General features: G+C 37.1%; 2 protein-coding genes across 3 annotated transcripts; one reads left to right on the top strand and one right to left on the bottom strand.

Moving 5' to 3' along the window:
• Positions 1–8,785: 8,785 nt before the first annotated feature.
• LOC100378238 (ADP-ribosylation factor-related protein 1-like) lies at positions 8,786–40,057 on the bottom strand. Of its 2 annotated transcripts, XM_002739428.4 has the most exons (8): positions 40,011–40,057; positions 27,052–27,147; positions 22,209–22,296; positions 17,844–17,926; positions 17,401–17,482; positions 11,574–11,644; positions 9,575–9,675; positions 8,786–9,111 (listed from the first exon to the last, which is right to left on the bottom strand). In XM_002739428.4, the coding sequence occupies exons 2-8, from the start codon at positions 27,142–27,144 to the stop codon at positions 9,021–9,023; spliced, it is 609 nt and encodes a 202-aa protein (XP_002739474.1). In that variant the 5' UTR covers positions 27,145–27,147; positions 40,011–40,057; the 3' UTR covers positions 8,786–9,020. The 2 variants fall into 2 exon arrangements, with proteins under 2 accessions (XP_002739474.1, XP_085349410.1); XM_085493284.1 differs by lacking the exon at positions 8,786–9,111 and having other exon boundaries at positions 9,571–9,675.
• A 1,798-nt stretch (positions 40,058–41,855) lies between these two features.
• LOC100378088 (failed axon connections homolog) lies at positions 41,856–52,565 on the top strand. The gene is made up of 5 exons (XM_002739427.3): positions 41,856–42,100; positions 44,095–44,261; positions 51,349–51,412; positions 51,812–51,950; positions 52,133–52,565. Exons 1-5 carry the CDS (start codon positions 41,906–41,908, stop codon positions 52,561–52,563), a joined length of 996 nt encoding a protein of 331 aa, XP_002739473.1. The 5' UTR covers positions 41,856–41,905; the 3' UTR covers positions 52,564–52,565.
• The last annotated feature ends 4,674 nt before the right edge of the window (positions 52,566–57,239 follow it).

The following is a 57,239-nucleotide window of genomic DNA, read 5'->3' as shown; positions in this document are numbered from 1 at the left end:
GACTCCACAGCACACCACCTTGTCATTTCAGACTCCACAGCACACCACCTTGTCATTCCAGGCTCCACAGCACACCACCTTGTCATTCCAGGCTCCACAGCTCACCAACTTGTCATTTCAGACTCCACAGCTTACCAGCTTCTCATTTCAGACTCACTACCTTTTCATTTCAGACTCCGTAGCACACCACCTTGCCATTTCAGACTTCACAGCACACCACCTTGTCATTTCAGACTCCACAGCACACCACCTTGTCATTTCAGACTCTACAGCTCACCACCATTTCATTTCAGACCCCACAGCACACCACCCTGTCATTTCAGACTCCACAGCTCACCACCGTGTCATTTCAGACACCATAGCACACCACCTTGTCATTTCAGACTCTACAGCTCACCACCTTGTCATTTCAGACTCCACAGCACACCACCTTGTCATTTCAGACTCAACAGCTCACCACCTTGTTATTTCAGACTCCACAGCACACCACCTTGTTATTTCAGACTCCACACATGCCACCTTGTCACTTCAGACTCTACATCACACCACCTTGTCATTTCAGACTACACAGCACACCACCGTGTCATTTCAGACACCATAGCACACCACCTTGTCATTTTAGACTTCACAGTACACCACCTTGTCATTTCAGACTCCACAGCACACCACCTTGTCATTTCAGACTCCACAGCACACCACCTTGTCATTTCAGACCCCACAGCACACCACCTTGTCATTTCAGACTCCACACCACACCACCTTGTAATTTCAGACTCCACAGCACACCACCTTGTAATTTCAGGGTCCACAGCACACCACCTTGTCATGTCAGACTCCACAACACATCACCTTGTCATTTCAGACTCCACAGCTTACCATCTTGTCATTTCAGACTCCACAGCTTACCATCTTGTCATTTCAGACTCCACAGCACACCACCCTGTCATTTCAGACTCCACAGCTCACCACCGTGTCATTTCAGACACCATAGCACACCACCTTGTCATTTCAGACTCCACAGCACACCACCCTGTCATTTCAGACTCCACAGCTCACCACCGTGACATTTCAGACACCATAGCACACCACCTTAATATTTCAGACTCCACAGCATTCCCACCTTGTCATTTCAGATCCCACAGCACACCACCTTGTTATTTCAGACACCATATCACACCACCTTGTCATTTCAGACTCCACAGCATACCTTGTCATTTTAGACTCCACAGCACACCACCTTGTCATTTCATACTCCACAGCTTACCATCTTGTCATTTCAGACTCCACAGCCTACCATCTTGTAATTTCAGGGTCCACAGCACACCACCTTGTCATTCCAGGCTCCACAGCTCACCACCTTGTCATTCCAGGCTCCACAGCTCACCAACTTGTCATTTCAGACTCCACAGCTTACTAGCTTCTCATTTCAGACTCACTACCTTTTCATTTCAGACTCCGTAGCACACCACCTTGCCATTTCAGACTTCACAGCACACCACCGTGTCATTTCAGACTCCACAGCACACCACCTTGTCATTTCAGACACCATAGCACACCACCTTGTCATTTCAGACTCTACAGCTCACCACCTTTTCATTTCAGACCCCACCCTGTCATTTCAGACTCCACAGCTCACCACCGTGTCATTTCAGACACCATAGCACACCACCTTGTCATTTCAGACTCTACAGCTCACCACCTTTTCATTTCAGACCCCACAGCACACCACCCTGTCATTTCAGACCCCACAGCTCACCACCGTGTCATTTCAGACACCATAGCACACCACCTTGTCATTTCAGACTCTACAGCTCACCACCTTGTCATTTCAGACTCCACAGCACACCACCTTGTCATTTCAGACTCAACAGCTCACCACCTTGTTATTTCAGACTCCACAGCACACCACCTTGTTATTTCAGACTCCACACACACCACCTTGTCACTTCAGACTCTACATCACACCACCTTGTCATTTCAGACTACACAGCACACCACCGTGTCATTTCAGACACCATAGCACACCACCTTGTCATTTCAGACTCTACAGCTCACCAACTTGTCATTTCAGACTCCACAGCTTAGCAGATTCTCATTTCAGGCTCAACAGCATACCACCCTGTCATTTCAGACTCCACAGCACACCATCTTGACTTTCAGACTCACCACCTTGTCATTTCAGATACCACAGCACACCACCTTGTCATTTCAGACTCCACAGCACACAATTTTGTCATTTCAGACTCCATAGCACACCACCTTGTCATTTCAGACTCTACAGCTCACCAACTTGTCATTTCAGACTCCACAGCTTAGCAGCTTCTCATTTCAGGCTCAACAGCATACCACCCTGTCATTTCAGACTCCACAGCACACCATCTTGACTTTCAGACTCACCACCTTGTCATTTCAGACCCCACAGCACACCACCTTGTCATTTCAGACTCCACAGCACACCACCTTGTCATTTCAGACTCCACAGCACACCACCTTGTCATTTCAGGGTCCACAGCACACCACCTTGTTATTCCGGGCTCCACAGCTCACCAACTTGTCATTTCAGACTCCACAGCTTACTAGCTTCTCATTTTAGACTCACTACCTTTTCATTTCAGACCCCACAGCACACCACCCTGTCATTTCAGACTCCACAGCTCACCACCGTGTCATTTCAGACACCATATCCCACCACCTTGTCATTTCAGACTCTACAGCTCACCACCTTGTCATTTCAGACTCCACAGCACACCACCTTGTCATTTCAGACTCAACAGCTCACCACCTTGTTATTTCAGACTCCACAGCACACCACCTTGTTATTTCCGACTCCACACACACCACCTTGTCACTTCAGACTCTACATCACACCACCTTGTCATTTCAGACTACACAGCACACCACCGTGTCATTTCAGACACCATAGCACACCACCTTGTCATTTCAGACTCTACATCACACCACCCTGTCATTTCAGACTACACAGCACACCACCGTGTCATTTTAGACACCATAGCACACCACCTTGTCATTTCAGACTCTACAGCTCACCAACTTGTCATTTGAGACTCCACAGCTTAGCAGCTTCTCATTTCAGGCTCAACAGCACACCACCCTGTCATTTCAGACTCCACAGCACACCATCTTGACTTTCAGACTCACCACCTTGTCATTTCAGATACCACAGCACACCACCTTGTCATTTCAGACTCCACAGCACACAATTTTGTCATTTCAGACTCCATAGCACACCACCTTGTCATTTCAGACTGCACAGCTCACCACCTTGTCATTTTAGACTTCACAGTACACCACCTTGTCATTTCAGACTCCACAGCACACAATTTTGTCATTTCAGACTCCACAGCACACCACCTTGTCATTTCAGACCCCACAGCACACCACCTTGTCATTTCAGACTCCACAGCACATCACCTTGTCATTTCAGACTCCACAGCACACCACCTTATAATGTCCGGGTCCACAGCACACCACCTAGTCATTCCAGGCTCCACAGCTCACCAACTTGTCATTTCAGACTCCACAGCTTACCAGCTTCTCATTTCAGACTCACTACCTTTTCATTTCAGACTCCACAGCACACCACCTTATCATTTCAGACACCATGGCACACCACCTTGTCATTTCAGACTCTACAGCTCACCACCTTTTCATTTCAGACCCCACAGCACACCACCCTGTCATTTCAGACTCCACAGCTCACCACCGTGTCATTTCAAACACCATAGCACACCACCTTGTCATTTCAGACTCTACAGCTCACCACCTTGTCATTTCAGACTCCACAGCACACCACCTTGTTATTTCAGACTCAACAGCTCACCACCTTGTTATTTCAGACTCCACAGCATACCACCTTGTTATTTCAGACTCCACACACACCACCTTGTCACTTCAGACTCTACATCACACCACCTTGTCATTTCAGACTACACAGCACACCACCGTGTCATTTCAGACACCATAGCACACCACCTTGTCATTTCAGACTCTACATCACACCACCCTGTCATTTCAGACTACACAGCACACCATCTTGACTTTCAGACTCACCACCTTGTCATTTCAGATACCACAGCACACCAGCTTGTCATTTCAGACTCCACAGCACACAATTTTGTTGTTTCAGACTCCATAGCACACCACCTTGTCATTTCAGACTGCACAGCTCACCACCTTGTCATTTTAGACTTCACAGTACACCACCTTGTCATTTCAGACTCCACAGCACACAATTTTGTCATTTCAGACTCCACAGCACACTACCTTGTCATTTCAGACCCCACAGCACACCACCTTGTCATTTCAGACTCCACAGCACACCACCTTGTCATTTCAGACTCCACAGCACACCACCTTGTAATTTCAGGGTCCACAGCACACCACCTTGTCATTCCAGGCTCCACAGCTCACCAACTTGTCATTTCAGACTCCACAGCTTACCAGCTTCTCATTTCAGACTCACTACCTTTTCATTTCAGACTCCGTAGCACACCACCTTGCCATTTCAGACTTCACAGCACACCACCTTGTCATTTCAGACTCCACAGCACACCACCTTGTCATTTCAGACTCTACAGCTCACCACCTTTTCATTTCAGACCCCACAGCACACCACCCTGTCATTTCAGACTCCACAGCTCACCACCGTGTCATTTCAGACACCATAGCACACCACCTTGTCATTTCAGACTCTACAGCTCACCACCTTGTCATTTCAGACTCCACAGCACACCACCTTGTCATTTCAGACTCAACAGCTCACCACCTTGTTATTTCAGACTCCACAGCACACCACCTTGTTATTTCAGACTCCACACATGCCACCTTGTCACTTCAGACTCTACATCACACCACCTTGTCATTTCAGACTACACAGCACACCACCGTGTCATTTCAGACACCATAGCACACCACCTTGTCATTTTAGACTTCACAGTACACCACCTTGTCATTTCAGACTCCACAGCACACCACCTTGTCATTTCAGACTCCACAGCACACCACCTTGTCATTTCAGACCCCACAGCACACCACCTTGTCATTTCAGACTCCACAGCACACCACCTTGTCATTTCAGACTCCACAGCGCACCACCTTGTAATTTCAGACTCCACAGCACACCACCTTGTCATTTCAGACTCCACAGCACACCACCTTGTCATTCCAGGCTCCACAGCTCACCAACTTGTCATTTCAGACTCCACAGCTTACCAGCTTCTCATTTCAGACTCACTACCTTTTCACTTCAGACTCTACATCACACCACCTTGTCATTTCAGACTACACAGCACACCACCGTGTCATTTCAGACACCATAGCACACCACCTTGTCATTTCAGACTCTACATCACACCACCCTGTCATTTCAGACTACACAGCACACCATCTTGACTTTCAGACTCACCACCTTGTCATTTCAGATACCACAGCACACCACCTTGTCATTTCAGACTCCACAGCACACAATTTTGTCGTTTCAGACTCCATAGCACACCACCTTGTCATTTCAGACTGCACAGCTCACCACCTTGTCATTTTAGACTTCACAGTACACCACCTTGTCATTTCAGACTCCACAGCACACAATTTTGTCATTTCAGACTCCACAGCACACTACCTTGTCATTTCAGACCCCACAGCACACCACCTTGTCATTTCAGACTCCACAGCACACCACCTTGTCATTTCAGACTCCACAGCACACCACCTTGTCATTTCAGACTCCACAGCACACCACCTTGTCATTCCAGGCTCCACAGCACACCACCTTGTCATTCCAGGCTCCACAGCTCACCAACTTGTCATTTCAGACTCCACAGCTTACCAGCTTCTCATTTCAGACTCACTACCTTTTCATTTCAGACTCCGTAGCACACCACCTTGCCATTTCAGACTTCACAGCACACCACCTTGTCATTTCAGACTCCACAGCACACCACCTTGTCATTTCAGACTCCACAGCACACCACCTTGTCATTTCAGACTCCACAGCACACCACCTTGTCATTTCAGACTCTACAGCTCACCACCATTTCATTTCAGACCCCACAGCACACCACCCTGTCATTTCAGACTCCACAGCTCACCACCGTGTCATTTCAGACACCATAGCACACCACCTTGTCATTTCAGACTCTACAGCTCACCACCTTGTCATTTCAGACTCCACAGCACACCACCTTGTCATTTCAGACTCAACAGCTCACCACCTTGTTATTTCAGACTCCACAGCACACCACCTTGTTATTTCAGACTCCACACATGCCACCTTGTCACTTCAGACTCTACATCACACCACCTTGTCATTTCAGACTACACAGCACACCACCGTGTCATTTCAGACACCATAGCACACCACCTTGTCATTTTAGACTTCACAGTACACCACCTTGTCATTTCAGACTCCACAGCACACCACCTTGTCATTTCAGACTCCACAGCACACCACCTTGTCATTTCAGACTCAACAGCTCACCACCTTGTTATTTCAGACTCCACAGCACACCACCTTGTTATTTCAGACTCCACACATGCCACCTTGTCACTTCAGACTCTACATCACACCACCTTGTCATTTCAGACTACACAGCACACCACCGTGTCATTTCAGACACCATAGCACACCACCTTGTCATTTTAGACTTCACAGTACACCACCTTGTCATTTCAGACTCCACAGCACACCACCTTGTCATTTCAGACTCCACAGCACACCACCTTGTCATTTCAGACCCCACAGCACACCACCTTGTCATTTCAGACTCCACACCACACCACCTTGTAATTTCAGACTCCACAGCACACCACCTTGTAATTTCAGGGTCCACAGCACACCACCTTGTCATTCCAGGCTCCACAGCTTACCAGCTTCTCATTTCAGACTCACTACCTTTTCATTTCAGACTCTGTAGCACACCACCTTGCCATTTCAGACTTCACAGCACACCACCTTGTCATTTCAGACTCCACAGCACACCACCTTGTCATTTCAGACTCCACAGTGCACCACCTTTTCATTTCAGACTCCACATCACACCACCTTGTCATGTCAGACGCCACAGATAATTACCTTGTCGTTTCAGACTCCACAGTGCACCACCTTTTCATTTCAGACTCCACATCACACCACCTTGTCATTTTAGACTCCACAGTACACCAACTTGTCATTTCAAACTCCACAGCACACCGCCATGTCATTTAGGACTCAACAGCACACCACCTTGTCATTTCAGACTCCACAGCACACCACCTTGTCATTTCGGACTCCACAGCACCTTGTCATTTCAGACTCCACGCCACACCACCTTACCATTTCACTTCACAGCTCAGCGCCTTGTCATTTCAGACTCCACAGCACTCCATCGTGTCATTTCAGATACCACAGCTCACCACCTTGTTATTTCAGACTCCACACACACCACCTTGTCATTTCAGACTCCAAAGCACGCAATCTTGCCATTTCAGACTCAACGGCACAACATCTGGTCATTTCAGACTCCACATCACTCCACCTTATCATTTCAGACTCCACAGCACACCACCTTATCATTTCAGACTCCACAGCACACCACCTTGTCATTTCAGACTCCACAGCACACCACCTTATCATTTTAGACTACACAGCACACCACCTTGTCATTTCAGACTCCACAGCACACCACTTTATCATTTCAGACTCCACAGCACACCACCTTATCATTTCACTCCACAGAACAACACCTTGTCATTTCAGACTCCACACCACAAAACCTAAGCATTCCGCTTCACAGCTCACCATCTTGTCATTTAAGACTCCACAGCTCACTTGTCATTTCAAACTCCACAGCAAACCACCTTGTTATTTCAGACTCCACAGCACACCACCTTGACTTTCAGACTCTATAGCGCACCATCTTGTCATTTCAGATACCACAGCTCACCACCTTGTTATTTCAGACTCTACACACACCACCTTGTCACTTCAGACTCCAAAGCACACAATCCTGCCATTTCAGCCTCAACGGCACACCATCTGGTCATTTCAGGGTCCACGGCACACCACCTTGTCATTTCAGACTCCATAGCACACCACCTTGCCATTTCAGACTCCATAGCTCACCACCTTGTCATTTCAGACTCCACAGCACTCTACCGTGTCATTTCAGACTCCACAGCACACCACCTTGTTATTTCAGACTCCACACACACCACCTTGCCATTTCAGACTCCACAGCACACTGCCTCGCCATGTCAGACTTCACAGACATTTCAGACTCCACAATTCACCACCTTGTCATTTTAGATTCAACAGCACACCCCCTTGTCATTTCAGACTCAACAACTAACCACCTTGTCATTTCGTGCGCAACAGCACACAATCTTGCCATTTCAGACTCAACAGCTCACCACCTCATCATTTCAGACTCCACAGCACACCATCTGGTCATTTCAGACTCCAAATCACACCACCTTGTCATTTCAGACTCCACAGCACACCACCTTATCATTTCACTCCACAGCACACCATCTTGACATTTTAACTTGTCATGAATATCCAAAATGAAATCATAATCCATAATTACCAATAAAAGATTAACAATTGCTTGAAGTGACAAATCTAAGTTTATTTTTGGATGATAAAACAGATGTATAAATATGGGTTCCCAGTACACATTCTGAAATAAATTATTGTGGCATCAGGACTGTATTATAATATTCGTTGTACTAATTATGTCTACTAAAATTAATATCATGTGATTACCATGTAATATGACAGGACGCTTTTAGTGACATACTGGATGCCATCCATTATTACAAAAATGTTTGTCAAAAAGAACCTAATAAAACCTAAAATAAACCCTTTAATGCCCAATATATTCGCCAGGTGTTATTACTGTTTCACAGTACAGTCTGGCCTGTTGCACTGTACCCATAATAAACAGTTCATTCAAGGTGAAATACCCCAGAATATCAATATTATACTGAAAGGCAACGATATGTTCTGGCACATCGTGATGACTTCAGGAGGTATCACCAGTATTTGTTGGTCTACGATATACATTCCTTTCAACACACTGAACAATCCAATCTATACTCTCATTAACTCCATCTCTGGAAAATAAAACCAGTTGTAAAATTATTCTATTTCTATGTTTTTGCATGTAGCATAAAATCACATCATACTAAAACATAACTTAATCATTACAAGCTTTCCTTGTGAAAATCCAGATGGATGGATACAAACTAACATTACAATCTTTTCTTTGCATGGAAAATAATGGCCAAAATTTAAAGTCATCATAATCATATTTAATTTTCATGTTTAGGGAATATCATGGCATATGCTTGGAAGACCATAGCATATGGATGAGAATCTATGCATACAGATTAACCATATATATAAGTTTGATAGATTGTTACTCATAATGACTTTTTGAAGAAACGATTTAAAGAAATTCAAAGGAGACACTGATATGGAGGATATAGTCAGAAGGGGTCAGATAGAACATCAAATTGGAGGACATAGTATGTGTTTAATATTGTTATGGAAGCACACAATTGATTGACAACTCACCCTGTCAGTGCAGATGCACCTCTAATTTTACAGTCTCTCTTTCCAATTTTTGCAGCACTTTGATTAAATAAAGACTTGATTTGGTCAACTTTCAAGCATCCCTATCATGTCAAACAAAGTGGGATACATTACACTCGTACATTAGTATCATACTGAATTATCAAACAATATAAAAAAACAATTGTTAACATTTATGCTTTGCAAGGTGTGTGTACTTGATCAGGTCTATTCAATGATGTCTACCACTATGTTTACATTGTGTACTTGATCAGGTCTATTCCATGATGTCTACCACTATGTTTACATTGTGTACTTGATCAGGTCTATTCCATGATGTCTACTACTATGCTTACATTGTGTACTTGTTTAGGTCTATTCCATGATGTCTACCACTATGTTTAATTCATGTACTTGTTTAGGTCTATTCCATGATGTCTACTACTATGTTTACATTGTGTACTTGTTTAGGTCTATTCCATGATATCTACCACTATGTTTAGTTTGTGTACTTGTTTAGGTCTATTCCATGATGTCTACCACTATGTTTAATTCATGTACTTGTTTAGGTCTATTCCATGATATCTATCACTATGTTTAGTTTGTGTACTTGTTTAGGTCTATTCCATGTCTACCACTATGTTTAATTCATGTACTTGTTTAGGTCTATTCCATGATATCTACCACTATGTTTAGTTTGTGTACTTGTTTAGGTCTATTCCATGTCTACCACTATGTTTAATTCATGTACTTGTTTAGGTCTATTCCATGATATCTACCACTATGTTTAGTTTGTGTACTTGTTTAGGTCTATTCCATGATGTCTACTACTATGTTTACATTGTGTACTTGTTTAGGTCTATTCCATGATGTCTACCACTATGTTTAATTCATGTACTTGTTTAGGTCTATTCCATGATATCTACCACTATGTTTAGTTTGTGTACTTGTTTAGGTCTATTCCATGATGTCTACCACTGTTTAATTCAAGTACTTGTTTAGGTCTATTCCATGATGTCTACCACTATGTTTAGTTTGTGTACTTGTTTAGGTCTATTCCATGTCTACCACTATGTTTAATTCATGTACTTGTTTAGGTCTATTCCATGATATCTACCACTATGTTTAGTTTGTGTACTTGTTTAGGTCTATTCCATGTCTACCACTATGTTTAATTCATGTACTTGTTTAGGTCTATTCCATGATGTCTACCACTATGTTTAGTTTGTGTACTTGTTTAGGTCTATTCCATGTCTACCACTATGTTTAATTCATGTACTTGTTTAGGTCTATTCCATGATATCTACCACTATGTTTAGTTTGTGTACTTGTTTAGGTCTATTCCATGTCTACCACTATGTTTAATTCATGTACTTGTTTAGGTCTATTCCATGATATCTACCACTATGTTTAGTTTGTGTACTTGTTTAGGTCTATTCCATGATGTCTACTACTATGTTTAATTCATGTACTTGTTTAGGTCTATTCCATGGTATCTACCACTATGTTTAGTTTGTGTACTTGTTTAGGTCTATTCCATGATGTCTACCACTGTTTAATTCAAGTACTTGTTTAGGTCTATTCCATGATGTCTACCACTATGTTTAGTTTGTGTACTTGTTTAGGTCTATTCCATGTCTACCACTATGTTTAATTCATGTACTTGTTTAGGTCTATTCCATGATATCTACCACTATGTTTAGTTTGTGTACTTGTTTAGGTCTATTCCATGATGTCTACTACTATGTTTAATTCATGTACTTGTTTAGGTCTATTCCATGGTATCTACCACTATGTTTAGTTTGTGTACTTGTTTAGGTCTATTCCATGTCTACCACTATGTTTAATTCATGTACTTGTTTAGGTCTATTCCATAATGTCTACCACTATGTTTAATTCATGTACTTGTTTAGGTCTATTCCATGGTATCTACCACTATGTTTAGTTTGATTAACTGTTACGTCAATGTAATGTTATACAAAAAGACCCATTGTTAACTTACTTGTATATCTTGTTTGTTGGCAAGTACTAAAATCGGTACACCAACTAATGCTTCACTTTCTATCATCTCATCTGTAATGAATCATGATATCACTATGGTTACTGTACTACTTCTATCTGGCTCATTCATGAAGAAAACATACCGTAATCCTTCTATTAGTTCGACCATTACAAAATAATTGTTTTTGGGAGTGGCCGAATCATTAGAAAAAAACATAGGAAAACTATTGAAACCTTGTCCGAAGGAAATAGCTGATACAATTGGTTAAGTTGAGACCAAGAATTGACTAAATTCTTGAAATAGTGAAATTTTATAACATAATTTTCATTTCTTACTACCAATGATCACGCTAAGATATACATTTGGGCAGGGGAGGGGGTTGATTTTGTGATGTTCTGCTTCCATCGATTTGTTGATTGTATTTTACTCCAGAATAGCTAAAATAATCATTAAGATAATATGAAATACAAAATGGTTCACTATTACTAGAATATGTGATAGGAAATTGTAAAACAGTAAACAGTCTGACATTCTGATATGCATAGTGTTTTGATTTATATGTGTTATTATAGATACCCATAAATATACTTTGTAAAGTATGTACTGGCATATTATTACTATTTACGTCATATTGTTCTAATATGTCAAATATATTCACAAGAAGCTCATGGGCATAATTTTCCACAAGAGGATTAAATAATTCTGTACTTTTAATGTTAAATCCTGATACAGATTAGTAGGATTGAATTTCAAAACATTAAAATTACTTTACCTTAACTAAAAACAAGCAGCCTATCGGCTGAGATAGCTCCGCTGTTAGAAATGCACATTTCAATTAAAGAACTGAAGACATCATCAGAAAATGAACAATATGTATGGTATCAAAGCAATCGGACTTACAGTTTTTAACAAGAAGTCGAAAATATCACTTTCTACCAAAAATGACCAAAATATTCACCAAAATTAGAGAATTGAAGATATCATCACGAAATGAACAAATCTGAGACAGGTCTACATGTAGTATCTATATATGTAATATCAAAGCAATTGAACTTTTGGTTTTTAACAAGAAGTCGAAAATATCACTTTTTACCAAATATGACAAAAATATTCACCAAAATTATAGAATCCAAGATATCATCACGAACTGAACAAATCTGAGAGAGGTCGACATGTAGTACCTATATATGTAATATCAAAGCAATTGCACTTGCAGTTTTTAACAAGAAGTCGAAAATATCACTTTTTACCAAAAATGACAAAAATATTCACCAAAATTAGAGAATTGAAGATATCAACATGAAATGAACAAACCTAAGAGAGGTCTACCCAAGGTACATATACACCGAGTATCAAAGCATTCAGGCTTGTAGTTTTCAAGAAGAAGTCGAAAAAGTAAAACATTGACACGGACGACGACGACGGACGACGACGGACAATCACTCATATGATAAGCTCCGCTCGACAAAGTCGACAGCGGAGCTAAAAACTGTCACAACAATTACGCTTTAACTGAAAAAATAATTACTCCATATCTCATTAATATGCATGTAAAGTGAACCAATAATAAAATTGGTTATCCTTATACCTTTGTATATAACATATATAAATTTGAAATCGATCGGGTAAAAATTACTTGAGTTATCACGTCCACAAGAGATAACCAATCAGTAGCCGTCTCTCATTAATTATGCAAGCAAAATGCACCAACATCGAACTTGGCCATCGTTGCATGTTTGTTTATAACATATATAAATTTGAAACTGATCGGGTAAAAATTACTTGAATTATCACACCTACAAGAGATAACCAATCAGTAGCTGTCTCTCATTAATTATGCAAGCAAAATGCACCAACATCGAACTTGGCCATCGTTGCATGTTTGTTTATAACATATATAAATTTGAAACTGATCGGGTAAAAATTACTTGAATTATCACACCTACAAGAGATAACCAATCAGTAGCTGTCTCTCATTAATTATGCAAGCAAAATGCACCAACATCGAACTTGGCCATTGTTGCATGTTTGTTTATACCATATATAAATTTGTAACCGATCATGTAAGAATTACTTGAGTTATCACACCCACAAGTCATGCCAACAACAACAACGACACCAAAATCTTCCCCATACTTATACCTTCCCCTTCGTTCACACTACACTAGGAGCAAGGCAAAAACAGAAATTATTTTTTTGAGTGGTCGAATTATCAGAGGTATATTTTGAATGAACAAATTATAGGAGTACGAATTCTAGTAACTGAATTGCAAAATTGGAAACAAAAAAGAAACTACCACTTCAAGAAGAGAACGCAGCAGGTGGCAGCACAACATGTACCAACCACAGAGCTTCTAAAGTTATGTAAACAATGTATTAGTTCATTCATGCCAGTTGTAATTTGCAATAAAAATAATGACAAATACACTCGCTCAATCTTTTTCTCATACTATTTTTTTGGTACTGCTTATCTTATTTTGGAGAAGTTGGGTTGCCCTGAAAATGTTTCACCAACTTCATTTTAAACAAGTGGCAGAGCCATCTCGATGCTGGCAAAATAAGAGTTTGAGATGTGTTTTTGGAGCAATGGATTGGTGAACAGACAGAAAAGCAATTTCAAAGATTTTGACTTTGTTTCAATGAAAACTTGAAGTATACATGAGCGTACGTGTTATTATTTATTTATTTTGAAAACTCAATTTTTAACTGAAGGAATTAAATAATCATGTTTGTTTAAATTGAACCTTAGAAATGACCACTGTTCAACTCGGGACATTTAATTGTACTTAGCGTATGTTACTATGACAATCAACCAATTCGAAAAAAAAACAGTTGACAATGACTTAATGCATGGCCACAGCCAAATCGCTGTATAATTGAAATAAAAAAAATAAAAAAAACAGAGGAAGAGAAAGGAAGAGAAGGAAGAGAAACACGAGCAGTGTAGTCGAATGACAGGCGTTACGGCAGCCATGTTTGTTTCACCTTGATCAATACAGTATTACCCACGATGCACTATTCCCATTAGCGTGGGTATGTGGAAGTTCATAGCCAAGCGTACTGCGGTCCAGAACAAAGTAAGAAATTACGTGACGAGACCATCCCGATTTGCCGTTGATTTCCAGGTTCGGGTGCGTTTCATACAAGAAGATCGATATGCACTACACCGCCGTGTGTAGTAGACATAATCCCAATGGCAATAGGACGTTCAAAGGAAGCTAATACAGTTGATTTATAACAGACGAAGTAAATGGAAATCACTTCAGTCAAGAACACAAACTTAAATGAGTTGGTAAACAAGAGACGATGGCAACTCCACGTTGTGGCAGATTTACACACTACTACAGTTCGACTAATGTTTACAAACACCACTGTCAGTCACACAAAGTCCCCCAAATCCAAAAGGATTTTTAAATGCATTGGGGAACACAAGACGAACAATTGTGCATACTCCGCGTTATTAAATTTAAACTTTGCTTGCAGATTTTCCCGAGGCAGATTTACATAATTATTTATTTATTTACGCCTATCGCCCCTCCTGGGACATGGGCCGTCAACCAGGTTCCTCCAGGCAGAGCGGTCCTGAGCCAGCGTCTCCAGTTCTTTCCATGTGCGGCCCATCTTCTTAACATCTGCCTCCATGTCTCTGCGCCATGAGTTACGAGGCTTTCCCCTCTTCCTTTTTCCTTGAGGATTCCAAGTCAATGCTTGTCTAGTAATATTAGGCATTGGCTTCCGTAGGGTGTGGCCAATCCACCGCCATCGTCTCTGCAAGAGCTCTGCCTCAATGGGTTGCTGATGAGCCATCTCCCACAAGTCTTGGTTACTAATTACCTCAGGCCAGAAAATTCTGAGGATACGCCTAAGACAAGTATTGATGAAGGTCTGTTATTTGCTAATAATGGCAACAGTAGTTCTCCATGTTTCTGCACCATATAGGAGGACCGGCTTGACAACTGTGTTGAAGATGCGTATTTTAATGTTCCTTGGTAGTTTTGTAGATCACCATATGTTATTTAGCTGATGGAATGCTCTCCTTGCTTTCCCTATCCTTATTCTTACATCTGCATCTGTCCCACCTTGTTTATCCACGTTACTTTCCAGATATGTAAAGCTTTCAACCTCTTCCAGTGATTTATCTTCCAACCTGATGGCAGATTGATTTGAGGAATTGATTCTTAAAATCTTGCTCTTTGTTTGGTTAACATTTAGTCCAAGGCGACCTGACTTATCTCTAATGATGTCAGTTTTATCTTGCATCTGCTTGTGAGTGTGTGAGAGCAAGGCGATGTCATCTGCAAAATCAAGATCATCCAGTTGCTGCCATAGAGTCCACTGGATTCCATTCCTCTTGTGAGTGGTGGAGGACTTCATAATCCAGTCAATGGCCAATAAGAAGAGAAAGGGTGAGAGGAGACACCCTTGTCTTACTCCTGTCTTCACATTGAATGCATCTGTTAGCTGCCCTCCATGAATTACCCTGCATGACAATCCCTCGTATGAATTCCTTACAAAATTGTTAATTTTGTGTAGTATCCCATAATGTTTCATAAGCTTCCACAGTGTTGGTCGGTTAACGCTATCAAATGCCTTTTCATAATCAATGAAATTAACATAAAGGGAAGATTTACATAATACTACAGTTCAATAACACAGCCAGTCACACAAAATCCATCAAAAGGGAACTGCAAGTCGTATAATGCCGAAACAGTACTATGATTTCACAACTTTCGAAATACGTTTGCTTTTATCGATGTCCACTGTACACCAGTAAATGTCTTCCCATTCAGAAATTCGTAACACATAATTCAAGTGATGGTATAACAAAATAACTCATTTGTAAATTCAATCCATCGAAAAAATCTAAAAAAACATTTTCATAAACACTTTTTAGTATATAAATACACTTTGAAAAGAAACAAGATTCATAAACATAAATCTATTTGAATACATTCGCACTACAAATTACACAATACTTATTTTCTAATGGCGTTTCTTCACACCACAAATAATCGCCACCATGACTAGATAAATGGCAAGCGGTCAAAAATCATGGCAAGACAGTGACAGACATCTGGAATACTTTACATTGATTACATGATTGTTTTACAGCCATGACAGGTCAATGTTGATCCCACCAAAGACACACTTGTGTTCAAACACATCTCCACTTTGTCTCCTCATTAGCATATTTAAAATAAGCCCGTCTCCACTTTATCTCCTCTATATATAGCATATTTACAGTAAACAATAAATGCCTTTAGACAGACAAGCTGAATGACTGATTATGATACACGATTGTTTTACAGGATGTTAGTGTGCCACTGTCAAATTACTATGGGCACAGGGGTAGGAAAATTGTAGTTACTAGTTCATTTACATTAATTTTGTTTTTGTCTAAATGGCCAGCCAAACATAAATCACGCTGCACCAACAGTGAAAGTGATTAGCATATGACACCAGTTTGACCCCACAAAGACGCACTTGTCTTTATCAAGGCTCATACAGACAACGCCACACCACGCCACGCCATGTCTGGAAGACTTCACTGTTTCTTCGTGGGTAAAAGAGGGGTGACAGAATGATGCACAGGAAAACATACAAAGTAAACTTGTTTCATTGTTATTCATTGCGAAAAACAAATCGCAATTTAAATGTCTCAATTACTGTCAGTGAATTAAAAGAGGGCTTGAATTGATAAGAGGATTACGGTAGCACAACAAATGAAATAATAATAGGTTAATAAGTTAAATCCAAAAATAAACAAGTAATTGTTAATGTATTTCATATATGGTAATTTCAGCTGGAGTTGAGAATAATAACTTACCAAATGCTCTCCATGAATCTTCAAGCCGAGTTTCATCAGTAGCATCCACTACAAATATGACACCATGGGATTCAGCATAATACTAACAAATAATTAAATAAACCTATCATGAGTTGTAAATATGACTATCAAAAACAATCAATTACTGAGATATTTGTATTCTGTGTTATGATAGGTATGTAAGCTGCTAAAAAGCTATCCAGATCAGAACAAGTTAAGTTTTGTTTTGACATGGGCCTCTCCTGGAATAGTTTACTAACATGATTATGATCATTTTTCATAATCAGGCACACTAATTATCAAAAATGAAATTCATGTATGATGTTGCATAGATCTAATTTAATTTGACATGTCATAAAGTTATTATTAAATTCAAATAAAATAGAAATAGAATATAGTTTAAAATTGTTTTGTTGATGTGTTTGTGACATTGTTGTACTTACTTTATGCCATAATGACTGTAATTCTTCTTGACCTCCTAAATCCCAAAACATCAATCTCACTGATCCAATATCAATCTTACCAACTATAAACAAAATTACACAACAGAGATGTATCATCATTTCAGACTGGGTGAGATAGCAGTCTCTAACACAACACAACAATACAATGATTGAATTGACAGTTGTCCAGCACAACCATATTTTGTCATGGAGCAACCAAATATGAAAACAGATTACCCCATTAAGACAATCATGAAAATGAATACAAGAATCTGATGACAATATTACATGATCCAATGTATTAATATCAAAATAATATAGACTCAAATGCTAGAAAATGCTCCAATGTGAAGTGAATTCAATATTCTCTATCTTAACTGAAAAACTAGCATACAAGCAAAAGGTGTTTATTAATTAATATGCAAGTTAACATACACAGTTTAATTCAATAGTGTTATACATTCAATGGTCACCATTTTGTTGAAATCGTTCGCTAATATAGGAAATAACACATACAATTTTCAGTGACAGAGGGTTAAAGAGAGACTTAGCTTCTCAAAATGTTGACATATTTGACATTTCGTCCATGCCCCCTGATAAAGTTATCATCTTGTCATCCCTGAGATTCGTTTAACAAAATTAGATTTCAATAGATGGCGCCCTCTGGAGACAGATGCAACAATGCAACCATCTTTTTCCACAGGCAAATTAGGTAATTGTTATAAATGTAAATAAACACAAAACTAATTAGAACACCCACCAACCCACCCAGTATTCACATTTTCCCGTATAATAACGCTCTGACATATAAGTTAAACCCAACATGGACAATCCTAACACTAGATACCGGTACACTACCCCCCCCCCCCCCCAAATACATATACTAGTGGTTTGTTAGAATAATCTAGACGCAATCAATAATTCAAAATTATGCAACTGAGAATTATGTCAAACTAATTATTTTTTGCATAAAATGAGTGTGAATTAAAGGACATAAATTTAACTCATTTTTTTTTGAACACTGCAAATTAAAACAGAATACATTAATAATTATATTGTTTTTTCAATGAATAAGATGACTTTGCAATTTTCAAATTGACACCATTAATGGTTAAGTGTCAACCCCTCCCCCCAAAAAAATAATCCTTGGCAATGCTCACTGAATTGAGTCAGTTGATAGGTATTAACCTGATATTTTTTTATGGTACTTGAAAGCATTTTTCATTTCTGATTCCAGTGTTGTCATGTAATTGTTAACTATTGACATTAATACTGTTTCACTTCATGGATATTGCCCTGAACACAATTTATATTAATTAATGTTATTTTAATGTTGTACTGCATGGCTTATGTGATAAATTGCTCAACTCTATATTCTATTATTAATCAATGAAAACACACAACGATGTGTATAACAAGACTGACAGTTTTCAAAGATGACAGTGGGAGTTAACTAGACTGCACCAGAACTCTTATTAATTCAAGGGTTTCAGCCTATAATGTTTAGGATTGGAAAAGGATTTCTTGTATTAGATTAGTTTGATTAATGTGCTATGGGTCCCTAGTAGACTGCATTGGGAGTATGAGGGCATGCAATAAGTAATGCCCCTGACCCACTTCCAGTTGTCTGATCTAGATGAAATTTTGCATGTGTCATGATTTACATCTCTATGGGTTATGTTGCACAAAACAGCTCTGAACTAATTGTGGTTTCTGATTTACAGGTGTTTGAACTGAGTCAGGTGTGAAATGGAGCCAGTTGAATGTCGCGCAGTGATCCGGTTTTTGTATTTGAAAGGACGCACACCAAAGGAGACTTTTGATGAAATGAAAGAAACTTATGATGCCCCATCATATGACCTTGTAAAACGCTAGCATCGTGAATTCAAACATGGCTGGAAGTCTGTGAAAGCAGCTCCCAGACCTGGTCGTCCCTCTTCTGCCATTGATGAGGCATCTGTCCGTCAAGTTGAGGCAGCCATTTTGGAAGAATGACGCATTACTGTTCGTCAAATAGCCCAAGAGGTCAAGATTAGTACAGAGTCTGTCGAAACTATCATTCATGACCACTTGCATACTAGTATGCATAAGGTGTCTGCCAGATGGATTCCAGGGTTGCTCACACCGTTAATGAAAGACTGATTGCACAGGATGAAACTCAGTCAATGCAGTGGAAGCACTTGGACTCACCACCTCCAAAGAAGGCAAGGGTGCAGCCCTCCGCTGGCAAGGTCATGCTCACAGTCTTCCGGGACCAGGACGGAGTAGTGATGACAGATTTCCTGGCAAAGGGTACCACAATTACAGGAGCCTATTACGCTTCACTTTTGATGAAATTAAGAGAAGCTATCAAAATCAAGAGGTAGGGCAAGATCAGCAAAGGTAACCTCCTGCAGGACAACGCTCTAGTCCACAACTCGCATGTCGCCAGATCAGAGCATGGGCGTGTGGCTATGAAATCCTCCCCCATCCCCCTTACTCTCCTGACCTTGCACCCTCTGACTTTCATCTCTTCCCAGCCATGAAGTTGTTTTTGAAAGGAAAGCGTTTCCCAGATGCTGCAGCCTTGATTTCTTGATTTACAATGTGGTTGGAGGACCAGCCTGGGGTGTTCTACAAAAACGGTGTCCAGAGCTACATCAAACGATGGGAGAAATGCATAACTCTTAGTGGTTCCTATGTAGAGAAAGACTAATAACTGTGCCAAGTTTAAATAATTTCCTGCTATGGGAAATGGGTCAGGGGCATTACTTATTGAACGCTCCTTGTATTCTGAAATTCTCAGGGGTGACCATCTGGGCATTTTCACCATCTGGCAACTATCACGGTGAAAACAAAGGCCAAAACTCTCAAAAAATGTTACTTTGAAATAATTGTTCAGTGTGACAAGACCACCCCTTGCATGTGCAACATATATGATTTTGGTTGTTTTGGTCGAATTTAGCTATTTTCACCAGCTCTTCGATTAGCATTAACAGCAGCTCGCACAGGGCCTATAGAAATACATGGTACAGTGGTGCGTGTCTTAGCAACATGGAATGTCTTGAATCCCAACCGAGGATACTTTTGTTATCGGTAGTCAGGAGAGGGAATTCCAATGAGAGTAGATTTTATATTGCTCCCATTTGGGTCTTTCCAGTTGTCCTGGTAATAACCTTTTGCTTTGCGACTAACTTTGCTTTAGTTAAGAAATAACTTGCCATGTTGTACATGGGTCATCTGTTGTGAAAACTTTTCATCTTGAACACATATTGACATTTACGTGAGATATTTTGTGTGTTGTGGCGCCCTCTACAGTCAATCAAAAACAGATAACAGGAGAATACTGTTTGTTGGTATTGTTGGTTAGTCTGTGAAATCAGTAATGAATATACACCTATATTGTGGTACATATAAATGGGTAGATCGGTTACTGTGGAGTTTTCTTATAGTGACAGAGGCATGATAAATGTTCACCATTTTGTAGTTTTGTTATCATTATAGGACCTTTTGAGGTTAGTAATTAAAAGTCAATATTCAAATTATATTTATGGTTGTTTAACTATGAACCAGAAGCTGTTTTTTAAATGTTCTATGTTTCAATTGCTACCTTGAGCTCACTAAATTGACCTGCTATCAAGTATATTTGGTCTTTTAGCCTATTACAACTTATATATTATTATACTTATTTATACATCTAGCACATTCATAACACATTCAAATATACGGTAAACAATGTCACAAACATTTACGATTCACAGGTTATTGACGTCACATCCTAACACTTTCACTTTTATTTGTTTACGATTATATATTCGGACAAACATATTTCTTCAAAAAAATTAAAGAAACTAGGTATACTGCATTATCACAGCTGGAATGCATTTTGATGTCAGGAATTTGACATCATGTTGTGACACTTTTTTTGTAAACTAGTTGTCAGACACAGAAAGATATTTAGAACACAAATCGACCAAATTCAAGATACATGTATTATGCATTTCATTTCTCCTAGCCAGCAACACCATAACTTCAATTTCAATGAATATTTTTCCATAACAAATTATAAATGAATTGCAGAAGAGGATTGAAATAAATTGGAAACACATGTACATGAATATAACTTGTGGAGAGTTTTAATATGGAAATCTGAATTCCATCCAGGTTTATAAACTACTAAGCATAGTTGTTAAAATAGTATTGACACAAAAATATTTATTAATTTCAATGGCAGTTCAATCCAATCAACGAGCACAGTGTTCAATGACATTATTTTAAAATGTTTAAATATTATTTCATTGGCCAATAGTTTCAGTTTTAATTGTGAAATTTATAAATATTTATAAAAATGAAAGGTATGGGTTTGATGTATAACAGGACACTTACTATTCAATCCTACTGTGGTTGTTATTTTGCTGAGTGACAAGCCTTTGTAGTTTCTGTTGAACTGTGTCTTTGTCTGCTCCAGAAATGTCTACAGAGATAATGACAACTTAATATCTTATATGACATGATGAAAGATGACATTTTAAACGTTTTACAAAGAAGGTTTTATGTGTGATGGCTGACAGTTAGAAAGTGAAATGTTACTGTATGTAGAGATAAGAAAAAATTAGATTAGGACTTTAAATAAATTAGTTATATAGGATTTGGGTAAGGGGGTTGTTGTATGCAGAATATTATTATTATTTTTTTTTAAATCTGGGACAAAAATGGTTAATGTACTTATTGAAAACAAATGTTTTAGCAAGGGTAGATGAAAATGAATCATTTCTAATGCTAATTTTCTACACAATTCTTGTGAATAGTGCTGCACACTATGATTACTTGCTCCCATTCAGTGATGAAATCCGTGCAGTTTCAACTGTAATGGGATTCGGTTACTGACTTATAAAGAGCTCACACATTAAAACATACCATAATTATTACACCTTGTCCATTGTGAATATTGGCTGAGATAGCTCTGCTATTAGCAATGCACATTTCAATTAAGAACTGAAGATATCATTAGAAAATGAACAAATCTAAGAGAGGTCTACCTGAGGTATCATATGTATAGTATCAAAGCAATCGGAATTGAAAATATCACTTTTTACCAAAAATTACAAAAATATTCATCAAAATTGGAGAATTAAAAATATCATCACGAAATGAACAAAATTAAGAGAGGTCCACATGTACTACCTATATGTATAATATCAAAGCAATTGGACCTGCTGTTTTTAACAAGAAGTCGAAAATATCACTTTTTACCACAAATGACAAAAATAGAGAATTTGAGATTTTGACATGAAATGAACAAATCTAAGAAAGAACCATCGACGACGACAGACAATCATTAATATGAACAGCTCCGCTGTGTCGACTTTGTCATGCATTGCGGAAGTATATTGCATCAATATAGAAGTTGCAGCATGATTTGATGGCATTGATTTTGCTGCATAACAACGAATGTCAACTAATGTTTTTGTAATTACTGATTACATTATTTTATCAACAATGTTTACAATCAATTGACATGGAAATAAATTTCACTATTTCTCATTTATAAATGTAAGCTAAGGAAGATGTATGCATTTCCACACATACTGACATTGAAAATGGCACATTTTGGAACGTAAGTATATTACTTATTAGTTAATACCTAAAATCCAAAGTGACAAATGCTCACTGATTCAATTATTTCATAATTCAGCATAGCCTCACTAGACATTTATAACTACATTTAATTAACTACTGAAGTGGTCATGCACAATACTAAAATCAAAGCATGTGATCTTCTGACATTTGATTAGATATCGATCACACATCATCATAGATTGGAAAGAATAATCTAGAAAGTTAGTTATCAAATTTAAGATATATAGTTTTGTTTATAGTAATATAGCTGGAATATAACCATGTCAGGAATATGATTTTTTAACATAAAAATGATTGACATTTGTATCTGATCATCAAACAAGTACTTGTCCATATTGAGAGATATTGCTCTGAAACAGCATTCAAAATCAGCCATTTTGAATACATGTATATATATAACATGATGTATAACGAATATATAAAATTTGAACATAATCAGTCAAAGCATTTAAGAGACATGGCTTTTAATGGCTCATTAAAACAAAATGGCCACCAGTCAGCCATTTTGAATCCAATCTGAAAAATAAAATGGTGTGCATCAGAAACCTGTAATGTCCAATGTATGTTATAAGTTTGAACAAAATCCATCCATAAATGCAAGAAATGCTTGATATTTGAGGATTTTTTTAGCACAAAAATAGCCACCATTTGGCCACTTTGAAAAGGATCGTCAAACCAATATATCCGTATATCTATGACATGATGTATAATGAATATTAACAAGCAGCCGGTCGGCTGAGGTAGCTCCACTGTTAGCAATGCACATTTCAATTAAAAAACAGAAGATATCATTAGAAAATGAACAATATTTTCAACAAGAAGTCAAAAACATCACTTTTCACCAACAATGACGAAAATTTTCATCAAAATTAGCTAATTAAAAATATCACCATGAAATTAACAAATCTGAAAGAGGTTCACATATAGTACCTATATATGTAATATCAAAGTAATTGGACTTGCGGATTTTAACAAGAAGTCGAAAATATCACTTTTTACCAAAAATGGCAAAAATATTCACCAAATTTAGAGAATTAAAGATATCATTACAAAATGAACAAATCTGAGAGAAGTCCACATGTAGTACCTATATATGTAATATCAAAGCAATTGGACTTGCAGTTTTTAACAAGAAGTCGAAAATGTCACTTTTTACCAAAAATGACAAAAATATTCACCAAAATTAAAGATATCATTACAAAATGAACAAATCTGAGAGAGGTTCACATGTAGTGCTTATATATGTAATATCAAAGCAATTTGACTTGCGGTTTTTAACAAGAAGTCGAAAATGTCACTTTTTACCAAAAATGACAAAAATATTCACCAAAATTAGAGAATTGAAGATATCAACATGAAATTGAAAGATATCAACAAACCTAAGAGAGGTCTACCCATGGTACATATACACTAAGTATCAAAGCATTCAGGCTAGTAGTTTTCAAGAAGTCGAAAAAGTAAAACATTGACACGGATGACAGACGTCAGACGACGTCGGACAATCACTCATATGATAAGCTCCGCTCGACAAAGTCGACAGCGGAGCTAAAAATTTGAACATATTCAGTCAGACATACGAGTCTAGAAGCTCATTCAGTAAAACAAAATGCTGCTAGACAGCTATTTTGAATCCGATCTGAAAAATAAATGATGTGCATCAGAAACCTGTAATGTCTAATATATGTACCAAGTTTGAACGAAATCCATCCATAAATGCCAGAAACACTTGATATTTGATGATTTTTTAGCACAAAAATGGCCACCATTCAGCCATTTTGAATAGGATCATCAAACCAATATCTCTATCTATGACATGATGTATAATGAATATTTAAAATTAGAACATAATCAGTGAAAGCAAGTCAGACATATGGCATGAGAACCACATTCATTTGTTGAATCTAATCTGAAAAACAAAATGATGTGCATCAAGGTCCTATAATGTCAACGTATATACCAATTTTGAACAAAATCCATCTGTAAACAGCTGAAAAATACTTGATTTTGATGATTTCTAGCACAAAAATGGTCGCCATTTGGCCATCTTGAATAAGATCGTGAAACAAATTGACGTGCATATGTATAATATCATGTATGATGTATGTGTGAAGTTTGATTGTGATTGGTCCAGGCATTTCTAAGATACAGGTCCAGACGCACACATGCACGCACGCATGGACACATGGAGGTCAAAACATAAGTCCCCGTTTTCGAACTACCGGTACGTCCGAACAGGGACTAATAATGAAATTATAAACATAAATGCATTGGATAAGTGTTTTAATTGAATTCACTATTATCTCGACAACCCAAAATAGCTGGTGGGCGGGCATATTAGCATAAATTTGCATTTTAATTTGCATATCATTTACATACAACATTCTAGCATTTATGTCATGAACTGCAATACACACTAAGTTATTTACTATTCTTTTTTTTAATTTAATTGAAACATGTTACAATCTTTTGAAATACAATTAGATTGGTCAATATCATTATTTACGAAAGTTTGAAATCGGTGATTTATACGTTCTCAAATTATTCTGCGTTCATGAAATGCAATTCGAGTAATGAAGAGCAAGTACAAAACATAGTTGAGTTCTAGTGTAGAAAATATACGAGGTGATTTGTCCCCAAAGCCAAAACGAACAATTTGTCAAAATAAAACCCATAACATATTTATTTGTGGCATCAGTACTCACCCGTGCCGACGGACAATACATTAACGCATGTACAGTCATGACACGTTGTGTTTTCACTCGTTGTTTTGAAATTCAAGAAAAAATGCTAGCAATCTGCTGCTATGTTCTCGAAAGATTCAACATAAAAAATTGATAAATTGAAAAAAGTAAGTGGAAAAGATAACTAAAATATGTATTCAATTGCCAATTATAAATACTCGCGGTAAACTAATCCGGCAGCCATGTTTGGTGTTTTTTACCGCTTTCCGAATTCAGTACACAAACACCCAGAATGCGCTGTTCCCCTATGCAACTTAGATATTAAATCATTATAGCGCCAACAGCAGTGGGTGGCCGATGGTCGCTGAATGGGGTAGGCCAAAAGGTCATCAGCCTTTCCCATGCTGTTTTCACGATAACAATTTTTGTTCCAGTTTACATGCAATCTGCTAATATATTTGTTTATTTTCTGTGCATATACATTTCGTTCGTATTTACTTCCTTCTTTCGTGATCGGAAAACAATAATTAAAAATACAGCTGTAAATTGAAACCACTGTAGTTGCATATTGTGCGCAATAAATGGCAACAATGTCAGGCGACAATGAATCCAGGCGATTGACACATTCATTGCCATGAATACACTTGATAACTGCTGGCAGACTTCCAGTGGTCATTGTTTATGTTTGGACTTTTGAAACAATAGCAAAATAAAGGGTTGGGCAACTACTCTTTTGTTTAGGCTTGGGAAGAACAATGCAAGCTTTTTACAAATAATTTCAACTGGATGTACATTGGTGGGCGGGTGTTCAGAGTTACTAGGCAGACGTAAAACTGGATGGGCCCACCTAAAACCCTTTGTGGAGAACACTGTATCTGTATTTAGAATTTCTCTATACAATTACTTACCGTCTTTCCAGCGTTATCCAAACCCAGAATTAATATAAAGAATTCATCTTTCCGAAATAAATATTTGAATAAACCAGATAACAAAGTGAACATGATCTGGAAAAAACAAAAATCATTAACAGAAGCTGTAACTATACTGCAGTGATTCAGAAGATCACCAGACGTAAGCTGGTATTTTTTCAAAATGTTCTAATTTCGTTCAATCATTTTTATACACAGGGCCGAAGTGTTTTCTGTTAAATTTACTGTTTGTACCCAAAATATGGCAAATAATTAGAATTGTCTCATGACATGTTCTAAGCTAATTCCAGACAACTCAACTCCTGGGAAGTGACTAATATGACATGTGGCCGTAAGAATGGGACATCAATCTAATATGACATGGGTGTAGCAGTCAGGATGGGATATCAATCTAATATGACATGGGTGTGGCAATCAGGATGGGATATCAATCTATTATATTATACCAGTATTTTGATGGTGTTAATCCATTGATTTGATTGGTCCAAACACAAAATTTGCATATGCAATCCATGGTATATTGGCTGATAATGCACGGCTAAACCAAGTGGCCCTGGAACATGAATTGACTACAGGTTTAATACGGAAATACATAAAACCGGTATTATTTGATTTTTAGGGAAATATAGTGGTTGAATTTTGGAAGAATATTGAGAAAAATACTGAATTAAAAACATCTGAAAAGTTATATAACTATAACACAAACCTAAACCACCGTCCCTCAACAACGTCAGAACGCTATGTTCTCAGTGTTGTTACTTTGAGATGGATTGCGAACTTCCAACAAAGAAACAACAAAACATGATCTTTAAGTACAAGATATAATTGATGGATTTAATGACATAAAAATGCAAAAAACTATGAGTCACAGGCAAAAATGTATACCACCAATAACAACCGGTGTCCGGTAGCGGCAGCTGACAAAATTGCAGTGCACCCGGGTAATTGCCATCTGTTTCAAAAAACACGGGACAACGCAGGATTCGACGACGATATATGGTATTGTAATTCTCCACTATGGGTAAATAAATTACAGGAGATGATGAAGGTAATTTCGAAAGCTACAGATTTGTGCCGAGTGTACACCAACCACTGTATTAGAGCTCAGACTAGTAATACAAGTATTACTAGTATTACTAGTCTGAGATTAGAGCGACGGCGTGCAAAGTCTTTCGGCCGGAGTTGAGACAAGGCATATCATGTACGTGTCACAAAAACGATGCGAAAATCCGATCTTACACCATCAAACTTACCCCAGAACAACGATAAAACTTGTCAGTCATACTGTCACAAAACTTTGGTTATACCAAAGGTATCCAGGTCAGATGTTGGAACTGAGGTCGCTGTGCCGGTCACCGTACATGATACACCGCGTCCCGCCGCGTCTCAAATTTCGGTCGAACCAAGTACCGCTGAACGTCAAATATCCACAGTTACAAGTAGTATGATGAGTCACAAAACCGGTTTATTTCACAACTGTACTTTCAATGGGCAAATTACAGTCCAAATTCTACAAAAACCGGAATTAAAACGTGGAAAATCCGTTTAAATGATCCAAACTGTACACGACCCTGTATTTCAAATCGCGTTGTGCGTCAGTAAAAGGTCAGAAAGGTCATCCTTTGTTATGCTAATTTGTGTGTTTACGCTGCTCTATTCAACGTGGATATGTTTCTTTTTCATGTGGAATAAAAATTAGTTTGTATTCAATTTGAACTGTGTTGCGCAAGTAATTTTTGTATGCATTCAGCGTACAATTACATACTATTCTTATAAATATTCATGTTCAAGGACCATAGTCATGATCTCTTAGTAGATGAAAGTAAACTCTTTTTTTACTAGTTTTATCGAATTGTCAATATACTGGTATAATATAATAGCAATAACCCCCGCCGAAGTTGGGTATACCACTTGATATTGCACAATTCACTCCATATATGCACTCGCCTGCGGCTCGTGCATATATGTCGTGAATTGTGCAATATCTCGTGGTATACCCGCCTTCGGCGGGGGTTATTGCTTAAATATGACATGGGTGTGGCAGTCAGGATGGGATATCAATGTAATATGACATGGGTGTGGCAGTCAGAATGGGACATCAATCTAATATGACATGGGTGTGACAGTCAGAATGGGATATCAATCTAATATGACATGGGTGTGACAGTCAGAATGGGATATCAATCTAATATGACATGGGGTTAGCAGTCAGGATGGGATATCAATCTAATATGACATGGGTGTGGCAATCAGGATGGGATATCAATCTAATATGACATGGGTGTGGCAGTCAGGATGGGATATCAATGTAATATGACATGGGTGTGGCAGTCAGAATGGGACATCAATCTAATATGACATGGGTGTGACAGTCAAACAAATAAATATATTTATATAACTTTGGTTGGTTTATTTTTCTTTATAAACTTTTATTACTGCCACAATAATTGTGTATACATTGTTTATCAAATAGACATCCTACTAACTTGCATTATTTGAACAATATATGATAATTACCTGATTGCCTCATTTTAATTTACTGTTTTTTTTAGACATGTCTGACAAGGACATATGGAAGTATGTCAAGGCTGCAGTTCAATTAACCACAATAAGATATGGTCAAAAAAATACTTGGCATTACATGACAATATATCACTGTAATTTAATTCAGGGTTACTTTCAATATCCTGGCTGAACATCTAAATACGTGGTTGTCATAGTAACACTCAGCCAAAGAAATGAAAAAATTGTGGAATGGTTTTAATATATGAATAAAACCAATCTCTAGATACTGAAATTAAAATGTAACTATTTGATTAACTGGTCTGGGTATGTTATAAAATTTTAACTGTTTAGGCTACAATACACTTTTATATGACAGATAATTACTCAGTATCATCCTAATACATATTGTGAGCAGCATATAATGAATGACCCAATGTATTAATGACTTTGTTGTCTCAGATGTGTTGTCCACTGTTTAACACATTGCAGGCATGCACATAAATTTAACTACATGTATAGTGCGCGGTATACAATGTTATGTTGTGCCAGCTTAACACAAATGACCAATCGCACATGAAATTTATTTTTACTATTTTACTAGAACCATGACCACAATTAGACCATTAGAGTCTGAGTTACTGTACTTTAATGTAAGTAATATGTAAGTAATACCGGTACTGCAAATTTGGCAAGTTTTAGAAGGTTTTTCTACAGCCCCATCAGGAGTTGTGTTGTATAGAAGTATAATAAGCTGTAGTTATTGCACCCAATTCATGTATTTATCATATAGTGACTTACAGAGTGCTGAGAAATTGAAGAGTTTTTTTTTTATTAGATTGAATTACATGAAAAATGGTTCCATACATCATTTTATGGTGGAACTGCTAAAAAATGAGGTTACCTGATAATAGCTCTTGACTTATTACTGGAATAACTAAATACCAGCTAATTATAATGCAAATGAGATAATCAATATGCACAGATTTCCACCATATTCTTATCAGGTTCCCAATGCATCTATATAACAATTTTCATAGAATGGTGTTGCACGGTTCTTATAAATTGAACAGCTATTATCTTATTATCATGCAAAATCGGTAATTAATAAGCACAGATTTCTATTATAACCTAACCATGTCTGAGCATTATCCCAATTCATCAGCATACCAAGTTTCATTGAAATATTTTAAAAGGTTCTTAAACTAAGAGCCCATGCCTGGGCAAACGCCCACCCCCCACTTTTGACACAATAAAGAAGTTGAGGTCATATTCGGGCACAGGCCCAGGGGGTCTTTTTCTACACACAAAAAAACTATTTTCTATTCGTTGACTGTGGTTGTATTAACAGTTGACTTTCTTGAAGTCTGTCGTGATACTTTTAACAATTGTTAATTGCGTAAAACAAGAGGTGAATGCAAAATAGCTGTGACAGCTTTCTGCCTTCAGGGCAGCGCGTTCACCGCTAATTTTTTTCAGAATCATAGCAGTCAGCAAGTCTATAAGAATATATATTAAAGCAGAAACGGTAGTTCTCTTTTAAAAAGGGCCGGCCGTTTGGTTTGTGCTTCCTTAGAAACGATTCAAGCAAATCGTATAAAGAGAGCCGCTAAGCAAGTATCGCACTCGTTCGGCTTTAGCGTCGTCGACAATGAAACCAATGTTGCAATATTGTAGCAACCCGTACCTGGGAGAGTGGTTGAAATCACGTTATTTTGGCTTCATAAAATATTTTGTAGCAGCTTGCGAATCCATAAATGGGGCCAGCAGTTTTGCAATGTCACGCCGAAGACTGCCAACTTTTTTACCATCTTTCATCACTGCTATTGCATTTCTGTCATGAAAACTATTCTTCTGTCGTTGGATAAAAAAAAAAACTTCCTATTTCAAGTATATCGCGATATCCATATATTAATGAGACATTCCAACCGCCGTCACTTGCTGAATGATAACTTTCACCGTGATTGATAAGCGGCGAGTCTGATAAGAAAGCAATGTCACGATTTAACCTTTATGATGAAATACTAGTAGTGATGTCATTCTTAGCCAATCAGTAAAGCAGATGCATAAAGGTCAAAGATGATTGATAGACTGTAAACAAAAGCATCGTGTGCCGTCGCAGCAGAGCGACCCCATTTTTCTTGTCTCTTTATTATGATTAGACATGAATGAAAAGTGCCAAGCTGACAGAGTGCGAAATCCGTGGATTGAAAGTGCTAAGTCTAAATTGTGTGGGACGATATTGACGAACTTCAGGAATAAGTTGTAGGGATTTTGTTCGACGGCTACAGTGACGCCGACTTGGACTTTGAGGGTTTTGAGTTTGACGACGATGGCAATGAACGTACAAATAAAGATCTGAGAAGTTTTTTCAAACAACTATAAATTTTTATTATTTTTACTGTGTGAATTTGTAAATTATTACCGGTATTGTTCTTGTATGACGGTTGATTCGTAATTTGTCGAGACCAGAAATCATTTTACGCAGTTTAACCCCTGACATTTTAATTCATTTTTAGTTCACGCGTATTGGGCATGTTTGTTGGCGGGAAAATCCTAATTCAAATGATTCCTCACTGTCGATTTTTATTATTTCTGGTTTATTTGTCACATTATAAGCAATACATTATTTTTGTTTTACTTCTAGTGTTGCATATTGTTCATTTATTTCCGTTGCATGTTTTCATTTGCCGTTTTTTCCCTGCTGCAGTTCGATCTGTGTGTTGTAAATTTTTCGCGAATTTTCGTTTTTTTGCCGGGGATCTCCTGGCATGCGCCCACCCCTTCTTTTTGGCAATTTTCCATGTTCAGGGCCCTGGGCTTGTACCCGGATAAATTCGGTACTTACATTTTGTAAATTTCTAGTAGCTTCTATTTTTGGTACATGGTAGCCTTAGAACAAGATTTCGCAGTGTATGTGCCTTGGGTTACTGTTAACTTACTGACAGGGTAAATGCAAAGAATCCAATTGTGTGATTCGCACATGGGAGTCAAAAATTTAAATTCTTATCGTAGTGATCACCAAATCTGAGAATAACACACTGAAGAAGAACACTTATTACTCAACTGCTAGGCCATGAACAGAACCCCCCCCCCCCATTCTCAGGACATATTTCTCATGCTTAACTTACATCACAGCCTGTAATCATCACAGCGGTATTCTTGTTATGACCTTATACATCATATAAACATCAAATTTGGTAAGAGTTTATCACAAAACCAGAAATTGATTAACTGAAAAATTATTGTAATTATATTTTAGAACAATAGCAGCTGGGATTCTATACCATAGTCAAATAATTGAAAAAATAGAACTTGCCAGCATCATTGCTGTTCCCATACTGGGATGAAATCTGAAACAGGTCTAACAAATAAACCTTTTAAATTATGATAATTATATGTGAGCACTAGACTACATCTTGCCATGTACTCAACATAAAAGCCCGCTGCTCACCTACGACTTGACTACTATTCTCTAAGCATATTTGAGTGACAGTATGATATGTAAATTAACATAAAATTCTCAGTCTCCATGGAAACCAGTGAGGACCTTTTCTCCAGATCTCTCTCCATTTATTTAATGTAACAGACTGTAATGGAAAATATTCTCAGACTGGTAATCTATATTTTCTGTTTAATGTCACACTTGAACTCAACAAGTCATTGTAAATGACATAGTTAATTTGTGTCTCTTCAACATGGTGAAATCACATGAATCACTGAGGGTGAAATATTCACTGGGTTTAATAATCACAGATTTGCTGTTGCAGAGATATTCACAGAGTTTTTAAATTTGTTAGTTTAAAGTGGAAACAATATATTGTTAATTTTGAATATTCACTGGTTTTAAATTAATGCATTTAGCTGCCAGCAAAATAAACAAAACAAAAAAAACAGCCCATAATTAGGCCCTATACAGTAATTCAGTTCAGCTGATTTATGCACAAATAAGCATGTTACTGCACATGTATGCAATGCATTATGAGAGAGCACTACAAATTCTGCACTACATGCATGTTACTGCACATATATGCAATGCATTATGGGAGAGAACTACAAACTCTGCACTACTGAGCATGTTACTGCACATGTATGCAATGCATCATGGGAGAGAACTACAAATTCTGCACTACTGAGCATGTTACTGCACATATATGCAATGCATTATGGGAGAGAACTACAAACTCTGCACTACTGAGCATGTTACTGCACATGTATGCAATGCATCATGGGAGAGAACTACAAATTCTGCACTACTGAGCATGTTACTGCACATATATGCAATGCATTATGAGAGAGAACTACAAATTCTGCACTACATGCATGTTACTGCACATATATGCAATGCATTATGGGAGACAACTACAAATTCTGCACTACTGAGCATGTTACTGCACATATATGCAATGCATTATGAGAGAGAACTACAAATTCTGCACTACTGAGCAAGTTACTGCACATATATGCAATGCATTATGGGAGAGAACTACAAATTCTGCACTACTGAGCATGTTACTGCACATATATGCAATGCATTATGAGAGAGAACTACAAATTCTGCACTACTGAGCATGTTATTGCACATATATGCAATGCATTATGGGAGACAACTACAAATTCTGCACTACTGAGCATGTTACTGTACATATATGCAATGCATTATGGGAGACAACTACAAATTCTGCACTACTGAGCATGTTACTGCACATATATGCAATGCATTATGGGAGAGAACTACAAACTCTGCACTACTGAGCATGTTACTGTACATATATGCAATGCATTATGGGAGACAACTACAAATTCTGCACTACTGAGCATGTTACTGCACATATATGCAATGCATTATGGGAGAGAACTACAAACTCTGCACTACTGAGCATGTTACTGCACATACATGCAATGCATTATATGGGAGAGAACTACAAATTCTGCACTACTGAGCATGTTACTGCACATATATGCAATGCATTATGGGAGAGAACTACAAACTCTGCACTACTGAGCATGTTACTGCACATATATGCAATGCATTATGGGAGAGAACTACAAACTCTGCACTACTGAGCATGTTACTGCACATACATGCAATGCATTATGGGAGAGAACTACAAATTCTGCACTACTGAGCATGTTACTGCATATGTATGCAATGCATTATGGGAGAGAACTACAAATTCTGAGCATGTTACTGCACATATATGCAATGCATTATGGGAGACAACTACAAATTCTGCACTATATGTTTTTTTTATTCTTGGTCACCGAGCAAAATTTCAAGATACAAATGAAAACATGTAACCAGAGAAATCAGAGTAAAAATACCAATTTTGACCATTTTTATGACATTTTGTGACTAATGAATCTCAAAAATTGTTTTGTGGTCACAATTTGTTTTTCATTTTTGATATCTTAATGTCATGACCCCTTAATAAGGAAAGTAAGACAAACATGACATACAATAATAATAATTCTGTGTAAACCTCCTTAATGTTTAATTTATATTTCATACAGTAACTTTGATCTAAATCAAACAGCTATTAGTCATTAGTTTCAATATAACAAAATCAAAGTGGAAATGTTCTAAACTAAACCTACATGGGGGCAATGAAAACAAAAGACATTGAATTGAATTACACAAATAAATAACATGCATTTGCAGCTCAGTATGTAGTGTCATATCAGGCTTGATTAAAACCAGCGTAGTTATTTCCAAGATTGGAATTTGAGCCTATTTTTCATCCAAAATCGGTTGAGAACAAAGAAAGAAATCTTAATTTAATTATAAAACAAAACTCTCATAGTCAGTGATCTACCATGTGTAATGCTTGTACTACGTTTAAATGAAGTCGGTTATATATTTTAAGAATCGGTAGATGAAATTTTGTGATTTAGGGATTCTAGAACAAAAATGGCTGCCATTGAAACAATAAACATACTGAAGTGCATGTGTAAAACATTGTATTTGTTTTATTATTACTTTCAATGATACAGTGTACAAGAATATAATTTTTGGTTTATGTGAGCTTATAGTATAGTATATTTTATTTGACACTAAATAATATATTTTGTTACATTATCTGTGGTCAAAAGACATTATATATATAACAAAATTGGTCTCAAAAATAGGTATTGATGCGAAAAACTAATGTATATCTGAGAAATGGCTCCTGACATGAGTGCACAGAATGAAAAAAGTGTTTTGAAACATAAAACCATACCATCCTATTTATCATCTTGAATTTTAAATACAAACAAAAACAGTGGTACATGTGCCTTGCCAATATTTGTCCAAGAGTTACTATACCTAATGACAAACTTTGCTATTATGCTTCCAATTTTTGAAAAAAACTGTGCAGTAACTAAACTGGCCTGTGCACAGGATGCATGTAATGCTGTAAAGTAGACGAATGGGTCTCAACGTTTATTTATTTTACAAATAATTCCAGACTTGACACTGACAACAGATTGCTGATAGCATATATTTCATTTGACTGTAGCTTGAAAACAAAGGCAGATAAAAAACAAAACAAGACACAATTTTTTAGCCAAACCAGAGGCCATTTGCATGACTTTCTATACTACATCTGAACAGGAACTAAATATATCTTCAACTAGTAATTTAAGGATTTTATATGAAACTTTGACGTTTGATTCATTCACATATCTGATAATATTTAGCCTATTAACATCATCATGGAAATAACAAATGAAATTCTTTCCATTTTCCAGCAGATTCATTTCTGTGAAAATTTGCATGAGGTTGTTATTATTATGCATAATATGTAGTAATGTGTTACATGATAAAACATATTCTGCCTAAAAACACTATTTAAAACTTTTGCTTTAGTTTTGAGTTAGGCCATGGAGGTAGAAAAGAGAAGGAGTGAGGACGCTATTGTTTCCGCTGGTTTCATGATGCTTTGGATTTGTTTACTCACATACACATTGTAATTAGTTTGCAAACACGCTGTACAATGTCACAATTAATCGGCTTACGTGTTTCGGCTGTATATGGAAGCTTCACGAAGATTCTCAACGCACTGCGCATGCCCAAACAGATAACAATAATACAAAATGCGGCGAAAGACTACGCTGAGTGTACTCAACGCCCGAAATCTATTACAACAAAATGCGCGATTTTAAACATCTGCACAGTTCTGCACACCAATGAAAAAGGACTCGTCAAAACATCTTGTTATAATCTCATCATGTATCTTTAAATTTCACTGCGAAAATTTGCGGGATTTTTTTAATTAATGTCCAAAGTTGGACGACTATTGTGATGAAAAATACCAGAAAAGAAGTAATCACACATCTTGGTAGCGTCCGTATGCAGAATTTCCGCTATCTATAAGTGTGAAATGACCTTTGTGATCCGATAAAGGTCGTTGCGCATGCACAATTCTTTTATTTATAGTTTGCGCATTCAATTTTATAGACGATGTTTAAACGGAATTTTTTTTTTTTCAGTTCTACTCTCGTTTTCTTGTGTAAATAAGCGGCTATCATCATGTAGATAAAGCGACTTCTAAACAAAAACAATAAGTGGCTTAACCAGAGCGAAGACAAAGGATGTTTATAAGATTAACATGGGCTTAAATAGCGTCCTCACTCCTTCTCTTTTCTACCTCCATGGTTAGGCTAATTTCTTCATGATCCCCTCAGATTAGTACTGTAAAGGGGGTAATTATTCACTGGGTTTTAATTTAGCTTATTTTGCTGACTGGAAAAATGCGCTAAATTAAAATCCAGTGAATATGTAAAATTGAGCATAGGACACATTATCTAAATGACGAAACCGTGATTTTAAAACCCACTGAATATGCCTGAAATGGTAAATCAGTGAAATTTAAACCCAGTGAAAATTAGCCATTTTACAGTAAGCAAAACTTCCGATTGGTGCATGGCAATGCTAAATAGACCACACCATTCAGAATTAACAGACATAATCAATCTGTCTGTTTTTCCTTTTTACTGTATCAAAAGTAAAAGTAAGAACTTCGTCAGATATGATAGAGCAACAAATGCCCTCAACACAGGTATTTTTTTTTTATTTTCTGCTTCTTTAACTTAAAAAACTGTGATCACTAGAGCTTTTTTTCATACCAGGGAACACCCTCACCTGTATACAGGCTTTAACCAGCGACATATCATTTACTATTTTATACCAGCATTTCAATAGCAAGAGCAAATTTCAATTATGCAAGCTGTGGTTAAATACTCAATAAACCATGGTTTTCTGTGTTTGGAAGTAGGCCCAGAATGTGAATAACACATAGTAGGGTTGAATCCCACTGAACCAAAATTGACAAAATATATTGTGCTACTGTACTGCGCATAAGGAACATTTTAACCCTCAGATATTTTGGGTTCATACAAGTAGCAAGAGAAAAACAATTTTTCTGAATTACTATTTTTTTATAAACAAAGTTGCACATGTACACAACACTGGGAGGCGACATTATTCTTTCTAATTTGTGAGAAAACAAAATTTATCGATATTACACGATATTGATCACTGTACACAAGTATCTGGAACCATGGTTTACATGTGTGATGTTTCCTGTTACATCAACCAAGTATGTCCCCATTGAACCCCCACCCATGCTGGGACATTCCTGGCCATTCAGTCATTCACCAACTTCAATGAAATATCCCAAATTAATTATATTTATGTAGAAAAATACCTATGTCTCCAAAAAAAATGTTAAGCTTGGGTACGCCCCACTTTAACAGCTACTCGTGTACCACATGTATGCTGGGAAACGCTATGAAAGCAATGCATTATTGCATAAGCATGTTCAAGTATTCAAACCTAGACTTCCTGAGTGATGTTTTTTTTTTTAAAGTGGGGTTTTTCCTCCATTCCACCATTCTAAACAGTAACAATTCGGAGTATTCAAATATTCACATTGAATAAAATGATTGACAGACATTGTTTGAAAAAAGCAGGATGCCAAACATGTATTTATTTACCCATGGAGGTATCTATTTTACCGGTACTCTCCATGATATGACAGAAATTTACCACTCCCCATGATATGACAGAAATTTTACCATACATGACTTTCGACATATTACGTACTTGGAACTTGGATTCTGTGGTGAACCAAGTACATTACATTAATGACATTACAATCAAGAAGACCTCATGCAAGATCTTGCCCACATGTACATCTACACACCTACATAGAAATCAACATCCCCCTGTACAAAATGGTAAGACAGACCAAACAGAATGGGACAAAAGTGAATTGGGACAAATGAATTGAAACGAATCGTCTTGTGGGATGAATGTTTTGGGACAAATTGACTGTGAATTTATCTATAAAGGGTGTGCTACACAGGCTTAAATCAGATTATGCGATTGTTTTTTTTTTTATATTTTGTGAGCATGAGAAATGACTTACAGTAGCTGAATATATTGGTCACACTGATGCCGGCTGTCGCGTCGCACATGTGCAACATTTGCGTTGATAAACATCGACTTTCCCACAATCCAAAGTGTTCTTCTAATAAAATTACCTAATTAAAGCTTGGTAACCTCTTATTTTGTACTCATTGGTCTGCATAATAGCCAAAGTCACCATTTTTGTTTATGTGAAACCCATAACTTGCGCAAACAATTCAAGGAAGGTTCATTGGACTTTCCATTATACCCCCACCCCTAATCTTAACTCTAACTCACCCCCTACCTTCTACCACCAGTCAAATTAATTGTATATGCTCCCTGGAGGACACCTATAGTTAGTATATATAGTAACCAGCACAACTAAATTGAGGGCTGGAGGGTTAGGATTAGGGTTAAAGTTAGAAACCATCAGCTGGTTTAGTATGGTATATTACAACGGTATATGTTGCCAATGGAAAATAATGATTCATAATTTCAATGAAGATTGATTGTTGGCGTAAGTCATCTTCACTTCAATCATTGAAAATGTGTTTCTTTCAGTTTTAAAAGATAAACATGAAATGTGGTTAGCATTGGATTTTCCGACCCCAAGTTCAATTTCGAAATTGTCTCCAAGGACCTATCGTAATTCTGAATAGTTCCAGTCATGGAGCTAAAATTATTTTAGCTTCATTGTCCAGTCTAAATTTACTCACAATTTTACAACACGGCTCCAAGAAAATCTTGTATTATTCAACAAATAAATAACAAAAATGTGACGTTATCGAAGTGATTATGAGTCGGTATCCACATTTATTTTGCCATTGTTTGACAACATTGATGACAAATCGTCAGCAGTTCATCCGCTCGCTGCACCGTGTACCAACCATTTCGATCGTCATCAATGTACGTTGTAACTATGCCATTGAATTGTACCAATGTTTTCCAACTTAATTAATACCAATAACAACATGTACAAATTATAAACAAAAATAGTCATGTTAATTTAGAAAAAATAGATAAAAACTGAAAAATTACAAACCTTTACTCGAACCGTCAGCTGCGAACTTCCGCCATACGTCACCAAAGTTACCTTGGCTGATTAACAAAGTTAGTGATTTATTAAAGGAATAATGTATGGCACTTTTAGATTTATTTGTGTTTGAGATTCATCTGAGATTTATTATGTGACAGAGTTTGTGGCATAACTGTGCATTGTGGGTGCATTGTGGGAATATATGATCTTGCCCCAAATTACTCTTAGTTTTGTCGTACAGTCTAACGTGATTTTATTAGCATTTGTATCGAAGGGATTCAATCGGGGCTTGTTTTTTTAAATAATCCTTTAGAATAAATAAAGTACACACACAGCAGAATTTCAATCACGTTTGTAGCATTTTCTAAATTCTGTAAAATGTAAATATAATCATAGACCCTCTAAAAGATTTTAGAGGGTCTATGGTATAATGCACACATTTTTATAGAAGATTTTTTTCCTAGCAACTCCAGAACATAAAACCGTAACAGTACTGCACCGGCCATGCATTTCCACAAAATGTTCCACAATGTTAGTAACTAATAGTAACCTTGGTGCAGCAACAGTTACAAGCCAGACTATCTGACTTGCTCCTCAACTTTGGGAATATATTTATATTAATATCGGTAACAGCCCTCAGTTTTCTGTTCTGTCAAACTGCGACAACTTGTTGATATATAGCTGTGTAGGGAGGTGCCCCTGAGTGCTCAAATGTGTGACCATTTTTATACCTGGATAGTGGCAAAATCTATACCTATTTATACCCGACGTACCATTTCTGTCATCACAATTTATTCCAAATAAAACAGCTACCGTATTTGCTCTATTAGAAGAGCATCTCCAATGTACATGTAAACCAACAGTTTCATTGTATATTGATTTATTAAAATATGTATTTTGACCATAGAAACACCTCTGTCACATACATAAGAGCATATTATTAACACAATGTTTAGGTTATTTAGATTGTTAAATGAGAAACAACAGTACCAAATCGGAAAAATATTACCGATATTTATAGATATCTTGAACAGAAATAAGACCGATACTTATATCCAAAAAACGAGACCCATTTCAGGGGCACGTCCACATTAGGAAATTTCTTAGGGGGGTATGCTTATTCTGGAGTTATCAACCTCGATATGTTTATCCCGGCGTTACCCACTCGGTATGCATATCTAACTACTGTCCTAGCCTGACATGTAGGCGTGAGTAGCGCCCTCGCCGGCCGAATGGCATCATACCTCACTGTTGGGTTTGGACTCAGACAAGTAATACAATTGTCTGAGGTTTAGAGCACCGCAAAGGGCGCAACTGACCTTGTCCGGCTAGAGCCATTCGGGCTCTGGCTCTTCTTTATCACGTCTCCCGCACCCCTCTTGATTAATGAATAATAATTTCAACATGTCTATGTCTATGCCTTTGAGAATGTGGTAATAATACAAAGCTTTTGTTCCATAACGTCCCGAAGAAATGCAAAATTTAAATGTTTAACTTTATTAATCTTACTAGACCTAGAAAGAACGTTTGTTTGATCAGCTCTGATAATTGGCTGAGAGGTGTATTGGCTGCACGCATTGGCCAATAGAAAATAGGTTTATAAAAGGGTATACTATTAATACGTCGTGGGTAGTGTGCACTTGTATATGGACGAAAATGTATTTTAAACAATCATTATCAAGTATTACTAAAAATATTTAATGTAATTAAGTAACATTTTGTGTTCCATTTATGTAAGTTTACATTCAAGCAAAGAGTCAGAGTAGGAAACGTATTTCAACTGGCATTAGACTGAGCGTCGCCCCCTGTGCGAAAAATAGGAAAGTCCCAAGATTTACTCTTGCTAATTCTCAGCTAAAACATTATCAATGCAGTAAACGTGCACTCTACATCCCTCTAAGATGGCAGCGGAACAAGGCAACTCGACACCGTCAAAGACGACAGAGATTCCTGAAAAAGGAAAACTGGTGCTTCATCAGTTTGCTCCTCAAAAAGACATCCCGAGTCATTCGGCGTTTTGCTTGAAACTAGAGACGTATCTGCGTATGTCCGATGTTCCTTACGAAAACCGATATGGAATGAAGAGATCTGCCAAGGTGGGTGTGTTACTGCTAGACATGTACAATCAACAGCCGTATTTTATACTTGAAACAAAATCTACTTAATGTGTGTACTTTCACCACATCTAGCTTAACTGACTGACAATTTTGTGCGAAAAGAAACGCCGATGATATCGAAATATTAAAAAGTATCACATTTTACATGATGCTACATTGGGAGTGGTTCGCCCTTGCTCTTTTTCCTCTAATCAGTTATATTGGTATGCAGGGCGTGTGCGCGATCTCATTAAATATCCAAGATCAGTATAAGCATTTCACTCATCTTCAGTGTCAGTTATAAGGTAGCCCAAAAGAAGCATAGTGCGATTTAATTTAGTCGAGCGCGTCCACTTGCATTGTTCTCATGGTGGGTACGCGCCGTACGAACAATAGATATATAGTCTAGGGGTTATATCTTCAATAGTAGCGAACTAAATTACCCCTCCTTTGCCTCCGTTTATTATGTGATATATATTCATGACAAGTCCTGCCTGACCTCATTATTACTCACAGCCGTGCTAGCATAATATATTCTCTGATATTTACAGTCATCATGTATAGATAGATATGTCGTTTCCGTCATGACAGTTTCACTACACAGTGATTCATCGCATGCAATCCTGTTTGGCTTCACACCACATCCTTACATGCTGAGTTTTCACACATCCTTATTATGTTACGCAACAACTCGCTTTGTTCCCATCTGCATATATTATAAATTCTGACTGAGATGGGCGGGCTCGTGTACGTAGTACTTGCATTGAACTACAAACCACATGAAAATATTAAACCTGAGATAATTTTTAAAATTTGGATTTTGCTAGCCTGAACAACACGAATCACCCCCCCCCCTGTATGATAATGTAATACATTATCCTGTTTACCGCGTTCTTGAGTTGACACAGCCGCAAAACGGGTTATGTTCCTACCACATTGTGTTACATTAGTGCACACAGAGTACACTACAGTCAATGAATGGCGCAGTCACTTCACTTGGCTACACTTAATAGCTAATTAACATTCATAGTGGCGGTTATTGAATGATCTGGTGAGAATTTAACACAGCACATCCCTTTCTCTCACCAATAGTGATCAGTTTATAAGGCGTGGTGGGGCTCAGGTTGCAAAAGCGGCCTTCATATTCACGGTAACATTTAATTGCGTGCTGGGAGTATCCTTATATCTGTTTCCATTCCCAGCACTTTCCCTAGATAATGATTTACGGTAATGTTTCCCATAACATGCTGCGAGGAATGATCTCAAGTTCAGGAATCTTAAAGATTAGCCAACGCCTCGTTTGATTTATTTATTTGTTTATTTTCTTAGATTTGATTGAATGATTAGTGTATCTCGAGAATGTGGGGGTCAATGATGTGATCCAATGTGAAATAAGTGCACTTCAATACCAACAATGTGACCTATGACCTGAATTACGTAGATTCGTGCGTGTAGTTGTTCCGTGATCGCGTTTACACGATGCGTGACCAAGTCATTAAATATTCATATAGCTGTGCAGTTCAACTCGACATTTTTACTGCGAGAGCATTGTAACGTCTTGCTATATGCCCTTGAATCACACTGGGCATGAATTAATGACATGCTCAGACTAGTAATATTAAAAATTTAAATTAAGTGAACAGTTTAGAAAATTTAACATAGTGTCACACATCCACCACGACATGGTTTGCGTTATTAAATGTACACACTTTTATGTTTATTAATATTTTATCTGTTTTTATTCGTGATTTGGTAAAATCCCATCTTTGTATTACTAATCGTCAGTGCCCACGCTAGTTTTCGCAATCACGCTAAAAAGGCTAAATCGACAATTATTTTTCATTGTAAAACAAAAAAGAAGTCCCGACGTTGCCAGTCTAAATACCCCCCCCCCCCACACACACACACACACACCATGGTGTATGGTATTTCGACAGCGATTTGGGCGTGGTGAGTTTGGGGTAACACAGAGTACGTTTTCTTGTTTATTATAGGGAAAACTGCCATGGATAGAGTACAAGGGCCAAGAGATTCCAGATTCCTCGTTCTGTATTGATTTTATAAACAAGGAGTTCGAGGTAGATCTCAATAAGGACCTTAGTGATGTTAATAAGGGAGCAGCTAAGGCCTTTCAACGACTAGCGGAAGAAAACTGTTACTGGTGAGTAGTAATCACGTGCTCATTTATACAACTTTCTTACGTAGTATATGTATTTATTGTGAAGTGTCTTTTATTACTCCCTATAGTGAGTTGTCGTACTGAATATATATACACACAACCTCATGGTAAAATCACATAATATGTTATTTCACTTTGTTCTGTGTTGCATTGTTTTGACTGACTTTAAAGTTGCGTTCCCACTATACTATGTGAGGTGCCATCAACCCTTTACAAACATATACACCAAACATGTCGAGATTGTGGATGGATAGAAGGCTGTGTTTGTTATTGAAGGTTACATTGTATATATGTTTATCTAAGGGATAAAACCCCCTTGTAATCGCAAAGTGAAATGTGTGAAAAAGTCATTGACTTTTAATATTCCATATTTTTTTAACAAATACATCATTTTCGTACATTTGATACTTTTAGCATGTTCTGTTTCACATATTTGCATAATGTGAATAAAACTTTACGAATCATAGCACGCAATTTAAGTGCACTGTCACGTGATACTAAAGGAAGAAAGTATTGTAAATTTCAACGTTCTATGCATTATTACTGACATGACTGTAAAACACCTTGTTATACTTGTATTGCAACGTGTACTGGCGATCAAATATCCGGAACTAATTATTATATGTAAAGTGTTAATAGTCAAAACAACAATTTCCGGATAGCTGACATGATCTTTCACCTCTCTTGACTATATTTTCGTGAACTGTTAAACAACACATCTATATGACAATAAGAAAGCTATGGCCACAGAACAAGTCCTTTTTTAATCTTTGCACAACACCATATTGAATAGTGCCTGATTATGAATGTGTTTTTTATTTCCAGTAAGTAAAACATTTTAAAATTGGGTGATTTACGTGTAAACTTATTCTACACTATCTTTGATTTGAAAATTCGACGACATTCCCAGAAGTGAAATTTCATTTTGGTAAAAAAAAATTAATTCATCCAAAATATATGTTTTGTTTTAAAGTCTACTCCATCTTGTTAATCCTGTGGAAAGGTTCGTATTGTAAAACATTGGTTACAACCCAATGCCTGCACATCGTATGGCTCACCAGTGTTACCTCTATGAGAAAGATGAGGCTTATAAAGACAGGCTATGCTAGAGTTGGAATATAAAATAGCTGTCACTATTCACAGCAGGTGTGGGCGAGATGTGGACAAACCAGGGAGTGGGCAATGTCGATTATTGTTTAATAGAAGGTGTCGCGATATTGGCATTCAAGAATGACATAACAATCTCCAAAATTGTAAACAAAATTCCAAACATTTGGTCAAGAAAGGTATTTAAATATAATTGACAATGTCCTTCGTCGAGCAGGCTTGTTTAGACTTCGAATTGCACCCCAAATGTATGCATTGAAGCAAGCAGACATCTCCACAACAATAGATCCGAGAAGTGTGTATTTAATGGAACGAAAATCAAATCGAGGCTGAATTCTATATACGTATGGTTTGACTTTTTATCAGACACTTGGGCAATCATTTATATTCCAAACATTCATCACTTTCCCAACAATTTATATCATTTATAAATGTGTACCCATATTAAAAAATCATTCTAGATTTTTCTCCATGCCATGATTAAACGTGCTACTGCAACCTATGGTTTTGTATCCAGGTATATCCATTGTATCATTGTATGTTCTGTACTTATAGGCCGTAGGTCTTCGTACCATGTGTCTGACATACTGTAAAAGGGTTAATTATTCACTGGGTTTTAATTTAGCTTATTTCGTTGACTGGAAAATGCGCTAAATTTAAACCTAGTAAATATGTAAAATTTGGCATAGAACACATTATCTAAATGATAAAACCGTGAATTTAAAACCCACTGTATATGCCTGAAATGGTAAATCAGTGAAATTTAAACCCAGTGAAAATTAGTCATTTTACAGTATACTGTTGTTTGTAAGTTCATAGCCAAATTATTTAAATAGGATAGAAATATGTATTGTCTTTGCTGTCATCTCCTTAAAGTGCTTGTGAAATGCTCACCAACATATTTCCTGTTTTGGATTTGTATTCAACTGAAATAGACAGTTATTGATTTTGTTGTTAGAAATGATTACTCGTATCCGATCTCCACTGCACTCTGGAAAACACTTCTTCCAAATTTTGTTGGCCAGTTGAAAAAAACAAACAAATCGAATGCTGCATACTATTTAAGGTAGGGAAGAGTGACCAGTAAATATCCCAGAGAACAACGCGCACGATATTCGCCTACAATACATTATAACAGTAACATGTGCTCTTCTATGATTTGGCCAGTATGTGTCATGTCTGCCGCTAAGAAGTCGACCATTCAAAATCACGTGGTGTGGCTGGAAGATTTGATGAAAATAATTTGGAGGCAAGAAACCAGAGGAAAAAAATCAATGCAAGGTGTTATAGGGAAAAACTCTCAAGAAAAAAATGTATAAATAAGACACCCCAAAACACGGAACTGTCACACTCTAGTTCTAGACACCCCCATAATTTCAAATGGTTCACTCCTAAGGAAACCTTTGAACCATGTAAGTTGCAATCACAAACCTGACGCGCCTTATATTGAATTTCTATAACGGTAACCATGGCAATATTGCCCTCAATCACTATAAACGTGATTGACGAATATTGTGTCACCATAGCAACACAATTCAATGGATACGTGAGATGCCGTAGTTCAGTTAGTGTCAATAATTAGTAGTGGACATGATCATAACTACGCGAGATGTTGAGTGAATGCACTTTTCTCTTGTTCAGTACAGTCAATCTTGCAGGGTGTCACGTGACACGTGCTTAATCGGCCGGTGCGACCCTATGTGACATCATATATACGTCTACACAATAACCATTGTATTTAAAGTTTTTATGTTTGTATAAAAGAAAAACTTAACGTAAGAACTGTATTATATTAATCGCTAGTGTAAAAGATAATGTAACACGGCGAGTATCCAATCTTTAGAATATTTATGTTAATCCTCAAGTAAAAGATATTATCCCCCCCGACCTTTGAACTTGTCTGCATCCGTAATTTGAAACACCCGTTTGCTCCTGACATATAGTCTCAATATTTGGACACTCTGTCTTCACCATTTTGAAGTTATTTTCAATTCAAACGGGACTATTTGACATAATGTGTTATCCGGTTATCATATTCTTCCGCATTACCACACCCTTTAAAATCGTCTGCGATTTTCATGTTTGTCAGCGTTTTCGTATCACGTGACAATTTCTATGCGCCGTTATATCCCTCGAGGATCCATGTTTCTACTCTTAACGCGGCTCTCCATTTATCACCTTGAATATATTATTTATGATTTTTAATTGAATTCTGTCTGTTTTCCTGCCTTGTCTACCTACGTGTAAAGTATATCTGCCACAACACTGACGGCATGTGTCTACTTAACGTGCTGGGATTGTTGCTATGATAATACACGTATGTACCAATATATCACGTACGGTTGCATATTGCCAGTGCCATTTAAAGGAACCATTACCACGTGACAGCAATTAAAGAATAATGTGATATTTGAGAACGAAATAGTTATTACTACTGAATAAATTGGTTATTATCTACAAGAACTAATCATATCATACTGCGACCGATAGTACCACCATATCGTGTCAATCTCGACACAGTAGCGTTAGTGTCGGTTTCAATAAGAAAATGTGAAGAAATGTAAGCGTATATGCAAATATATTATAACAGCAAAAGGCGTGTAATATAAAACAGATGTATTCCATATTTTATAAAAACTCCTGTAATGTTAATTACAATAAATGATGTCTCATAGATTACATTCAATATAAAAATAGTCGAAACGTGAAAGATAGTAATCCAACGTATTTAACGACTCCGTCCTCGACAACAGAGGTCACATTCTAATTTATCATCAGACGGAACAGCGTTCATGACTTGCAAGTTAATAGCAATTGAATGAGGCCTTTAGAGGGAACACCAAATCCCGTGTTCCCATCTGTCTATTTTACTGCGTGCACTTGACATTGATTTCAATTATTACATTCTTAGTATGTGCTGTAAAAATGGAATAAACGTTTTATTGTGTTTATTTTCGTAACCACCAAGGACCCCGGCTCTATGGGGGATTTTGTATACAATCTCAATATTACATCTCAGGAGTAATTCATTCAGGTGGATTTCGATTCATTCCCACCGTTCAGCCTCGTTCTCAGACAGCCTTGAATCATCCTTCAACTCGCATCATAACGAGCACGTGATATACTGCATCACGTGACCTTGTCTGCCTCGAATCTATTAAAATTCAAATATATTAACATCTGCGACAGCTAACATAGACCTCCTTGAATGCTTTATAACATACGCGAGCATAAACAGTTGATGTGATGACGCAATTAACGCAAGTTGACATTACAATGATTAAGCAATTACTCTTTTCAAGGTCTGGTCGCTAAGGCCTAACAAAAGTTATATTTAAGTTTTGTTTCTTAGCAGAACATTTTTTTGCGAGGCCTTAATACGGTTATACATCGGGCGATTATGGACATTTTTAATTTTTGCATTGTAGTGCGTTGTCAACGTGTACTGGGCAATCATTGTTTTTTTCTTTCTTTCACCCCCACACGTACGTGTCAGTATAATTACATTGAGGCGTAGAAACAATCACACAATATTATGCATTTCAAAGGTGACTGACAAATGTCTTACCAAAATATTTTGACAACCCGAGGGCAGTGCGGAGGGTAACGGAAAGTAGTACACTCCGAAAGGATCGTAAAATGATACACGCCTCCTCTAAATAAACCAGGCAGTTCATTATCAGTGGAGCGTTTCGCTTTAAAGGGATAAACCATTCTTCAGAATTTCATGCCGGCGGTGTTCGGTTGGATAAGTAATTGCAATTTTGCAGAAAAAACAAACAAATCTGTATAAAGGCGACATCTGATTAGTTACATCTTGTTTCAACGAAAACATTTTATCCAGTAGAAACAGCCACAGCCCCCTTACGTGGAAACACTAATGTCAATATAACCCCCGTAGAGTAAAACAGTCAAAACACAGCCCCTCTCCCATGAAAACAATGATAGTCACAACACGAGGGAAAACGTTTTTATATTATTAGGAATTCGATATTCACTGTCAGGTCAGGTTTTATAAATGCGTCTAAATTGTATTATCTTTTCGCATATGTTAAATAAATCCATTTGGAGCTTGTCAATAAGATAACACATGCATTGAATGAAACACGGAATATTTCGAAGAACATCTAATATATCTATTATGTTAAGAGTTTCCGCTCTCATATTCAAGGAGACCCTTGACCTTTGCATCCGTGGAATAAACTAAGTAAGTGATATATGTGATAAGACAATAACAGTCGATAATAATAGTCGAGTTTATATTTATTTACTTTTCAATACTTTTATTTGTCAAAATATTTAGAAGTAAATCTGATCATTCAATTTTTAAAATACGTACATCCACTTTATTAAAACCAGGAAATACGTATACATATGATAACTGTTTTTTCATATAATGCATTTTAAAATTTGTCCATTTTTTGAGTTTTGAAAAAATATACGAAAATCTATCATTTAAATTATTTAAGTTTTGCCGACTTGAAATGACCTAATGGCGACCAAGCGTAATGTAATCTATATTTGCCTCACTTAATACACTCAATTTTGACTGCCTATTAGCAAATACAAAAATGGTGGCCAGACGTATTCAAAACAGTGCTATTCTGGATTCAAGGTAGTTTCTTTAAATGTAATCATCTATATTCTCAATAATTATCTCCTTACACCAATTTTTAATAAAGGATACTCTCTTCGTTTTGTATAAGCCAAACATTGTTATTGTAATTTATATGTAAGTATTATTCTGCTATATATTGCATATTGGAATATTTGCGTCAATAATCAATGAAATGGGAATTACATGTACTAGTATATGGATTGACTTTGACTACGCCTACCAAACAGAAGATTCAGCCTATCACGATTCATCCACGTGGCGATGACGTCACGCACGCTGTCGTTGGTCTACGTTGCGAGAAGTGGTACATTTCACTTTTGCATTTCGTGACTCAACGAAACCACTTCACCTAGAAAACATATCCATGAGGTTATAAAAACTGTCACTATGTTTGACGCAAATTTAAATTTTAACGATGGATAGTGACCAAAAATAAGGAATAATTCAAGCATAGATTACGTGTGTTTGGGAGTATCTCCCAGTGACCAGCTGATGGCGTCCTTTTGATAAATAATTTGACGTTTGTTACATGCAACGTATACAACTTGTGCTATACTTGCTTTTGAGGGTGGTTATTTCTTAAATAGAACTCAAATACAAAAAACAATTATAAGCAATAGTAAAAATATGATAACATGTGTGGCCTACCCAAGATACAAATTAATAAAGGGCAGTGATGTATTCAAAAACTCGAAACTGAAATACTAAATGTAAAATTAATACTCTACATTACATAACGATGATTAAAATCACAGACAACTGATACACTCAATCTAGAAAGTAAGTATTTTACCACGGTGGAATGGCAGAATAAATATGACGACAGAATAAACAATTTACTATAATATTTAACGTTACAAGAAAACTGTTTCAAAACTAGTTCATCCGCCATTTACCACGGAATACGAGAGGTTGGAGTAATTGTATGAGATTTTATATGAATTCTTTACTAATTAGAGTGGATAGTTTTATTATTATCATTGTAGCAAAGTATGTTCATGAAGAAATGACGCAATATAACCAACAAACTAAACAAACAAAATTTAATTGTATCCAGTAGTGTGCAATGATCTGGAATTGTGTGGCATTTGTTTACTAATTAAATATGCACCGTATAGTACAAACAGTCCAATCAAACAGCTTGTCTCTCGATAGTTTTTGTTCGACGTATTCAACTCTACCCTTTATATTTGCTTTGACTCAACTCAGAGATTGTAATAAAATTGAAAGGTGGTTTATATGATGTATGTAGCAAGTTACGTTAACCACGAGACCAAAAAGTTTATATTACGTCGTAGTTATCTACAACGTAATCCTATTATAATGTCTTTTATTTTTCCACAGGACAATTAATTATCATCGATACATCGTCACATCGGATGAGTATTTCAAGAATTCTTTCCCAACGGTAAGAGTTGTTATGCACACTCGAAATATCAGGAAAAAAAATCAAATTTCAAACTCACTTTAATCTGCATACCCACGAGATTTGTCATATTTGTCACGTGACTTGGGTATCTTTTTATACTGTAAAATATTTTTTAGCTAATTTAAATCCGTAATTTCGGTAATTAAAATCTCTTTAATGTAAAATAAAGTATATTCCCGCAATGAGATTGTTGGTACTTAACTAAATTAAAATTCTGTTAATTAGTGCATTGACTCAAATTCGTTAAAATGGCATGAAGCTATTTCAACTTTCTTTACAGTATTTTAAAACTCGAACAGAGAAGCATCTTACTTTTGTATAACTCAATCTCATGCACGCTCGCAAAGTTCTCATTTTTCACGTATTCAATGTTTACAGGCATTTCGATGGTTTTTGGTGAAGATGGTACGCAAGAATGTTCGTAATAATCTGCATGCTCACGGTATTGGTCGCCACTCCAAGGATGAAATATACCGCATTGCACAAGACGACTTGAAAGCCATATCACAATACCTTGGTAAGTCTGTAATAGCTCTCTCATGCTGTCAGAGCTTTAAAGTTGTTTTAAAGCCTTCTGCGCATGCTCATATACTTGTACTCATATGTATATGTACATAGACATGCTTACATGTAAATCAGTTGTTTTAGATTTCATCATTTGCTTCAACTATATTAACAATTGTCTTTGTGTATTTTCAGGTGAGAAGACGTATTTCTTCGGCGACAGCCCTACAACAGTTGATGCCACGCTGTTCGGAATCTTGGCCCAAATTGTTTGGGCGATGCCAGGATCGCCCCATGAAAAGTTCGCCACGGAGGAGTGCACTAACTTAAAGCCTTACTGTGAAAGAATCAAAGAGAAATATTACCCAGACTGGGATGAATTATTAGCTAAGACCAAAGGATCCAAAGCGGATGCAGCTCCGGCAGAAGAGACTAAAGAAGAAGAAAAGAAAGATGAAGTTGAAGGTGAAACAAAAGAAGAGGAAGCAGAGGAAGACAAAAAAGATGGTGATGATGGAGATAAAGCGGCCAACGGAGAGGCAGGCGGTGATGAAAATGCAGCTGATGAGAAACCAGACGGTGAAAGTGGTGACAAAGGCGGCGGGGAAGGCGAAGCCAAAGAATAAAATCTCTCATAATCAGTGTTCAATCTTCTAAAATACAACCGAACTTAGAGGCTCTAAGGGCTTTGTATATTAATGTATATTCATCTGCCAGTAATTAGTATCCTGTAGCTTTCTATGATATTCTCTCTTATACTAGACATGTAATAGTTAGTGACGTAACGCTTTAGTAGAGTCCTGGCACACTTGGAGCCTCTATATGAATAAAACAAAACAAAAAAACTAGACATACCTGTCCACACAGTGAAAGTTACCCATTTGTTTATAGACTTGAAGCATACAAATAGTTATGAGTTGATCATGTGACTTGTTATTATGATCACTAAAATCTTCAGTTCTTGTACAGCAAATGGATCATTTTTACTAATATTATAATATTACTAGTTGCATTTTATGGCGTTTTTATTGTTTTCACATTCTATACATAAGTATATGTGTGAAGTATGCCAGCGTCAGTGCGTTTTTGTCATTATTAGTATTATGTGCTTCCCATCATGCACCTGGTCCAATAATCCGTGTTGCAGGCAATATCTGAACACTATGTTTGTTTATTGCGAATAACAAGGGATTAGTGGAACAATGTCATGTTTTTTTTTGTTTCCAGCATATACTGCCAGCCAACCACTATGGTGCTAAATAGTCAGTGATTGGTCAGATGAAATGATACGATATTCTGATTGGTTAACTGGATGAAACGATATCGTTTATTGGACATCTCAACTGTTATAACTGAATCTGTTCATGTTTAGTGACGGATAGAATAGTTATATTTCTGATCTCTCAAAATTTAATGCTATCTTTGATTGGATAATGTGTTATCCAATGATATCGATGATTACATGGTTAGATATCTAACGATATCGTTGATTGGACATGTTCATATCTAACGACTTCATTTTAATTTCCAAATATTTTATTTGTTAGACATTTGCCAAGGTTTGAATGAAAACGAAACGTATTCTTTTTATTTTCAAGCATGTTATGAAACAGTTTTAATTAAATCACGTGACGTGTCTTCATTATTGACCGGACATGGTAGGCGACGACATTTTACAAATTGTCTTCCGAATTTTCGATAATCTCGACTGTATGTGTCATTTGATTTTGGCGAATTGTGAGTCATTACTCAGTTATAAAAAGATAACGTTTTCAAGACATTTCTAAGTTTATTAGTTATATTTATATTTTTATACTTATTTTCCTCGTTTGAATGATATTATGCCACGAACCAACCAATCACGTGATCACGGCTAATTTCACAATCGAAGGATCTGAATATCGACGTCATGACATTCCCATGAGTTGCCAAGTAACGTGAAAGATGGCGGCCTAGTTGGTTACGCTCATACAGATGTCATCAGCTTTCGCATAAAACAGGTGTCAGTATACGCAGTGTAGACAATGCTTATTTTTGTAATGGCAACTGATTTATTTATATCAAGGATGGTGATAGCACTGTGATTTTATTGTGATGTGCCTATTGACTTTTGTCTCGTCAACATTCCTGAATACTTTTTTTGTAAGACGTCGTTTCTTTATTGCAGATATTGTGAATAATTCATGAAATAAATGTTATGTGGCGAACACTGTTGTAGAATTATTATGTGTGATAGTGACATGTGTATATATATATATATATATATATATATATGTCTAAAGAACACTTCGATATGTGTATATATATATGTCTAAAGAACACTTCGATATCATCTTTACACCAACAATGCCAATTATGTTCAGATCTCGCAGAACAAACTACCAATAAGCATGCGCGTTTAATGTTACTTTCCAATAAGGCGCGTTCTAATTGGATGACAAATACTATCAACTACATTGATTTGCATAGGTGTAACAGCGATGATGTTGAGCGACTGAACAAGGAAAGGGAAAATGATTTCCCCCGACGAATCCCTCTGAGAGATTGTTTGAAATCACTCTCCCCGTCTAGATTAGTTAAAGCAGTAAGAACAATGATGGAGACTGCAACCCTTGTTATCACCTGCCATAAGTGCATTCAATTTATACTCGAACCAAAAGAAGAAATATATTTCTCTCAGAAAACCTCAATATTATGTTGGCATGTGCAACAAATGTATATTTATCGTCAGTCTGACCGTTGGTGGCGTATATCAATATAGGGAATCTCGGAATTTCTGGACAACTACAATGTTACTGCTAGGAGAACGCTAATGGTAGTTGGCGGCCTGTATGGGGTCCAGTAAACGTCCGAAGCTCGCCCGAATTGCCATACTTTAACCAATACTGCGAGTTTTAGGTGTGTTTATTGCAGCCATATCGCGGGTTATCTGTACGTGCTTTACGTAACTCCTTTTGTATAGAAGTATGACTTTAGAAATCACACCTGGTTCATATACATATCGTATTGCATGTTGCTGTCAGCCATAAACTACCTGCTTAACATTTACACAGCTCGTCGATTTGAAAATCGTTGGTTCGAATCCAGTGTGTTGCTGCCTAAAAATAGACCATTCATTTGAAATACCATTTGGATTATATAAAATGTACATTCCCAATAATAAGTTGTGTACTTCAAGTCACGTGGTAAATACCTACATCCGTAAAACAGTCTTCTTCAAATAAATGTGTATTGTGGGTACTTTTCTGGTAAAAACACCTCCGCTGTCAAGGGTTAGTAGACTGTTATGATTAGTATTACTCTAGAATAGAAATAGTATACAAGCAGATTTATCTGAAAAGTTGAAGGGTTACCAGCCAATTTGTCGAGAAAATTATGGTTGTATTTTAGTATTTTGTCAGTATTATAACACTTTCACTTTTATGTCGTATTGTCGGCTGGTGACATGGGCTGAAACAATAATATACTGGTAATGTTTGACCGCTTTTTGTTTTCCTGAATTATTTTAAAATCTACGTTTTAAAAAGTGTTGTGTTCTATGGAAGTGTTCTAAAAATAGCGATTCTTGAAAAATATTAGGACAAGTTTCTTAAAATACGTCACTGTAACATACGCGAAATGCTATTTCATGTCATGAGACAATATCTTTATGGTTTTACATAAACCAATGAATATTGTCATGTGATTTATGACCAACTTTTCCAAAAAATATAATAAGGCTTCTACCCTAATCCAAAGTCACGCTAACAATAGCAAAAACTTTCTGCCCCGAAAAATAACCACAATTCTTTATGGCAGAACGTGACAAAACATTACTATCCAACACCATGTTTTATTTAGAGCGAAAATTTAAAAATAGATATAGGGTATATAGGCAGCGTTGTAATGTATTCATATTAGGCAGTAGTTTGAAAATGCTACGGACGTGAGGTGCGCCCTCATCTATGAGGATGTGTAGTATATGTGCTATATATAAGTCGGCTTTGGTTTTGACAACAGTTCGTATGGTAAATTCGGAGGAGGCCCAGTTGTAAACAATAGACAATCTAAGGAATTTAGGGGAGAATGATTTTCTGGAAAGGCGCATTGAAGAATTTTTGTTTCATTGTTACTGTCAATGTCACTATCATTTTGGCGTCTCGCAACTTGCAGTGAGATGTTTGGCATTTTCCCTAAACTGTGTGTAACTCATGTTTCAAATTCCTTTTACTTGGCAATTCATGTCTGTCACGGCACTTGTCTAACTCTTTAAGTCCTGTTTTAGTGGGCTTGCTATTAAGAGAACGTTTTTACCAGTCCAAGTATCTATACACACGATCAATCAAGCTGAACTTCAGTCACTAAGATAAACACACATCTCAAATACTACAAGCAATTCATGATAAAGAACGCTTTGATGAGAGTGGCTGTGACATAGTTGAGACTGGTTACTGTACTGTTATATGATGTCGGTATATAACCACAATCCAGACAGGATAAACCGGGCTTGTTGAAGACAAAGAATAGAGTGGCAATCGTCACAACGCTTGTAGAACAGCGGTGCTAGATTCCCCCGGCTACCGTAATTCGTTCGTGGTTCTCGGATACTGAGAAATTTTTTTTGATCATCCATAACCTCGTTAAAATAAACGATTCGTAACTAATCCACGCAATGCTAAGTAACACAGACTGGTAATCCAATTTAATAGGCGGTTGAGAAGCGAGTTCCTATGCTCTGAGCTGGTGGTGAAAAATAAAAGACCCGAACGCCCTCATGCGATCAGGGATCACACACCCCTGACCTATTCCGTAATTTATTTGTGACATGTTTATTCTCATCTGTATATATATAATCACACACTATATGTAAGTAAAATTATACAATTGCTGATTGAGAATTCATAGTTGTAATTGTAATTGTTTCACTAAACTATATATGTGGGCACACGTAAACATTTTGTTATATGTTGAACATGGAATGAAGGGGACAGTATCAATCAATCAATCAGTATTGTTTTAAGGTAGAGATGCAGTTTACCTGACAGGTATTTTAATTAGTTAATTAGAAAACCAAGATGACCTCCATTGTCCACAAAACTATATATTTTCGGAAAGCTTATTGTATGAATTTTAACATTTTGTTAGTATTTGTTTTATGGACACTGTAATTTGAAATATGCACAAAAATGTGCTTTTTTGGTCAAAAGTGATTTTAAAAAAATTAGCTTCTAAACCATGCTTCTGTTTCCTGTCAAAATTGGTTTACAGGTACATCTGTTTACTATGAAGAAAACGCGGTCTTGAAAACTGTCTACCAGTCTAT

Source organism: Saccoglossus kowalevskii, chromosome 18, assembly GCF_978046115.1.
Source record: "Saccoglossus kowalevskii chromosome 18, keSacKowa6.1, whole genome shotgun sequence".
Lineage (NCBI taxonomy): Eukaryota > Metazoa > Hemichordata > Enteropneusta > Harrimaniidae > Saccoglossus > Saccoglossus kowalevskii.
The sequence above is the reverse complement of the archived record's forward strand: the minus strand, read 5'-3'. Positions and strand labels throughout refer to the sequence as shown.

What these genes read in the sequence shown, in the direction of transcription:
- LOC100378238 (XM_002739428.4), bottom strand. Translation starts at nt 27,144, where the DNA reads ATGTTCACTTTGTTATCTGGTTTATTCAAATATTTATTTCGGAAAGAT. An exon ending in AGATTCATGGAGAGCATTTG is followed by an intron (nt 11,645 to 17,400) that starts GTAAGTTATTAT and finishes GATTCATTACAG; the next exon opens with ATGAGATGATAGAAAGTGAA. An exon ending in CCAACAAACAAGATATACAA is followed by an intron (nt 9,676 to 11,573) that starts GTAAGTTAACAA and finishes TTGACATGATAG; the next exon opens with GGATGCTTGAAAGTTGACCA.
- LOC100378088 (XM_002739427.3), top strand. Translation starts at nt 41,906, where the DNA reads ATGGCAGCGGAACAAGGCAACTCGACACCGTCAAAGACGACAGAGATT. An exon ending in GCGGAAGAAAACTGTTACTG is followed by an intron (nt 44,262 to 51,348) that starts GTGAGTAGTAAT and finishes ATTTTTCCACAG; the next exon opens with GACAATTAATTATCATCGAT. An exon ending in AGCCATATCACAATACCTTG is followed by an intron (nt 51,951 to 52,132) that starts GTAAGTCTGTAA and finishes GTGTATTTTCAG; the next exon opens with GTGAGAAGACGTATTTCTTC.